Here is a 72089-nt window from a genome sequence, read left to right as displayed (position 1 = left end):
TCTTTAAATGTCTGGTAGAATTCAGCAGAGAAGCTTGGGCTTTTCTTTGCTGGGAGGGTCTTTATTAATGATTCAATTTCCGTCTTGGTTATTGGTCTGTTGAGATTTTCAGTGTTTTCATGACTCAGTTTTGATAGATTATATGTGTCTAGGAATCTATCTGTTTTTTTCTAGGTTTCCCAATTGTGAAGATTCAGCTCTTTGTAGTAATTCCTATTGCTTCTTTTTATTTCTGTGGTATCTATTGTTACATTTGCACTTCCATCTCTGATTTTATTGATTTGGGTCTTGCCCCTCTTTTTTATTTTGGTTAGTTGTGCCAATGGTGTATCAATGTTGGTTATTTTTTCAAAAAATCTCTTTATTTCATCACTTTTTTGTATATTTTTGTTCCAATTTTACTTATTTCTTCTCCAATTTTAATTATTTTGTTCCTCCTACTAATTTAGGGCTTGGCTTGTTGTTGTTTTCTAGGACCTTGAGATGCATTGATAGCTCATCTATTTGGCACCTTTCCAACTTTCTCTCATAGGCACTGATTGCTATAAACTTCCCTCTTAACACTGCTTTTGCTGTATCCCATGAGTTTTGATATGATGTATTGTCATTATAATTTGTTTCCAGAATTTTTTGATTTCCCTTTTGATTTCTTCTATGACCCACTATTCATTCAGGAGCATGTTATTCATTCCTCATATGTTTGCTTAAGATCTAGAGGTTCTTGAGTTGTTGATTTCCAGCTTCAATACATTGTGGTCAGAGATGTATTGTATTATTTTGATTTTTTTGAATTTAGTGATACTTGCTTTATGGCCTAGCATGTGGTCAATCCTGGAGAAAATCCCATGCACTGATAAGAAGAATGTATATTCTGCCACTGTGGGTTGAAAACTTCTTTAGCTATCCATTAGGTCCATTTGGCCTATAGTGTCAATTAACTCTGTAGTTTCCTTGCTGATTTTCTGTCTAGTTGATCTGTCCATTGCTGAAAGTGGGGTATTGAAGTTTCCTATTACTATTGTGTTGGAGTCTATGTCTCCCTTTAGATCTATTAACATTTATTTTAAATATCCAGGTGCCTGTAATTGGGTGTGTGTGCATTTATTATAGTCACATCTTCATGTTGAATTGATCCTTTAATCACTACATAGTGCCCTTCTTCATTTCTTTTAACAGTTTTCATGTTAAAGACTATTTTGTCTGATATTAGGCTGGCCACACCAGCTCTTTTTTGGCTTCTGTTAGTATAGGATATCTTTTTCCATCCTTTCACTTTCAGTCTGCATGTAGCTTTGTTGATGAGATATGTTTCTTGTAGGCAGCAAATAGATGGGTCTTGTCCATTCAGCCAATCTGTATCTTTTAACTGGAGAGTTAAGGCCATTTACATTCAAGGTGACTACTCATAAATAATGACTTGGCCCTGCCATTTTTCCATAAACATTCCTATTGCTTACTTTGGATTTCTTTTGGATTCTAGTCAGGGATTTTCTGCCTTCTCAGTCTTTTATAATGATGGCTATTTTTCTGTATTTCTGCTTGTAGCACATCCTTAAGCATCTTTTATAAGGCTGGCTGGATGAGTGGTGACAAATTCTTTCAATTTCTGTTTATTATGGAATGTCTTTACTTCACCTTCTTTCATAATTGAGAGCTTTGCAGAGTACAGTATTCTGGGTTGACAAGTTTTTTTTCTTTTAAGACTTGGAATATATCTCGCCATTCGCTTCTAACCTGTAGAGTTTCTGATGGGAAGTCAGTGGTGAATCTAATTGGAGATCCTCTAAAAGTAGTCTGGTATTTCTCTCATGTATATTTTAGAATTTTTTCTTTATATTTTACTGTGTAGAGTTTGACTACAATGTGTTGTGGTGAAAATCTTTTCTGGACATGTCTATGTTCTATGTACTTCTTCTACTTGGATGTTCTTTTCTTTCTCCAAATTGAAGAAGTTTCTATAATTATTTTACTAAATAGGCCTTTTAGTCCATTCTCTCTTTCCACACCTTCAGGAATTCCTAATTGGGGTTCTTTGATAGTATTCTATAAATCTCCAACACTGATTTAAGTTTTCTATTTCCTTCCTAGTTTTTTTCCTAACTGTAGGATTTCCAAAGATTTATTGTCAAGTTTATATATTCTTTGTTTTGCCTCACTGAGTCTGCTGTTAAGGCTTTCCACTGTGATTTTTATTTGATCTATTGAGTTCTTCATTTGCAATATTTCATTTTGATTTCTCTTTAAAATCTCAATTTAATGGGAAAAATTTTCATTCATGTCATATGTGGATTTCTTTAGTTCATGGATTTGCTTCTGATTACTTTTGAGTAAACCTGTGATTAATTTTTTAAATTCCATTTTCATCAATTTATTCATCTTTGCTTTTTAATATTGAAATGTTGTTGTATTCCTTTGAGAGGATCGTTGTATCTTCCCTATTCTTGTTTCTTGAATTTCTGCACTTAATCTTTTGCATTTTTGGAGTTAGTTATTTTTTTTTCTCCTCTGATGGCTTTTATCTTTGAGCTGTGCCTCTGTGGCTTAGTAGACTATCTATGCTTTCAGGGAATAATGAGAGGTGCATTGTGGGTGTGCTCTAGGTTGGAGTGAGTATCTAGGGGTGGTAGCTCTTCTCTTATTAAGATAAAGGGAGGGGGTATGGTCACACATCTTTTGGTGTGCTCACTCCCTTACCTCCTCTCCTTCAAGCTGAGCAATGCCCAGGTGTTTGTCCCCAATGTATTCAACATTCATCTATGTGAAGGATCTGTGCAGTTCTCCCTGTGAGCACAATTCCAGCTGCAGTGAGCTGCTCTGGCAACCAAGGAGTTCTAAGAGTGTCGCTCTGTACCCAGAGCTTATTGGGAACCCAGCTACATCCTGTCCCCTCTCACAGTCACAGTGTTTTTGCAGTCTCAACACCCAGGACTCTCACGGTCAAGGAGTGCAAGGGAGTCCACTCCATTCCACTAGCCTGTCCTGTCCACAGAGACTGAGGAGTGTCCAGAGCCACTGTCAGTGTGTGTTTCACCTGGGGATGGAGTCCAATCCCCCAAGCCAGGTTAATCAGTGGGGAACATGGATTTTTTTTTCTCTGGTAAAATCCCTGGACCACAAGCATGCACAATACCTGCCCTCCAAAGTCCTGCTTCTTTCACAGGTACAAGAGTCCCTGTGGATGGCACTTCCGTTAGATGGGGATGACTCCCCCTCCCCACCCATTGCCAGATGTGCACAGCAGAGCTGTTGTTGTTGTCCTAGTGACAAGGTGGGGACAGACCACATCAGTTGACTTGAACTGCTGCAGTTACCACCGCAGACAGTCCCTACTAGCTGCTGAGTGCTCACAGACGAGCTGGAGCAGCTGCTAACTGTTTATGTCTGAAATGGTACCAACTTTTTCACAGGAAAGGAGGAAGTGGAGAGACAGATGCTCCAGCCCCTCACCCTCCCGCCACTCCTCATCAGGTGAGCAGTCACCCAGTTCCCCTGAGGGTTCCAGGCCAGACTTAAACAAGGTGCAGTCTACTAGACTCTCCCTCCAGCCATATCAACAGTGGCATGAGCCAGTGCAGTCTGACCTCACCTTGCTAGCCAGAGCAGGCTGCTGGGTCCTTTGTTTTGTGTGCTCCATGCTTTGTGCTCCTTGCTTTGTTTTGAAGCAGTCTACTCAAGTGCAGGCTGTTTCCACTGCTTTCTCAAGACCTCCCACTGCAGTGTTTTCTGCAACTTTTCCCTGATAGTGTACCTTCTCTACTTTTTTTCTGCTAAGTTCGTGAAGCCTAAAGCAGACCTCCCTGTCACTATTCTGTTATCTTGCCTCCCCTTCTCTATAAGTTTTGAATTAAAATCTGGTTTATCTGTATCTGGTTTATCTGCTGGGTTTTAGCTTCCATTTGTATAGTATATATTTTTCAAGCCTGTCACTTTCAGTCACTGTGTACCTTTACTTATGAAATAAATTTCTTGTAGGCAGCAAATGGTTTTTTAAAAATTCATTCTTGTTTAGTTTTCCATTTGGACAAGCTATATATTTTGAATCAAGAATTTTAACCTGGGGCTGGCACCTTGGCTCACTTGACTAATCCTCCGCCTGGGGCGCCAGCATCCCATATGGGCTCTGGGTTCTAGTCCCGGTTGCTCCTCTTCCAGTCCAGCTCTCTGCTGTGGCCCGGGAAGGCAGTGGAGGATGGCCCAAGTGCTTGGACACCTGAACCCGCATGGGAGATCAGGAGGAAGCACCTGGCTCCTGGCTTCGGATCGGTGCAGTGCACCGGCCGTAGCGGCCATTTGGGGGGTGAACCAACAGAAGGAAGACATTTCTCTCTGTCTCTCTCTCTCTCTAACTCTACCTGTCAAATAAATTTAAAAAAAAAGAATTTTAACCTGTACATTCCTAAATTTATATTCAAGGTTAATATTGATAGATGAAAACCATCATTGTTCATTAATTACTGTTTTATGTATTCTCTATTTCTTGTTTGTCTTTGTATTTGGATAGCTTTTTGTAATGATAGCATTGAACTTTATTTCTTCTTCACTTCTAAATGATAGCTTCTCTAGATATAATATTCTAGATTATTCTTTCAAGACCTTGACTATATCATCCCATTCTCTTGTGGCCTGTAGAGTTCTTTTGAAAAGTATGCTGTTAATCTAATGGGTCTTCTTTTATTTGCAGCTTGATGATTCTCTCACTGGTTTTGGGATTCTCTCCTTGTCCCTAATTTTGACAATTTGAATATAATATACCTTGGAAAGGATTCTCTTTTTTTGTTGGTTGAATCTGGTTGGAATCCTTTGAGCTTCCCATATTCTGCATGTCCACATCTTTTTTAAGACTTAGGATGTTTCCAATATTAGTCAACTGAATTGGTTTCAGTAACTTTATTTTTATTCTCTTTTTGGTATCCCTATTCATAACAAATATGAGTATTTGTTAACTTAATGGTATCTCATATGTCTTATAGGATTGTTTCATTATTTTTAATTTTTATTCTTTTGTTTTTGTCTGCCTGTGTTATTTCAAAAGTCTTATCCTCAAAAACAGAAATTCTGTTCATTCTATTCTATTGTTCTTTTTTTTTTTTTTTTTTTTTTGGACAGGCAGAATGGGTAGTGAGAGAAACAGAGAGAAAGGTCTTCCTTTTTGCCGTTGATTCACCCTCCAATGGCCGCTGCGGCCAGCGCATCATGCTGATCCGAAGCCAGGAGCCAGGTGCTTCTCCTGGTCTCCCATGCGGGTGCAGGGCCCAAGCACTTGGGCCATCCTCCACTGCCTTCCCGGGCCAAAGCAGAGAGATGGTCTGGAAGAGGGGCAACCGGGATAGAATCCGGCGCCCCAACCAGGACTAGAACCCGGTGTGCCGGCGCCGCAAGGCAGAGGATTAGCCTGTTAAGCCACGGCGCCGGCCATCATTCTATTCTATTGTTAAAGATCCCAATTGTATTTGTACTGTATTATTTCATTGATTGAAGTTTTCAGTTACAAAATTTCTAATCAATTCTTTTTTAATAATTTCTTTTTGTTGCTTCCTCATTTATATCATGCATTATTTCCCATATTTCTTGAATTGTCTATCTATATCCTCTTGCATCTGTTGAATTCCTTTAAAGCCATTATTTTTAATTCTTTTTCAGGCATTTCATGGATTTCAAATCCATGAGGTCTTGGTGGCCTAGAATATGCAGTCAGTTTCATCAGTGTCCCATGATCAATGAAAAGGAAGGTATAGATTTTGGTTTCAGCATATAAAGGTGGATCTATACCTATTGGGACTCTCTTAATTATGCTGTCTGCACAACCTGTATTTCTACATTGAGTTGAAGTTGAAGGAGCTGTGCTAAAGAATCTCCTACCAGCATAGTTCTATATTCTCTTGTATTCCTAAAGCTTTGTTTTTAATTACTGATATTATTTTCATTTAATGACTGTATTAGATTCTCATTACTGCAATGAAATACTTGAAACAAACTACTGAGAAGAAGCAGAGATTTATTTTTAAGACACGTTTATCTTGGAGCTTCAAGCCCCAAATCAGGAGGCCTCAAGGAGTCCTTCGTACCCAACCCTTTTGGGAAAATGACCTTTTTTTTTTTTTTAATTTTTGACAGGCAGAGTGGACAGTGAGAGAGAGAGACAGAGAGAAAGGTCTTCCTTTTTGCCATTGGTTCACCCTCCAATGGCCACCGTGGCTGAAGCGCTGCGGCTGGCGCACCACGCTGATCTGAAGCCAGGAGCCAGGTGCTTATCCTTGTCTCCCATGGGGTGCAGCGCCCAAGCACTTGGGCCATCCTCCACTGCACTCCCGGGCCATAGCAGAGAGCTGGCCTGGAAGAGGGGTAACTGGGACAGAATCTGGCGCCCCGACCGGGACTAGAACCTGGTGTGCCGGTGCCGCTAGGCAGAGGATTAGCCTGTTGAGGCATGGCGAGAATGACCTTCTACGGACACACCTCAAATGACCTAAGGACCTCTACTAGACTGAACTCCTAAACACTGTAATTGAGTTAGATTTCCTTCCTCTTAGTACCGTTAATTTTTGATTTGGGAGTTTAAATAACGAACCTCACAGCTACAAGTCAGCTCCAGGCTTTTCCCAATACCTTTTTATTCCAAGGCTTAGTGTTTTGTTTTATTTTGTTTTTATAGGATTTATTTATTTATTTGAGAGGCAGAGTTACAGAGAGAGAGGGAGAGAGAGAGAGAGAGATAGCGAGAAAGGTTTTCATCTACTGGTTCACTCCCCAAATGTCAGAACTAGCCAGAGTTAAGCTGATCTGAAGCCAGGAGCCAGGAACTTCTTCCAGTTTCCCATGCAGGTGCAGGGGCCCAAGTATTTGGGCTATCTTCCACTGCCTCCCAGGCCATCAGCAGAAAGCTGTATCAGAAAGGGAGCAGCCAGGACATAGGGATGCCGGCGCCACAGGCAGTGGCTTAGCCTACTAGATCACAGTGCCAGCCCGAAGACCTAGTCTTAAAAAGGTGCTCCTACCTGAGATCTGCCTTTCTCTATGGGAGAGAAAAAAAGCCAGAGTTGACTGAGACATGCAATGATTCTTCAAGCTCCTGCTGGACCATGCTGGGCATCATGTTTGCTTATGCCCATCAATCAAGGAAGTGAATGCTTCTCACGCAACTCATCACCAAACATTTGCTAACATAACAAAGGACAGGGATAAACATCTTACAAAGGGAGCAGGCATATATTGGGGGTGCTAAAGGATAGAATCTTTACTCTGGAAGGGAATATGACAATACAAAAAAAACAGAGAATGTCCTACATTTTTAGCATTTTATTTAAATGAGATTTTCTGTTAGATAAATATTTATTTAGCACCTTTTTTGGGTGTTTGTAATGTATCAATGAACAAATCAATGAACAAAACAGGGGGAAATATCTCTGCTAAATGGAGGTTACCCATTGAAATAAAATAAACCTAATAAAAATGTTAATAATGCAGTCAAGATGTTCTGTTTGAATTTGAATAAATACATATAATCATATCTTAGTCAATTCCAAGACACACCCCAAACACCTCTGAAAACGCACATAGCTACTGAGATACCCAGGGTCAAAATAAAATACAAGTGCAGGGGCCAGCACTGTGGCGTAGACAGTAAGGCCACTGCCTACAGTGCTGGCATTCCATGTAGGCGCCAGTTCGAGTCCTGACTGCTCCTCTTCTGATCCAGCTCTCTGCTGTGGCCTTGGAAAGCAGTAGAAGATGGCCCAAGTCCTAGGGCCCATGAACGTGCATGTGAGACACAGAAGAAACTCCTGGCTCCTGGAGTTTCATATTGGTTCATATTGGTGCAGCTCCAGCCATTGCATCCAATTGGGGGGTGAACCAGTAGATGGAAGATCTCTCTCTCTCTCTCTCTCTGCCTCTCCTTCTCTCTCTGTGTAACTCTGAGTTTCAAATGAATAAATAAATCTTAAAAAATACAAGTGCAACATGATTAGGGGCTAAATGACAAGCTGTCATTCTGTGAACATCTGCTCTTTCATTCTAGGGACATCATACAAGGTCAAGACTCCATTGGGCCAAGTACTATGAAATAAACCAAGATTTTCTTTTCTAATTATGTACAAGTCTTATGTTCAAATTAGCTAAAATTTATTCTCATAATAAGGTAGCATTTTAGAAGGGGAAGCAAACTAAGAAATTGTTGGTTTAGTCCTTTCTATTCACTAGAAGAAATTGGTAAGGATCTTACTCACTGTAAAGTAAAAAACATGATCACAGACATTAGTTGGATCCAAACTTTATTAAGATGCTACCTTTTTTTTCACATATGAAAAGCATATGACAACAAAGCAATTCGACAAGATATTATTCCACATGTTTAACTTTAGCCTTGGGTTTTAAGGTCATTACTTTTTTAGTTCACATACATTTACTCTGAAGTTGTTCCCCAAACCCATTTGTTCAGACAGCTGGTTACTGAATGATGGAGGTTCCAATGCCCACCAAACCATAATCAGTCTTCTGCAGCATTCTCAGACACTTCATAGCTCTAATCACCTGCCCAGAGTCCCCTTTTCTTGATGCTGAAGCCTGTTTTTAGAGCCTTTACTATCTACTTTTGACAACAGACCTCAAGGAATACTCAATTCAGGAACATAATAACATTGACGTTCACATTTTATTTGCAGTAGGCACTCACACCAAATCAATTCGCCCGACTAGCCAGTTTCCTCCAAGAAATCAATTCTCCTCCCCAGGGAGTCCATAAGTGTTCCCTCTTGTCACATCTAAATGTTGCAATGCAGCTTTCACTCGGGGCAATCAAACATACCAGCTTCCCTCAGTACATTACAGCACACACAGGGATTTCTTTTCATTGTAATGATGAAAGCCTCCTCTGAGAATCTCTGTTGTCTTCTGTTGAGCCAGGTCAAGCAGCGACAAGAAATTGAAATCTGTATAAGTTAAAGTGATGTTCTGGATCAGCCCTTAAGGCATTCAGATCTGGCTAAAAAGCCCTTTTGAGTTTCTCAGGCATGGAAAGTCAAGACACTGTGGGGAAAAAAAAAGAGTTAAATGAAGGATATCTGTGATTGAGATCCCAGCAGAAAGAACAGACTATCAAAGAAGGAGGTACCTTTCTCTGAAGGGAGGAGAGAACTTCCACTTTGATTATGGCCTTGTATAAATAAGGTCAGAGTTTGTGAACTCAAGAGGCTTCCATAGCCTTGGCAGCGCATGACAAGAGCCTCGGGTGATTACTGATGTCATAAATAAGAGTGTCAATTGTTAAGTCAACAATAGGAGTCACTGTGCACTTACTCCCCATGTAGGATCTCTGTCAATGTGTTGTACTATGCGAATTAATGGTAAAACTAGTATTCAAACAGTATTTTATACTTTTTGTGTCTGTGTGCATGCAATCTGTTCAAATCTTTACTTAGTACATACTAAGTTGATTTTCTGTATATAAAGATAATTAAAAATGAATCTTAATGAAGAATGGGATGGGAGAGTGAGTAGGAGATGGGATGATTTGTGGGTGTGAGGGTGGTTATGGGGGGAAAACTGCTATAATATAAAAGTTGTACTTTTGAAATTTATATTTATTAAATAAAAGGTTTCTAAAAAAAGAAAAACAAAGACATGGGAAAAAAAGTGATGTTCTGAGTCAAATGATGCGTAACAGACAACACTTAGTTCAGTGGTCTCTGTGATACAGCACGCTGTGTTCCAGATGCCCAACTTATAAACATCTGTGTTTCTGAAGATTTTCCATATGATTTGAGATGAGGCAAAGCCCATCCATACAGTTGTCCCTGGATGGCCTTGTGAAGAATCATCACTGTTATTAACACCTATGGCACACACTTGGGCTCCACTGATTTGCTGGCATAGCATTTCATGCAGATACAGTCTGCTTTGCCGCCCACTACCAATTCACTTACTTTAGTCTAAGGCTGGCAGGTTGCCTGCCAGGAAAAGCCTTCTTCTGTCTCACTCTCTGCCCTTTGAGAAGTCTAGGACCTAATATGAAGAGCTTTACTCAACCCCTCTTTCATAAAAAGCACAACATGATATAGTTGTTTACTTTCTTTCCTATTTATTTTTGTCTGTTTGAAAGGCAGAAAGGAGAGAGAGAGAGAGGAGAGAGAGAGAATCTTCCATGCTGATTTACTCTGCAAATGCCCACAACAGCAGGGACTGGGCCAAGCAGAAGTTGGGAGATTAGAACATATTCCATGTCTCCCACTTGGATGACAGAGACTCAACTATTTAAGTACTCACCAGTTGTCTTCCAGGGTGCACATTGACAGGAATTTGGACCAGATGCACAGCTGAGACTCAAACCCAGGCACTCTGATATGCAATGCAGGTATCCCAAGCAGCATCTTAACGGCTATGCCAAATGTCCACTACTTTCTTATTAGTAGGGATATGTGCAAATGCAAGCATAATATAGATTATTTGCACTACCCACATACTGTTTCCTGTTGAATATGACTAAAGTTTGCTTTTAAGTTAAAAGTTTTAATTTTTAAGTTTGCTTCTAGTTGTTTCCTACATCTACATACTATGCCACTCAGAAAACTGGAACCATCAATTATATATTCTAGACCAAATAGAAACATATTTGTGTGATTCTGGATACCACATCAGCTATTTTCATAGTTCAGAAACAAACTTCAAAATCAAGACTATTAAATTTCATACAGTGAAATAGAACAGAAAGTCTACGGTAATTTGGTGTCTTTCAAGTACACATATTATTGAATAAAAATAATTTTTAAAAGTAAGACTTATAAGCACATTTGTAAATGAAAGAGAAGTAGAAATTGACAGACTAGAATGAAGTTGACTCATAAATTTTAATATATTTTAAACAATATACAGAGATACATCAATTTTGCTTCTAGATGAGTGTTCTGAAATAGCCAAGCATTCCATGACTCAGAGTTATTTTGTTGCAACATTGTTTTGTGTGATTTTCCCTTCTATTGTCCTTGAGACACTCTGTTTAAGGTCAGGAAATGTATTTCTAAGCAGGATCAAATAGGTAGACGTACTTCTTGTAAAGGTACTCAGCTTAGATAAAATAGTCATAAGAATGAAAGACTGCTCTCAAAATTCAGTGTTCAGTTGATGTTCCCCTTCTTTGTTGTAAGGAAGGATAAATCCTCTGGACTTGTTCACTCTCAATCCTGTCTCCATCAAAAGAGAGGATTTCTATTAAAAGAATGGAAATAAGTGGTTTTCTGCTAAAGAGCTTCTCAACTGACAACATTTAAGTGACATTTCTCAGAGACTGGTTTTAACAAGCATTTCTCATAGCCTCCAAATTTCAGATAAAATCAGAATTACACTTTAGTGAAATGTACATGCTTATCTGTAGAAAATACAGACAAGACTTATTTAGCAAATCTGAGATTTTTACCCCGGTTAACAGTATCCTGGTGCACTACTGAACTGATGACAGACATATGTTCTCATATATTTCCACTATCAGAGAAAAAGTTAGGTAGCCAGAATGAACACTACTCCAAAATGAAAAGTCTAGAACTTAGAATGAGAACTGATGTGTAGCACCTGTTCTTCCCATTATCTTATTCTACAGTTGCAACCCATAGTAGTTCACTCAACTATTAAATGAGGAGGTAGATTAGAAAATCTTGACACTTCCTTGAGTTTCTGAAATGCCCTATTATACAATTAGATGAAGTGTACTTATAAATTTGTTTAGAAACATAACCACAAAGGCTGGTATTGTGGAGCAGTGGGAAGCATTGCCACCTGTGAGGTGGGCATCCCATATGGGCACCGGTTCATATCCTGGCTGCTCAACTTCAGATTCAGTTCCCTGCTGATGGCCTAGTTAAAACAGCATAAATAGCCCAAGTACTTGGGGTCCTGTCAGCCATGTTGGAGACCCAGATGAAGCTCTTGGCTCATGGTTTTGGCCTGGCCCAGCACTGGCTGTGGCTATTGGAGGCGTGAGCCAGTGGATGGAAGATCTCTCTTTCTTTCTCTCTCTCTCTCTCTCTGTAACTCTTTCAAAATAAATAATTTTTAAAAAGAAGTATAACCATAAACCTATTAATTACATATTAATATATAAAAATTGCCCCAAAACTTAATGCCCAAAAGAGCAATAAAGATTTATTATGTAGCACAGTTTGAACTCAGGAATTCAGGAATTTCTTTTTCTTTTTCCTTTTTTTTTTTTTTTTTAATTTGACAGAGTTAGGCAATGAGAGACAGAGAGAGAGAGAGAGAAAGGTCTTCCTTCCCTTGGTTCACCCCCCAAATGGCCGCTACAGCAGGCGCTACGCCGATTCGAAGCCAGGAGCCAGGTGCTTCTTCCTGGTCTCCCATGCGGGTACAGGCGCCCAAGTACTTGGGCCATCCTCCACTGCCTTCCTGGGCCACAGCAGAAAGCTGGACTGGAAGAGGAGCAACCGGGACTAGAACCTGGTGCCCATATGGGATGTTGGCGCCACAGGTGGAGGATTAATACAGTGAGCCACAGTGAAGGCAGGAATTCAGGAGTTTCTTAGTGCGGTTCTGGCTCAGATTTTTTTCATGAAGTTGAAGTCTAGACATGAACCAAGGCTGCCGTCATATTAAGTCTTTACTAGAGTTGGAGGATTGGCTTCTAAGGTGGTTTAGTCACATGCTTGGCAATATAGCGCTGATGGTTGGCAGGAAACCCTCCATTCCTTGCTAAGTGAACCACTCTGTAAGACTACTTAAGCATCCTCACAACAAGGCAGTTGAATTCCCTCATAGCAAACATTAGGAAAGGGAGAGAAAATCAGAAGCTTGAAGCCTTTTGTGACCCATTTTTAGTCATATAGGATCAACCCTATTCAATGTTAAAAGGGACAACACAAAGGTGTGAATACCAGGAGGCAAAAATCCACAAGGACACTCATGAAGGCTGGCTATGTGAAGTCAGAAACAGTCATATGTAATCAAAATGACAAAATGACAAAGCTATGCTTTTATCTGAATTTTGTGCAACCCCAATTCATTGAGTTCAGTTGAAAATGAGAATCCCAGACCCTAGTACATCCCTTTTAAAATTCTAATTTGATTAGTGGTGTCCTTGCAGGGTATCTGTAGGTGAAAATAGTAACAGCTAGCTTCTTTCTTCTCACAACACACTCACACACTTTATTGTCAGCTGAATAGTGAGTAACTCAGAGAATTGCTAAAAAGAGGAAGCCTGCAGCTTGCTCCAAACTCTCTCCCTTCCAAATATCCTACCTAGCACAACAACTAACATGCATATTTACTGCTTCCATATGACTACAATTTCTGGTGATAATTCTATTTTTCAACTTCTATTTCACTGTTTTATATATATATATATGTAATATATATATGTAATATATATGTAAAACAAAAGAATGTAGATAACCAAATATATAACCAAAGAATGCACATCTAATTGTCAGACAGATATAAATTCAGATGGTTACACTACATTGTTTAAGTGACCCAGGGCAAGTTAGGGAACTTCTGGGAACCTCTGGTCCCCTATCTAATGTGAACTCATAGCCATCATATAGCCTGATATTTTGTTGATTGTAGAATGGATATTTCTCACATTCTCTGGCTGTTCTTTTTTAGTGACTTCTGCTTTTTCTCTTCCCTTTTGTGATTCTTATGCTGATCAAGGTTTTCACAAGAAATAATTTTGGAACATTGGAAAAATCACTTGACCTTCATGAACCACTTTTCTAATTAATAAACCAGTGACATAACCTTTGCTTTGCATAATTTACAGCCTTATTTTGAAGATTATTTTATGATAATGGGTGTCCCGCATGGGAGACCAGGAAGAAGCACCTGGCTCCTGGCTTTGGATCAGTTCAGCACCGACCGTAGCAGCCATTTGGGGAGTGAACCAATGGAAGGAAGACCTTTCTCTCTGTCTCTCTCTCACACTGTCTAACTCTATCTGTCAAATTATAATAATAATAAAAAAAGATAATGGGTGTCAACGGCTTTATGGAGTTCTGGCTTGGAAGCTTTATTGATTTTCCCTCCAAACTGTCAATATACTCCAAAGTATTTGTTTCAGATTATAAAAGTTACTTTTACATTGTTTATAGTTTAGTAAACTTTTTAAAATATTAACCTCTAGTAATCAGCATCGTTTGTACTTATTTCTGTGACTCAGAAGTAAAAACTGATTAATAATACACTAATATTCCAAACATAGTATTATAAACAAACTCAGCAAAAAACATTTTATTATGAAAGTTTTGTGTTATACTAAAGCACAATGTCCTCTGAATTCTCATACCAATTCCCTAGCTTTAACAATTACCAACCTTGTTCCACCTAAACCTCTACCTTACTTCCAATTAAAACAATTCTTTATTGATAACATTTATTTGAAAGGCAGAGATAGAGAGAGAGAGAGAGAGAGAGAGAGAGAGGAAGAGATCTTCCATCTGCTGCTTTATTCACCAAATGCCAACAAAAGCCATGGTTGGGGCAGGCCAAAGCCATTAGCCAGAAACTCCATCTGGATCTCCCAGGTGGTTGGCAAGTGCCCAGCACTCGGAATGCAATATTAGCAGGAACTTGGATCCAATGGGGAAGGAGCCAGACTCCAATCACATTCCACATAGGATGCTGGTGTCCCAAGCAGTGGCTTAATGCCTATCACATCCTCATTTTTTTAAGCAAATCTGAAAATACGTCATTTTATCTACGTCAGTATTTATTTCCAAAATATATGGCTCATTTAAAATACATAAAAATCAATAATAACTTTGGAATAGCATCAAGTGTCTAGTCAGTGTTAAGATAGTCTCGTGTTTTTATACATTTTGTAGTCCCACGCCTGACCCATTTTCTTTTCTTTTTTTTTTAAGATTTATCTATTTGAAAGGCAGAGTTAGAAACTTCCAACTGCTGGTTCACTCCTCAAATGGCCGCAACGGCTGGAGCTGGGCCTATGGAAGCCAGGAGCTGTTTCCAGGTCGCTCACATGGGTCCAGGGGCCCAAACTTTTGGGCCATCTTCCGCTGCTTTCCTAGGCTCATTAGCAAGGCGCTGGATGGAAATCGGAGCAGCCCCAACTGGAACCGGGGCCAAAAGGCATGCTGGCATTGCAAGGGGTCCGCTTTACCGCCCGCACCACAGCACGGGTCCCACCCATTTCATTTTTTTGTGTGTGAGGCCCCTCCAGCCTCCAGAGTCGCGGCCCGCCCTCAGGGTTCTGCCAGAAACTCGATTGGCCTCTAGTGAATTCTCTAACGCGCGGAGAATGTAGCTCGCGGAACCGAAGTTGCGCCTTCCATGAGCGCTCCGGCGGGAGTACTTTTTCTGTCGCACTGTGGGAAGTCTTCGCAGGCGCAATTGGGAACTGATCCCGGAAGTGCCCTTGAGTCTCTGGCTCCAACCGTGAAGTGTTTCGTGAGGCTGCGGGAGCGGTGGTGCGCGGTTTCCGCCCGTAGTGGATCTGAGAGCAGCCGGGGCCGCTGTGGCGATGGAACGTGTCGCGGAGGGCCGCACGGCCAGCGCGCTGTTCGCGGGGTTCCGGGCCCTGGGGCTTTTCAGCAGCGACATTCCGCACGTGGTGCGGTTCAACTCTCTGAAGCGTCGGTTCTATGTGACGACCTGCGTGGGCAAGAGTTTCCACACCTACGACGTGAGTGTCGGCTTCCCTCGCCCCTTCCCGGGAACTTCCCTCCTTCCGGCTCCCGACTGCGCCCTGTAGCAGCCTGGCTGTCCCCTCCCACGCACGGAAGGCTTCCCCTTCTGCCCCTGTCTTTTCACCACGCTAGCTTGTCCCGTTTCGCCATCCCCATCTCATCCACGTGCTCCTTGAGCCCTGCAGGACATCTGCGGGCGAGTTCGGAGGCATCCTGGCTGAGGGGAAAGTATTGGAGAATTTCACTTATACAACAGTGTATTTGTTCACTAGGTCTTTATTGCACTTCTTTTGGAAGTCAGTATATGTGATGAAGGCGGCTGTTATTCCACATTCTTAATGAGAGAGAGAGCCGTGCAATTGATAATTGTGCAGTTCCTGAGACAATTTGTGTTAGAAATTTAGACTAAAAATACACTGGGAGAAGTGGAGGAGGTGACATGATTTAGGGGATTCTCCACTTTCGATAGTAATCCAGTTTTCCTAATCCCTCAAGCACCCGTTTTCTGCCAAAATTGCGCTTTTAGTACAGGGCCACTTTAAGTCTTGCTTTCCAAAGTAGGTGTCATCATTCCATAGCACCCTGTATAAACTAGGAAAGCAAATCTCAGGAAAATTAGTGGCTTGGCCATGCCCTGCTTCTATGTTAGTGATAGCTTTTCTCCTTTACTAGCTCATCAGTGTATCTTTGAAGTCATCTTTTGTTGTTTATTTGTTTCATTTTTCTTCTACAAAAGATTGTAAGCTGTCTGAGAACAGCAAGCTTGCTGATGAGGATGATAGTAACTAGTGTTAGTGAAGTACTTCTTTTCTGGGAAATGTACTGTGAGCTTGCCTTCTTCGAAGGATTGTGAAAATGAAACACATTATCAGCAAGAACAGCTGGAAGTTGGGAGCTAATTGACTTAATGGAAGAGGAAAGGGAGGGTCAGTTGCTGTAGAGAGAAATTGGGTTATCTACAAGACTGGGTTGATAATCAAGAAATGATGAATTAGAATTTCTGACATAGTTAATCATGTGAGGGTATTTGCTGTTAACCATTTTCCACTCTTGTTCCTAGCTTGCTGACTTAAAGTTTGGCTGTTTAAAATTTCTGGCCTAAAATGGAATTTTCTGAGTTTCTGACTTAAAGAGCTCTTGCAACCTTATGCTTGAAACCTTATGACACTGTGTGTTGGGCACACATCCATATACACATATTGTTTCCTGGCTGTACTTGTTAGGAAACCTATGTTTAGTAGAGTAATAAATTTGCACATTTTATAAAAATGTAACATTTTCTTACGTGAATTGAAATTTAGTCATTGTAGGCCGGTGCTGTGGCTTAACAGGCTAATCCTCTGCCTTGTGGCGCCGGCACACCAAGTTCTAGTCCTGGTTGGGGCGCCGGATTCTATCCCGGTTGCCCCTCTTCCAGGCCAGCTCTCTGCTATGGCCCAAGTGCTTGGGCCCTGCACCCGCATGGGAGACCAGGAGAAGCACCTGGCTCCTGGCTTCGGATCAGCATGATGCGCCAGCCACAGCGGCCATTGGAGGGTGAACCAATGGTAAAAAGGAAGACCTTTCTGTCTGTCTCTCACTATCCACTCTGCCTGTCAAAAAAAAAAAAAAAAAAAAAAAGGTAAAGGAACAATAAAAGTCATGAAAGTTGGGAGTAGAGATTTCATTTAAAAAAAAAAAAGAAATTTAGTCATTGTAAAGATTTTTTAAGTCCTCTAATTTGAAAACTGGTATTGAATTTTTAAAATTTAATCATACCATCATAACATATAAATACTTTTTATTCCCAGGATTATGTACACTCCTGAGACCAACTAATGCATTGGGCTATGACTTCTGAAATTGACACTGATTTGTGATTAAAAACAAAAGGACACTGGTGCACCCTGGTCACTAATTTGTTCTGCAAATGTTCCTGTCTGGAACCATGGCTGCCCTACTGTAACACAGTTAGACTTTCTACAGATTTGCTTTTTCCATGGGAGAATCTAGACAGGGTGTGGGTAGGTTGGTGATGATAACAGCTAACATTCATTGAACATTTACCTTATGGCTGGCTCTGTTTTAACTGTTTGACACAAATTTGCACATTGAATTGTTGTAAACAGTCTCATAAAGTAAGCACTTTCAGTCCCTTTTCACAGATGAGGAATTGGTGGCATAAGATTAAATAACTTTCTCTATCCAATATGGTTACTGGATTAGTAACCATAGATTGAAGTTAGAAAATTCTGGTGTGCAAGCTAATCCAGTTAACTGTTTTGTATGACCAGGAGTTGTGGATGGTTTTGACATTTTAAGTTGCTGGAAAAAAATTCCAAAGTATCTGAAAGCTATATGAAAGTCAAATTTTAATATCCATAGATGAAAGTTTATTGGAAATACAATTGTGCGCATTTGTTTATTTTATGTGGCTGTTTCCACACCATAATGGCAGAGCCAAATACTTGGAGCAGAGACCATGTTGCCCACAAAGCCTAAAATGTTTACTCTTTGGCCCATTACTGGAGCTGTTTGACTATCCCTTACATCATCAGTTCTGGTTAAGTAGTTGAAAATATAAACTTTTCTAATAATGAAGGTTAGAATTAGTGAGTATTTTGTAGGATGGACAGCCTGACAAATTTATTTGTGTTCAGGTGTTAGCTTATTGTAACTTTTTGTTAATGAAATTTTATTAATTTGTTCTTTTTGTCAACAGGTTCAAAAACTTAGTCTGGTTGCAGTGAGTAAGTATGGACTTTATTCTGAGTTCATGCATCTTTAGTTTTTCTTTTTTTTATTTTGACATAAATTCAAGGCTTGCAAAACATAGTAAGTGCAGTGTGTACTACATAGCAACAACACTGCAGCCCAGCACAGGGTCATGTTTTGTTTTCAGTTGTCATAGCTGTCTTCTTTATCTGAAAATTTTCTTTAGGCTTTCTTTACATTCCACAACATCAACCTTGTTGAGGAATACAGAATAGTTCCTTTTTAAAATCTCCTTCAATTTGAATATTTATGTTGTTTCCTTGTGATTAGGTTTATAGCGTGTACTTTTAGGAATAGCAAAGTATAAATTCTCAGTGAATTCTAGCAAAGGCATATATTAATAATTTGATTAAGGTGACATCTGTCAGGAGGCTGTATCTTACAGTTATGTGACCCTTTATAATTCATAAACATCTTGTGATAAGATGCATTGAGACTATGTAAATATCTTATTAGTCTTCAAAGTTTTACCCTCTGCTTTCAGTGTTAACACTTGTCTAAATCAATTAAGAATATGATATTACCAAATAGTGATTTTCTTTTTTCATCATTCCTTGTACTATAAGAAAAACACCTTTTTTTATAGTTTGGCATTTTTTCCCAATAGAATGTAGATGTGTTTGTGTGTTGTTAAAAATATAACCAACTGCATGCTGAAATAACCCTCACCCCCCAAAAAAAGTGTTAAGCATGTGCATACTTTCTTAGTGCAATATACAGTTTATTTACATTGTATTAGGTATTATAAGTAACCTAGTGATGATTTGTTTATACAGGGAGATGTGCATAGGTTGTATGCAAGTCCTATATCATTTTATATGAGACTTAAGCATCCTCAATTTTAATAGACTGAATGAGTAGGGTTCTGGAACTAGTCTCCTACAAATTCTGAGGCATGACTGTAATGGAGGGTTCTGTTTGTTCTAAGATCTTAGAAATCCTTATTTTTCATGCTTCTTCCAGGTAACTCTGTCCCACAGGAAATCTGCTGTATGGCAGCTGATGAGAGGCTAGTTTTTGCTGCCTATGGGAATATTTTTTCTGCATTTGCGCGTAATAAAGAGGTTTGTACTGTTGAACTATTTTAACTTGTTCTCTGCAGTCAGTGGTTGATTGTTAGGATAGTGGAGAGATCTTCAGTATTACCCATCTTTATCTGAGGTACTCTGGTAATGAACAGCATTTTTTTCTTCTAATATTTATTTGGTTTTCTGGAGGCAAATAAAATGGATTTTTATCAAATTCTCAAAAGATTTGTTTAAAACTGATGCATTACTTTAGTTTTCTTTAACAGGTATGAATGTCAGAATTACATAGGCAGCTTCTTCCAAATTTTTATGTCCTGTCAGATTTCATCTCTGGAACTTTATGCCTTATAGATTTAGTAGGGTTTGGACTCTGTATGTTTTGAAAATGTTTTCCCAAAACATTGATGCTCATACCACTATTTTATATAGATAGACTTCATTATGAACAGCCCAGCCCATAACTTCTTTTCCAAGAACCAGGTGCTTGTTCCCTACATAGAAAAAGCTAGATTCTTTGTTTCCGCTGCTGCTAAGGAATGATTTTTTTTTTTTTTCTGGTTGAAAACCACTAGTCATTTATACGTTTGCTTTGGGACCACTAATTTGAGAGGTGACCTTGCTCTAGTGGTCTAGAATGAAAAGAAAAGTGGGAGTGGGAGTGCCTAGATAGTCAGATGGTGGTCATCACTGTTGCACTTGGAGTAAAGGTTGTTCCTACAGTGTTCAATTATTTCCCGTGGTGGAGGAGAAACCTATTGAGCTTGTTCATAAAAGTCTGGATTTTTAGAGGCAGGAAAAATGTTTTCTGATTGTTATATTGTGGTTTGTAGTTTTGAAGTTTTCCTTAGAAGATCTATATATGTGTGTGGGGGGTAGGGTTGGGGGTGGGGAGTGTTTCAGAAGACACTTTCATGAAGGAACTGTATATATAATTGTGGTCAGGGTGAGGGAACAGAGCTAGGGTGAGGAGGCCTCAAACTACAAATGTGGGGAGCTGTTACCACCACAAGGACCAGAGAGCCAAGGAGAATAAATAGTGTTCCTGGAACCTGGTGAGAACTAAAAACGTGGAAGAGTCTGTAGTTATGAAAGGCTCAGCTTCTGGAGATTATTTTTGTCAAAGCAGAAATTTATAGGGAAAAATATCCCACACCCCATTTTATCTAAAAGCCAGCCAGCGATAGAGTGTGTAGAGATCTGCTTTGTAGAACATACCACTTTTCAAGGATATATGGAGTTGTGGTGGGTGAACTGGATGAGAGGCATATGTGTGCATGCCTGTTCTGCCTCATTTGGGAGGCAGAAGTCCAGAGAGCTTATTTCTGTCTACATTTTGCTTAGTGAACTGGTTGAGGGAGCAGATGAACCTGTGTGCTTCTTTGCTGTTCATCTCACTTAGATAAAGAAAAGTTGGACTGCTTTTCCTATCAGGAGCATCTTCAGGTTTAGAAGGATCTTAGGATGTTGTGAATATGCTACATGATACATGAGTAATAAGAAATTCTTCTGTACTTCGACATTGTAGATCGTACATACCTTTAAGGGTCATAAGGCAGAAGTCCATCTTTTGCAACCCTTTGGAGATCACATTATCTCTGTTGATGTTGACAGCATTCTTATTATTTGGCACATATATTCAGAAGGTAAGAATTCATTTGCTTTATACTGAGATAATATTATGTAGTTAAAATGAAAAACCTATGTAAACACAACTTTCATATCAGATTTTATATGTAAAAATGACATTTTTATATGTAAAAATGAATCTTTAATACTTACAGAAGATCTCAGAAAGTTGATTGAAATTGTGTACTATGACTGCATGGATTTCAAAATTTTTTTGCACCAAATAAACTTAGCTTTTAATTCGATTTCTCCATGAACTTTTTGAGGTTCCTTGCATAAGAAAAGTTTTAAGTAAGAAACACATAAGCAATTTTATTCAGCTAAACAAACTTATAGTATGTTTAATGTACTTATAATGTACTCAACTAATACTTTTCCTTTTAAGCTTTCCAAATTTAGTGATTTGTTATTTTTCTCTGGGGAGTTAATTTTGATATATGTTCAACACAAAGTAATATTTTAATAGGGAAGATTATAATATATAGTGGCACTAAGTTATGTTTATGAGACTGTTTCTTTAATCATGAAGAATTTATCACCAAATCATCCCCATTTCCCTCAATAATAGACTGGATCCACTGTGAATTAAATCTTTTAAGTTCTTTATTTATATATTTAGCTTATATTGCCTCTTAATTGTCTTATTGATATAGTATGGTTTTTTTATTTTTGACAGGCAGAGTGGACAGTGAGAGAGAGGGACAGAGAGAAAGGTCTTCCTTTGCCGTTGGTTCACCCTCTAATGGCCACCGCGGCCGGCGCGCTGTGGCCGGTGCACCGCGCTGATCCGAAGGCAGGAGCCAGGTGATTCTCCTGGTCTCCCATGCAGGTGCAGGGCCCAAGCACTTGGGCCATCCTCCACTGCACTCCCGGGCCACAGCAGAGAGCTGGCCTGGAAGAGGGGCAACCAGGACAGAATCTGGCGCCCTGACCGGGACTAGAACCTGGTGTGCCGGCGCCGCTAGGCGGAGGATTAGCCTGTTGAGCCACGGCGCCGGCCCTGATGTAGTATGTTTATTTTTACTAAGAAACCTAGCAATTGCTCTGGGACTTTTTTTCCATATTGTTCAAATTAGTAAGCCTCTTCCTTATTTTGAGTTTGCCCACAGAGAAGGAACAGAATTTCAAAAATATTCCCCATGCACATGTTAAAGGCATTTTATAAATTATAGGATCTGATTAGCAGCTTTCCATTAATGGTGATGCCCAAGTTGTTTTTGTTGCTATTAAAGCAGCACAGTGTAGCCGGCACCGCGGCTCAATAGGCTAAGCCTCCGCCTAGCGGCGCCAGCACACCAGGTTCTAGTCCCGGTCGGGGCGCCGGATTCTGTCCCGGTTGCCCCTCTTCCAGGCCAGCTCTCTGCTGTGGCCCGGGGGTGCAGTGGAGGATGGCCCAAGTGCTTGGACCCTGCACCCCATGGGAGACCAGGAGAAGCACCTGGCTCCTGCCATCAGATCAGCGCAGTGCGCCAGCCTCAGCATGCCGGCTGCAGCAGCCATTGGAGGGTGAACCAACGGAAAAGGAAGACCTTTCTCTCTGTCTCTCTCTCACTGTCCACTCTGCTTGTAAAAAAAAAAAAAAAAAAAAAACCACAGTGAAGAAAGGTCTTCAGGAAGCTGATTATTATGAATTTCAGTAAAATGCTTTCAATTAGAGGCATGAGTCATTTAAAAATCATTCAAAGTAAAGCTTATGTACTTTTCACCTGCATCTGTGTGTTCTAAATTGGGCTGCACACATCTTTGGGAGTATACATCAGTGTGTCAGAAGTAGTATGTGCAAGTAAAATGCAAACCTTCTATGATACTCAGATTTATGGGAAAATTTAGTGAAAAAGTATTTTAATCTTGGATGAACTGTAAAGTCAAAAAAATTCCATCATAGTAATTTTAAGGTTTCAAAGAATGCTTAGATTTCCTGGCTAAACCACCTCCTACACAAGAGCTATACATTTTTTTTCCCCCTTTCTTCTATTAGAAGTTCTTCTCTGGAAATGTGTGAGAAGCACTGTTCTTACTTTTGGTGAGGTTTGCCTCTTTTTACAATTTTTTTTGGCCATCAAGCTTTGTGGATATTGGTTCTTTATTCTCTGGAAGAGATCCACTCGGAACATTGATTTCTGCCTCTTGATTAAATTATAAAAATGTTAATACTGATCCTGAAGACTTTTTTTTAAATCTTCATTTTTCTTTTCCATAAACCAATTCATCAATAAGTAAACTTTTACTAGTATCTATATTAGAACATATAGAAAAGTTTTGCTGGTCTAAATTACAGGCTGCCCCTCAGCACAGTTATTCTTCAAGGAATGTTTGTATATTATTGTATAAGTCTTTGATTTATATTAGCACAATAATCTTTGATAGACTTATTTCAAGATAAATGGTAGATAAATGGTATTTATTGATAAATGGTATATGAAACATTTTAAATTATTTTATAAGGAAAAATGTAATGTTATTTATAACTTTCACTTTTATAGAGGAATACCTGCAACTGACTTTCGATAAATCAGTATTTAAAATTTCTGCTATTTTGCATCCAAGTACTTATTTGAATAAAATACTTCTGGGCAGTGAACAAGGAAGCCTTCAGTTGTGGAATGTAAAATCCAAGTAAGCACTTTATTTAGAAAATAGCATGGCTATTTTTCACCTTATCCTTATCTACTACTTACTAATGCGTACCTCTTAAGTCTCTTGTCCTCCCTACTTGGAAGCTTACTTGCATAGTTAATAAGTGTGAGTGTTTTTGAAGTTGTTGCTTGTGACATCACATCTGTGAAAGTTGACATATCCTGGCACATGATTCAAGGCATCACATCTGTGAAAGTTGACATGTAGTCCTGGCGCATGGTAGGCAGCCTCATAAATGCTTATTGAAAAGTATATAGGGCCGGCGCTGTGGCTCAGTAGGCTAATCCTCCGCCTGCGGCGCCGGCACACCGGGTTCTAGTCCCAGTTGGGGTTGCCCCTCTTCCAGTCCAGCTCTCTGCTGTGGCCTGGGAGTGCAGTGGAGGATGGCCCAAGTGCTTGGGCCCTGCACCTGCATGTGAGACCAGGAGAAGTACCTGGCTCCTGGCTTTGGATTAGCGCAGTGCGCCGGCTGCAGCGGCCATTGTAGGGTGAACCAATGGTAAAGGAAGACCTTTCTCTGTCTCTCTCTCACTGTCTAACTCTGCCTGTCAAAAAAAAAAAAAAAAAAAAAAGAAAGAAAAGTATATAAAATTGAACCTGTAATTGTAAAGAATTTGTATAGCTTTAGAGAAGGCTCCAATGAAGTAATACTGAGATTGTCGTTAGGCAGCAACTATTTTCTATAAACTTAAGAGAGTTAAGAGAAGGTAAAGCAAATCAGTGTTAATTTAGTGCTAGCATGTAGAAATAATTTTCCTGGTAAAAGCACTTTCATCATCAACCATGAAGGTGAAGATCTACTCTAATATTATTTTTATAGCTGGAGAGCTTGATGAATAATTTTGTGAACTTCTATGTATTGATCCAGAGAGGTAGCAACTTGGACTTCTGTGTAGCATTAAAAAAAAAAAAAAAAAAAAAAAAAAAACAAATAGCATATTTTGCCATCCAAATCTTCCTTTTCAAAGCTCTCATAAATTTGAAAGGGAATATAAGAATATTAAAGGTTTAATGTTTATCCTAGTTCTTAGTTTTAAAATGGTGTTTCAGTTCAACAAACACCATTGGCTGCTTACTGAGTGCTAGGTTCAAGGATAATGACGGAGATAGTTACTCTGCCCTTTGAGTCTTTATGTGATGCTTCCTGCTAAAGTGCATCCTAGGAGGCCGTAACTGATAGATCCTTGCTACCTGTATAAGAGACCCTAGTTGAGATCCAGGTTTCTGGCTTTTGTGTGGCCCAGTCCTGGCTGTTGTGGGTATATGAAATGAACAACAAATGGAAAATTTCTGCCTCTCTCTCTCTCCACCTTTCAAAAATAAATAAATAAGCAAATTTTATATGATTTAATACTTTATTATTTTTATAATGATATCAGATATTTCTGCTGCATAGACATTCATCATTCATGCTTCAGTCTGAAATTGAGAGTAGCATACTGTTATCTTACAACAGTCATATAATATGCTACAAGAACTGTGTGTTAAAATCTAGTGTACTCCCTTTAGTGATGATGTTTCTAGAAACATTGCAGAGAAAAATGAGATCTGCTGATAGTCTAAGTATTGCTTTTAATTGTAATCTAGAGTAAAATAGTTGTTATTCATGTATTTTTTTTCTACTTAGCTGTTTAATTTCTTACAGAGGTGGCTTAGAATCTAGAGTTTGTCTGGATTCTATTACTTGCTAAACACGTAACTGTACCTTAATTATTTAACATAGTTTTCTCAGGTTTTTTAAACTGGAAAATAATAATTTCCTGATGAGACTATTTTGATATTAAGTAAGTTAATATATATCCATAGAATAGTGTGTGGTAGACTTAGAAGTGAATAAATATAACTTGTTGTTTCACTTTTTAAAATAAACTTGATTTTGTTTTCCTCAAAAAAAAAAAAAATAGCTTTCAACTATTTTTTTTCTTGTAGTAAACTTCTGTACACCTTTCCGGGGTGGAAAGTTGGAGTGACAGCTCTTCAGCAGGTTAGTATTTTTTCTGTTTTTTTCAAAGAAGAAACAAAAATACTTCAGTTTTGGGGATCGACTATTTTTATTCTAGAATATGTAGCCTAGTTTAGCTCTTGCCTATTACCCTGAGGAAATAATATTCGGAAATATGATTGAAAACAAGTGATAGCAGCTTTGCGTATACCTGGAGTTCTGCTCTAAAACTGTGGTTGCTGTGGAACCTTGTTAACTAATCATCCTTGCAGCATGTAGTCCAGTGCCTTATGCAGAATAGAAGTGAACTGTTCGTTGATGCAAAGGAAATTATAGTCCATATAGAGAAATTTGTCAGGATATTGAAATTTGCAGTTTGAGATAATTAGAGCCACATTTCCAGTATTTAATTCAGCAATGACTGCTACAGAATTTGATACTTTTTATGAATCAGCAAAGCAGTATGAATGAATGAATGTACTTCTGCAAAGAATCTGGTATGGCTGTTGGTTACTTTAATAGCCAATGACTATTTCTGAATATCCATGGCCTATAGCTGCGCCTTCTGTCATCCTCTTTCACTACCATCGGCTTTGCCTTGCTTTCCCTGTCTCTTGAGGTTAAGAGAAGGTATTTGTTTTACACAGGACCTTATGATGGCGTACTCATGAAACGTTTAGTCTGATTCCATTCTGTAATGATAATGAATGTTGATCTGTTTTAAAATGTAGAAACTCAGAGCCTGTATGTAAAACCATTTATATTATAGACCATTTTAATTATAAGAGAATTATAATCATAGAATATTAGAGCCAGAACAATTTGTAAAACTTTGTTCTTTTAGCCTATTGTACTATTTTTGTTGTTGTTTTACTATTTTTCTTTGAATAAATAATTATTCATTTTCTTTATACTTGACCTCTATGTTGATTTTCAGGCACCAGCTGTGGATGTTATTGCTGTTGGTCTTATGTCGGGTCAGGTTATCATTCACAACATTAAGTTTGATGAAACATTAATGAAATTTCGTCAAGACTGGGGACCCATCACTTCAATTTCATTTCGCACAGGTAATTTTTAATTTACTTACTGTTGAAAGCTAAGAATACTTAAAAAGTATTACTTTGAAGGTGATGGAAATTTTCTAAATGGTTTTTGTAGACTAATAGAAACAAATGAGATGCTAGTACAGAAGAAGGCTGAGGAACATGGATGGCTTATAGTATAGTAATTCATAATTTTATATTTATGCATTAAAAGATTAGAAGAATTGTTTAGTTCTGAAATGTGTGCCTTTCTTAATATGTCTCATTTTAATAACAGATGGTCATCCAGTTATGGCAGCTGGAAGTCCATGTGGCCATATTGGACTGTGGGATCTAGAAGACCAAAAATTAATCAATCAAATGAGAAATGCACATTCTACAGCAATTGCTGGACTGACATTTCTCCATAGAGAACCACTACTGATCACAAATGGTGCTGACAATGCTCTCAGGGTATTGTGATTATTATTCTTGTCATTTTCCTGCATCTTCTGACCCATGCTTTGAGTTATTACAGACTTACTTTAATGTGTCAACCCTGAACCTAGAAGATGAAAGGGATGTGAGATGAGGTATTGGGATCTTGAGAAAAAAGCACAGCAGGTGACAGCATTGCAATGAAGTGAGAAAAAACTGTAATTTATTTTTTGCCCAACCCCCACTCCCATCTTCAAGAGCTCCAATGTCAGTTAATTTCAGTCACTATCCAGTGCCAGGTGCTCTGACTGCTTATAGATTAGGTAGCAAAACACATTGCAGAAGAACTTTACCTCTATGTTTCTTGGCAGATATGGATATTTGATGGTCCCACAGGTGAGGGCCGACTTTTGAAATTCAGAATGGGACACAGTGCTCCTCTTACCAAGATCAGATATTATGGACAGAATGGACAACAAATTCTAAGTGCAAGTGAGTTTCTCCTTCATACATTTATTTCATCAAGTATTGAGAGCTGGGTGCTCAGTATTTATTAGGTTTCATTTTTACACATAAATTTGAATGTGTCTTTGAGTGACTTGGAATTTTGTTTAACACTAAGATGGTTCTTTTTGGCTACTTTAGGTAGCACTGTAGGTGATATTTTCACTTGGTGTGTCCAGTTTACTAATCTTTAGAGACAGAATGATCAAATTCTGAAAATGTAGCATTATTTATTCTGTTTCTTTACAGAAGAGTGTTAATACTTCATCTGCATTTGGCCTTTGTTCTTATTAAATGGCATCCTGTGTACAGTGTCCCAAATTGTAACTTCAGCCTTTTTATAGAATATGGTTTTGTAGGGTCTGTGATTCACATAGTCCATTGTTTTGTAGCCTGATTAGAATTTTCCACATATACCAACAGGTCAAGATGGAACTCTTCAGTCATTTTCCACGGTACATGAAAAATTTAACAAGAGCTTGGGACATGGTAGGTCATTTACAAGATAGAAAATTAACTGCTGGTCACAAAAGAAACATTTCAAAATTCCGTGAGACAGTTACAGGAAATATCATTAATATGTATCCATATTTTTGTATAAATAAAAAAAATGTATTGGGAGGAGGTACCATTGGGATTTCTAAGTCAATAGAAAGTTGCTATAGATATTGAGGTGCTGCTACAAGGTTATTTTTGAAGTAACACTCTGCCATCCAAAAGGTGCTGGCTAGCTTGAGACTATAGAATGCAGAGTTTTAAAGATGGCAGCTAACTTAGAGAAAGTATCAAAGTAAGCAGAATACATCTTTTTGCTATGAGGAGCTCATTTTATTGTCTTTCTCTTCTGATTACCAGCTTTTAAATATTTTTAAATAAAATTCTTTTCCAGTCAATAATTACATATTTTTTAAGTAAATATTCTGGCTGTTCATAAAGGTATATGCTTGCAGGTGATCATTTTTAAATCAATGTCTAAAATAATTCCTCTTGAAATTAAATTGGAGAAATTTTGTGTCCCTTAAGAATCTTCTTATCTAGGAATATGATATAGCTTCATTCTGTTGTCTTTTATGTTCCTGAGTGAAGTTTTTAAAGTTTTCCTTCTATTCTTATACATATATAAGATTATATTCAGTGACATTTTATATATTTCTTTTTTGATTAATTATACCTCATGTCTATTATCTAGTTACATAGGCTAAGAACTTTAGAAAGAAATAATAGTGGTCATAACATCTTTATTTTCCTCCTGTCTTAAATGGGAGTATCTTAAACTTTAAGGTTATGTGTCAATGAATAGTGTTTCTTTTATTTACATTTTTCATTGAGAAGGATATTGTGTTTGCTTGTCACCAACCCCAGGATTAATAAATAAGAAGAGGGTCAAACGTAAAGGACTTCAGAATACCGTGTCAGTGAGACTTCCACCCATCACAAAGTTTGTTGCTGGTAAAGAACTCTTTTGTCATTCTGTACATTTTTATTTCCTCCATTTAAAGAAATGTGTTTGCAGATACTAATGTTCAGAAAGTAACCTTAAATACATGCCTATCTTTTGTAAAGATCATACAAGAAAGAATGTTTGTTAGTTTCAGGCTTTGCTGATCTGTGTAACAGCTAGTAATAAATAATATGCTCTCATAGCCTTTGTTTTTATTCTGTTTGTGTCTGGTGTATTGAAGGTCAAGTAATGTAAAAAATAAGCACTGAGCCAGCATCAGATGGGGACATTAGAGCTTTGATTAGTCAAGATCTAAGTACACTGAGGTCTAAGTTCACTGTGTCACTGGAGCAGTACTTCATTCAAAGAAGTGAGCTTAAGAAAAGTGTGCGTATGATGAGACTAGTGAGTGAGCTATCATAGGAAATAATTGTGTGAGCACCATTTCTTTTTCAGGGTTGGTTTTTATAACAACTTAATCATTGTGTTTTGATTATTAACTACCTCCCTGTCTGTTTTCATATAGTCTGAGTGATCTTTCTGAAAAATCCAGGTTTATCTGAATCATCTCATTCATCTGCTTTTTGCGATTCCTTGTTAGAGTGGAAGCTTCTCTTTTCAAACCCTTTGTAATGTGGCCCCAGTTGCCTTGCTCTGCTTCTTACTCTCCCAAGAAAACACGTGAAGTACTCAATTATGTTCACATACTCTTGGGCTTACTATGTCAGGTTCCTTGCTAATTGTACTTGTTTTTACCACTCTTCCCAGGAAATCATTTATTATTAGTCTCCCAAAATCTCTTAGTAAAACTGTTCCTGAGTGTTCTTACAAGACATTTTTTTTATCATACCGTCATACTTTATTATAACTTCTAATCTGAATCTCCTATTAGATGTGTTACTTAGCTTTATTTGGCCATTCCACAGTGTATACATATATGAAAACATTATGCCAGTCACCATAAATATATATAAGTATATATATATATATATTTTTTTTTTTTTTGACAGGCAGAGTGGATAGTGAGAGAGAGAGAGAGACAGAGAGAAAGGTCTTCCTTATGCCGTTGGTTCACCCTCCAATGGCCGCTGTGGCCGGCGCATTGCGCTGATCCGAAGGCAGGAGCCAGGTGCTTCTCCTGGTCTCCCATGCAGGTGCAGGGCCCAAGGACTTGGGCCATCCTCCACTGCCTTCCCAGGCCATAGCAGAGAGCTGGCCTGGAAGAGGGGCAACCGGGACAGAATCCGGCGCCCTAACCGGGACTAGAACCCGGTGTGCCGGCACCGCAAGGCGGAGGATTAGCCTATTAAGCCACGGCGCCGGCCTAAGTATATATATTTTAATTGTAAATTTAAAAAAATCTCAGAAACTCATTGATACCAAGGATTACCTGTATATTTTACCATTTATATCTGGTGCTTGATGACATTAAGGAATATTTGAAGGTCAATAAATAATAGATGAATGAGGATAGAAAGCGATTTTATTTGTTATTTTAATTATATTTTAGAGGAAGCCCGTGAAAGTGACTGGGATGGTATCATTGCTTGCCATCAAGGAAAGCTATCTTGCTCAACTTGGAATTATCAAAGATCTACAATAGGTGCTTACTTTCTCAAGCCCAAAGAGTTGAAGAAAGATGACATAACTGCAACAGTAAGTAATCCTGTTATAAGGATATTTTCCCTTTTAAAACAGTTCTATGATAATCTTGTTACACCCAAGTTTACTAATGGTAATACTGATTGAGAGAGCATGCTTTTTGAAGTTACTCTGTAATAGAGTTAAGTTATTCACCTTGTAGAGATTTAACTCTTTGAGGTTGAGTATGAAGTAGTATTTCAATCTGATTTTGAATTGCATCAGCTCAGTGACTTAGGATATTGGACATCTTTTCATGTGGTTATGGGCCATTTGTAAATCTACTTTGAAGAAATATCTGTTCACTTCCTTGGCTCACTTTTAATGAAGTTACTTTTTTTTTGTTGAGTTGTAGAAGTGTTCTCTATATTTTGGATCCATGTCCCTTATGAGATGTATGATTTATGACTTTTCTTATTGATATCATTTTCTTTTTTTTCCTGTTTTCTAATATAATCTAACTTTTTTTTTTTTTTAAATTTGATAGGCAGAGTTAGAGGCAGAGAGAGAGGTCTTTGATCCTCTGGTTCATTCTTCAAGTGGCCTCAATGGCCAGATCTAGGCTGATCCAAAGCCAGGAGCCAGGAGCTTCTTCCGGGTCTCCCATGTGTGTACAGGGACCCATGCACCTGAGCCCTTTTCCACTGCTTTCCCAGGTGCATTAACAGGGAACTGGATCAGAAGCAGAGCTGCATAGACTCTAACTGGCACACATATGGGATACTGGCACCACAGGCGGAGGCTTAACCTACTGATGCCACTGCATTGGCCCTGTTGGTTTCATTTTCAGCATATAAGCTTTTTATTTTCATGAAATCTAAATTATCTATTTTCCTCCTAATATTACCTGTGCTTGCTTTGTTTAAGATTAATTTATAAAACAGAGAGAGTGAGACACAGAGACAGATGTGCCATCAGCTTGTTCACTCACCAAATGACGACAATAGCCAGTTCTGGACCATACTGAAGCCAGGAGCCAAGATTTCCGTCCTGGTTTCCCACATAGATGGCAGGGGCCCAAGTGCTCTTTGTTGCCTTCCCAAGACATCTAGCAGGAAAGTGAATGGGAAGCTGAGTAGTCAGGACTGGAACTGATACTCCAATATTGGGATGCTGGCATTGCAAGCAGTGGCTTACCCTGCTGTACCACGGTACCAGCCCCTGCTTGTGCTGCTTGCTTTGAAACCACTGCATGACCAAAAGCCATGAAGACTTACTGTTGTGATTTCTTCTTGGAGTTTTATATTGTTAGCTCTTACATTTAGGTCTATTAACCTTTCTGAATTTTTCTATGATATAGCATAAAGATCTAACTTTATTCTTTTACATGTGGATATCAAGTTGTCTTAGCACCATTTGCTCAAAGACTATTCTTTCTCTCTTAAATGGTTTGCTACTTTTAGCAAAAATCACTGGACCATGACTATAAAGATTTGTTTCTGGACTCTTTAGTTCCCTTGCCATTGTACTATCTATATGTCCGCCCTCAAAACAGTACTATACTACCTTGTAAATTTGTCTTAAGTTTTGAAATCAGGAAATGTGATGTCTTTAAGTTTGTTGCTTTTTTAGTATTGTTGTGGCTCTGGTCCCTTGTATTTCCATATAAATTTTAGGATCAACTTGACAATTTCTACAAAAAGGTAGCTAGGATTTTGATGTGAATCCCTTTGATTCTATAGATCAATTTGATTCTTTGCATCTCTGATCCATAGACATGAAATGTTTATTTAGAACTATTACTTTTTTTTGAAAGATTTATTTATTTATTTGAAAGAGAGAGGTCTTTCATCCACTGGCCATAACAGTCAGGGCTGGTCCAGGGCAAAGCCAGTAGCAGTGGCTCAAGTACTTAGGTTAGTGTCTGCTGCTTCCCCAGGGGCACTAGCAGGAAGCTGGATTGAAGCAGAACAGCTGGGACTTGACCTGGCACTCTAATATGGGATGCTGGCATTGCATTAGTCAGCTAAACCCACTGTACCACAGTGCTAGCCCCATTTTAGAACTTCTTAATTTCTTTTAACATTGTTTTGTAGCTGTTAATGTCATACTTTGGTTAAATTTTTTCTAATATTTTATTTTAAATGTGACTGTAAGCAGGATTTTCATAGTTTTTGTCTTAGAATCTTTATTGCTAGTGTAATTGACTTACATTTTGAATGTATATCTTGGCAATTTCATTGAATTTGTTCATTAACTGATAGTTTGTTAGTGGATACCTATGTTTTGAAAATGATTATTGAAAGTAAATCTCAAATATTTAACCCTTTTTGTACAAATTACTTTGTATGTATGACCTATGCTTTGTAGCAAAAACATCCAATGTTAAACACTTACATATTTTCTAAACCATATAGATTATATCTTAAAGCTTCCTTAGGAAGTTAACCTGGACGATTTTGAAGAGCAGCTATAGTAAGACTGTTAAGAATAATTACACTGAACATTTTTTATGTGCTTTGCTCCAGGCTCTCTGCCTACCATGTATTATTTCATATTGTTCTTACAGTTATATGATAAGGTCTATTTTCACCTCTGTTTTAAGAGAATCAAACAAGCTTACTGTCATTAGTAACAGAAAGCTAGGCAGGAGCAGAGCTGGGATTTGGATCTAAGAAAACTGATTCTGGGACCTGCAATTCTTAACTCACAGCCTATAGTGATCACTCATAGAACATTTAGTGTAGGCTATTTATAGCAGTATTCGTGCCAAGTCATTTGTCTGATGACCTTGCTACCTAGACCAAATCCAGTAACCAATAAATAATAAACAAAGTAATTTTAGAGAGTTGTACCCTCTAAAGTACAAATTGTTACTGAAAGATTACCTTCACAGCTTACTTACTTTCTTAGATAATACATTCGGATTAATAAATTAGAAGACAACATTGCAAGAAACAGGTACATTAATAGTAAAAATCCTAATAAACTTTAGTTATTAAAAGTATAGGAGGACCATCGGAGTCCTTTATAACTTGTAAAGAATAGCCATTAGTTCCCGAGGATAAAATTATACAACATAGCATAAGTATTTTTGAGTCATTCAAATTAGATATTTTTATGTTTCATTTAGGAAGATAAAATGCTGTTTTTTTTTTTTTTTTTTAAAGATGATTTAACTATTTATTTGAAAAGTGGAATGACAGAGTGAGAGAAAGAACTTTGAGCTGCTGGTTCACTGACCAAATGGCTGCAGTGGTCTGGGCCAGGCAAAGCCAAGAGCCAGGAACTCCCTCAAGGTCTCCCACATCAGAGACCCACTACCTTCCCAAGCACATTAAAAACTGGATCAGAAAGCAGGGTAGCTGGGACTTGAACTGGGACTCTTCTAGGGGATACTGGCATTGTAAAGTACTGTCATAACCTGCTATGCTACAACACTGGCCCCCCAAAAATTCTTTTAAATATAGGGCATAAATTCTTAACAAAATTTTTATTAAAGGAATAAGCTTTAGTTATTGAAAAAAATGTATTCATATGAAATATACTTCTGTAATGTTATGTGAATATTTTTTGACTTGATAGCGATGTCACAACTTTGTTTGCACAATTGAGTACACCTCAATTAAATATTTTCTATTTAGGTCTCAGAAGTCATCCATTTATTTAGAAACAAGTTCAGCAGTCTTATGAATTGTCTCTTTTGTGGGTAGCATCTGACTGACTCAAGGTGGTGGTTAACCATTTCTCTGGCCATGATCTAATGTTATATAACCGGTCTCATGTTTTAACATAGGAAATAAAAAGACATCTTTTTGTTACAGCATTGATATTTTAAGTATTAAAAATGATTTGTTGAGGCCAGCACTGTGGCGTAGCAGGTAAACCTGCTACCTGCAGTGCCGGCATCCCATATGGGCGCAGGTTCAAGTCCTGGCTGCTCCACTTCTGACCAGCTCTCTGCTGTGGCCTGGGAAAGCAGTAGAAGATGGCCCTTGTCCCTGGTCCCCTGCACCTGCAAGAAGCTCCTGGCTCCTGGGTTCGGATTGGTGCAGCTCCGGCCATTGTGGCCAATTAGGGAGTGAACCAGTGGGTGGAAGACCTCTCTCTCTCTGACTCTCCTTCTTTCTCTGTGTAACTCTTACTTTCAAATAAATAAATAAATCTTTAAAAAAACTGAATTTATTATACAGAAACTGCTTGTAAATCAGGTGTTTTCTGTGCAACATCTTGTCTTATTCTTAATTTGTCACTTTCTCTGTCTCTCTGCCTTTCAAATAAAATGAAAATAAATTTTAAAATTAAAAAACTTTGGAAGTACAAAATACAATAATATTATTTTCTGTATGATCTGTGTTCAATTTTTTTCCTCCTAAAGGCAGTGGATATAACTTCTTGTGGAAACTTTGCTGTGATTGGTCTATCATCAGGAACTGTAGATGTATATAACATGCAATCTGGTATACATCGAGGAAGTTTTGGCAAGGATCAAGGTACTGCAATTTTATTTATTTTATTTTATTTTTTTGTAAGATTTGTTTTATTTTCAAGCCAGAGTGACAGCAGGAGAGAGAGAGACTGAGGGAGAAAGAGAGATCATTCGTCTGCTGATCCATTCCCTAAATGACTATGATAGCCAGGGCTGGACCACGCAAAGCCAGGAGCCTGGAACTCCATCCGGGTGTTGCACGTGGGTGACAGGGGCCAAAGTATTTGGGCCATATTCCACTGCTTTTCCAGGTGCATTAGGGAACTGGATTGGAAGCAGAGCAGCTGGTACTTAAACTTGCACTCTGATACCAAGATACTGACATTGTGGGCAGTGGCCTAATCCACTGCTCTATGACACTGGCCTCTCTTACTCGTTTTTTAAAAATCAGTTTTAGGTGAGCTATCATTTATCCCCAAGTGACACAGTTGCCATCATTATATCTGTTATAAACATCATACTGAAAAACTCAGAAGAAAGTCATAGATACATTAAGGGAAACTGACCTGGAAGAGGGACAACCGGGACAGAATCCGGCACCCTGACCGGGACTAGAACCTAGTGTGCTAGGCGGAGGATTAGCCTAGTGAGCTGCGGCGCTGGCCTATTTTCTCTGCTTTAAACAGAAAATCCTAACTATTTTCTAAAACTTTGTGTATGATATCACCTTATTTCTTTATTAAGCATAAGCAATATAATAACTAAGAATTCTTACCTCTTGAAATCTTGATAAATTTCAAGATCTTGGGGGTTACAAATAGTAACAAATAGTAGGAGTTCAGGTATTTGAATGAAGGAATCATTCTGTGTGTATTATTCAGATAGGCACTATCAATTCTGATTTCTTTTTTCTTTCAACATGTACTTAAAGCTCACCAGGGATCTGTCAGAGGTGTTGCAGTGGACGGGTTAAACCAGTTGACAGTGACAGCTGGTAGTGAAGGATTACTCAAGTACTGGAACTTTAAAAATAAAATTTTAATCCATTCTATGAACCTTGATTCATCTCCAAAAATGATGCTGTTACATAGGGACAGGTAAACTTTTTGCTTTATTGATAATGGATTTTCTTTCTGATGTTTTTGATGAAAGTTCTAAAGTCTTAACTAATAGGAAAAAATCAGAATATTTATTTAAATTTTGTTGCATTTGATTTAATTTCTCTAAGAGTGTGTTTGGTTGACAAAGTTAAAATTTTTAGGTGCTTATTATTTTTTAAAATTAGTGCATTTATCTTGCTAGTGGTATTCTGGGACTCGCGTTGGATGACTTCTCCATTAGTGTTCTGGACATAGAAACTAGGAAGATTGTCAGAGAGTTTTCTGGACATCAAGGCCAAATAAATGACATGGTAAAACAAACTTTAGCTTTTTGAACAAAACTTAATTCATTGCTACTACTATTGGGGTTAAGAATGTTCAAACAATTGAGTTTATTCTCTGTATTGTTGTCATAGGATATTTTTCAAAATTAATAATAATTAGGTTAATTTTCAAAAAAAATTATGTAATTTATTTATTTGAAGGATGGGGAGAGGGAGAGAGATATTCCATGCACTAGTTCAGTCTTCAAATTTCTGAAATATCTAGAGCAGGGTCACTTGCTATGCTGAAGCCAATAGCCAAAATCTCATTTCAGGTCTGGGTGAGTGTCACAGAATCAAGTTCTTGAGCCATCATCTGCCTTTAAAGTACTCATTATCAGGAAGTTGAATTGCAAACAAAAGACCCAGACTCCAACCAGCCACTCCAATGTGAGATGTGGGCATTTAGAGCAGTGTCCTAACCACTGCACCAAACACCAACTCATCAAAGAAATTTTTAAGGAAAATCTAGATTTAAAAGAAGTTTAATATTTCTGGAGAGTTGATTGAAATATAAATCGCAGAATTCCTCTTGCTTTTTTATTTTTTTTTAAAATTTATTCATTTGAAAGGCAGAGTTACAGAGAGGCAGAGGCAGGGAGAGAGATCTTCTATCCACTGATGCACTCCCCAAATGGCCACAATGGCCAGATTTGGGCCAATCGGAAGCCAGGAGCCAGTAGTTTCTTCAGGATCTCCCACGTGGGTGCAGGGGTCAAAGGACTTGGGCCATCTTGTGCTTTCCTAGGCCATAGCGGAGAGCTGGATCAGAAGTGGAGCATCCGGTATTCAAACCAGTGCCCATATGGGATGCTGGTATTGCAGGTGGCAGCTCTAACCCCATATGCCACAGCGTTAGCCCCCATCTTGCTATCTTTAATACTTAATAATTTAAAGTCCAAAATGTGCCTTGGAGAATGAAAGATCCATTGTACATAAGTATATATTTTTATTTATTTAATATTAAAGCAGGCTGAGAGAACTCATTTCTGTTTTTCTTTGTAGTGAATTAATAGGCAGTCATTTATCTGAAATATCTGGAATCTGGTTAGTGTTATTTCAAGAATTTAATTAATGTGGTTAAGTTTACCTTTTTTTTGACAGGTAGAGTTACAGACATAGAGAAAGGTCTTCCTTCTGTTGGTTCACCCCCCAAATGGCCACTATAGCCAGCGCTGCACCAATCCGAAGCCAGGAGCCAGGTGCTTCCTCCTGGTCTCCCATGCGGGTGCAGGGGCCCAAGCACTTGGGCCATCCTCCACTGCCCTCCCAGGCCACAGCAGAGAGCTGGACTGGAAGAGGAGCAGCCGGGACTATAACCCGGCACCCATATGGGATGTGGGCACTGCAGGCAGTGGATTAACCAAGTGAGCCACAGCGCTGTCCCTACTATTATATTCTTATAATGAGATATATGATGTAAAAAATCCATTAGCTAAAAAGTATGTTTCATAAAAAAGTAGTTTTTTGTTTTTTTGTTTTTTGTTTTTGACAGGTAGAATTATAGACAGTGAGAGAGAGAGAGACAGAAAGGTCTTCCTTCCGATGGTTCACTCCACAAATGGCCGCCACGGCCGGCGCTGCACTGATTGAAATAAATTGTCATTTGAGGACTGTATTGAGTGCTTCCATTTTATGTCAATTGCCAATGCTTTGATTTAGCTGAAAACAGAAAAATAAAATATTTGCTTAGTGACAAACCCAACAGCTGCATTTACTTAACCAGTTTTCTCTTCAAAAATGCTTACCCTTTTCCTTAAAAATAGAAAAAAATTGGCCAGGAAATTATATTCCGCAGATAGGAGGTTGGCAAAATTACCCATCAACGATTTGTTTTGACAGCATCTGTAAAAAGATGGCTGAGAGCAGGGTGATTATGATGAAATGGCATTTTACGAAACATCTGTCAGTGTCAGTTCGCTCTTCCTGTTTTCTTTTTGCAGTTTACTTTCAACATATGTGTCTACAGTTTCTTCTGCTTAGTGTTAAGTCTTGTCTAATTAAATCTATCAGCATTTATAATATGATCTTACCTCCAAGAGCCATTTTCCCCCATCCTTGATTGTCTGCAGCACCCTTCTTTAAATTAAGCTATCCATATGTTCAGGTTTCACTTTCCATGTTATCACCACAGCCTGGTGAATAAACTGGCATTTAACTCACCTCAATATCATTTGCTAATATGGTGGTGAGAAGCCCTATGGTGACTTTAGACTTATTATCACTATAAATCTTAAAATTTTTCCCTTGGGGTCTTTCACAAAATCTAGTTTGATTTAAACCTCACATTTATATCCTGCAAATAAGGAGAGCTGTTGTTTAATCCATTCTTTGTAACTTGAAAAGATAATTTATTTTAGGTGATAAAAGTACTTTATTAAGTTTATTTTGAAAGTTTTTCTGATTATTTCAGTTTTTAATTATATTTTGTAAATAAAGCATTAGTAAGGGAAAAAGTAGATATTTAAGTGAATCTACAAGTAAAAATAGAAGGACTAAGAGAGTTTGCACTCTGTCTTCAAAATGATAGGAGTTTGGACTGATTCTTAGCTTAATCTGTACTCTGTTCATGGAAATATGGTTTTTGTTGTGTTCACAAATAGTTTTTAATTGAAATAAGGCTAACAAATATTTCTGATTGGTTATTTTAAGTATAGCATATTTGTAGTCATTTGTAATTTGTGAATATTCTATAGATATCTATATTATAGTGGTAAAAATTGAAAATTGAGATAATCTTAATTTTTTTCACTATCTGTACTTCATTTAAAAGCATAATCCTTATCCAAATTCCAAATCAGTGTTATATAGAAAATAGTGTTCTTATTTATAAAATAAGCATTTTATATAAAAATTTTACTCAGCTTTTTCATGTATCCTAAATCTTTTCGTTTTTGTATTTTTTAAAGTGTTAAATTTAGATATATAATACACCCAAACATATATAAAATATATATAATTTTAATTTAAAGGCTTTCAGTCCTGATGGTCGTTGGTTAATAAGTGCTGCAATGGATTGCTCTATTAGGACTTGGGACCTTCCATCTGGGTGGTGAGTATATTTGTAAATCTTGAACCTCAAGCAGAAGATTTCTCTGTCATTGTCTTATTATGTGACTTTTAGAAATAATAATAAATTATGTGTTAATTTTAAGGACTATAAGCCTTTATTTTGGATTTGTTTTAGTTGTGTTAAATGTAATTAAAAGATCCAAAAAAATCTAACTACTTTCCTTTTTTTAAATTGTATTTTCTCTCTTATGTTGGATATACTGTGTTATTCTTGAAAGAAGACTTATTTTTACTTTTACATTAAAATATTTTAATGAAAATATGAAAATATATATGTTTATGGGATACCATGTATATATTGTGTACTCTAACATTTGCTTTTAGTGAAAACATCCAAAATCCTATCTTCCAGATTTTTTTTAAATAGAGAAATATGCAGTACATTAACATTAACCTATAGTCACCCTACCGTGCATTAAAACTCCAGAACTTCTTACTCCTGTATACTATAACCTAAGTATTCACCAGCCAACCTTTTCCCATTCTTCCAAAAGATATTTAAATACCTTAAAGTTGTGAAAATATGTGTCTTAGGGTTTGGGTAAAATCCAGCAGTGTTCAGAAAGCTGTTACTTGCTGCTAATCAGCTGTTTCTCAGGAATTGGATAAGCTCATATATGAAAATAGTTTGACCTTTACAAAGGAAAAACCCTAATGTCTTCATTTCCTTTCAAGTTAGATTATAGGCATGAGGCATACCTACCTATTCATGTTCACCAGATTTGGAATAAGTGCAGCTAAAGATTATCACTAATGAGTCCAGCTGCAATAATTAGGGACATTTGTCCACAGTGTGCCTCTTTTTCACTTATAATAGAATAAAACAAAATCTAGCTGGCTGTGTACTCTTCTAGTTTTAAGTTCACCTGAAGTTAGTATATCCTTAATTAAAAACTTTTAAGAGACACTATTAGAAATATTGTCAGTCTCTTGCTTCTTGGACATTTGTAGTTTTTTAATAATGAACCTTATATAATTAAAATTGCTTAAAAGAAACTTAGAGCTGACAATTCACTTTTCACTTCCCTTTTTGATAGTATTAATTCACATTAGGTAGGAGAGGTTAATATATTCAGCAATACTAAATTGGCAAAATATTTTTTTAAGTGGTAACTGTATTCTTGGAATGGAAAAATTAAGCTATAAAATTCATATTCAGAGCCAAAGCCTTTGACTCAGTATTAGTCTTTTTGCTGAATTTCAAATTTCAGTAAAAAGTCTAACAGATGTAAACCCCTTTCAACTGTTTATCTTGTTTTTAGGTGAACAGAGGCCATTTTAGGTAAATGCAAAGGAATGAAGTTAGGTACAATACAAGGGTAAGAAACAAGCCACAACAGATTGTTAAAACCCCAGGTTCTAGTCCCGGTCAGGGCGCCGGTTCTGTCCTGGTTGCTCCTATTCCAGTCCAGTTCTCTGCTGTGGCCCGGGAAGGCAGTGGAGGATGCCCAAGTCCTTGGGCCCTGCACCCGCATGGGAGACCAGGAGGAAACACCTGGCTTTGGATCGGTGCAGTGCGCCGGCTGTAGCGACCATGTGGGGGGTGAACCAACGGAAGGAAGGAAGACCTTTCTCTCTTGTCTCTGTCTCTCTGTCTCTCTCACTTCTAACTCTGCTTGTTAAAAAAAAAAAAAAAGAAAATATAATAAGAGCTATACTGGTTAGACAAATATTTTTACTATAGAAAATATAAGTAATCCTTTGGTTAAAATTTGAAGCAAATGAGGGAGCTTGAAAACCATATCAAACAAATGATCCTACTGTTTAACTGCAACTAAGGTAACATTTACTGTGTGCTACTGAGTCCTATACTTTTATGTTTTATATTTTGATGCATGTGGATGCTATTAGAGTAATTAGTTCCATTTTGCAAATGAGGGATTAGAGACTTAGAAAGAAATTGATTTTCGGCCGGTGCCGCGGCTCAATAGGCTAATCCTCCGCCTAGCGGCACCGACACACCAGGTTCTAGTCCTGGTCGGGGAGCCGGATTCTGTCCCAGTTGCCCTCTTCTAGTCCAGCTCTCTGCTATGGCCCAGGAGTGCAGTGGAGGATGGCCCAAGTGCTTGGGCCCTGCACCTCATGGGAGACCAGGATAAGCACCTGGCTCCTGGTTTCAGATCAGCGCGGTGCGCTGGCCGTAGCGCTTCAGCTTTCCTAAAAAGCTTTTTGAAAGTACTAAAATTTTTTTTATGTTTATAGAATTCTCAGAGAAGCAGGGTTGAAGTTTTTTATTTTTGAAATTTTCTGTCCTTCTCCCACCATCACCGCTTTTTATTTTTTAAGATTTATTTATTTATTTGGAAGGCAGAGTTACAGAGAGATATTCCATTCACTGATTCACTCCCCAAGTGGCTACAGTTGTTGGAGCTGGGCCAATTCGAAGCCAGGAGCAAGAGCTTCCTCTGGGTCTCCAATGTGGGTTCAGGGGCCTAAGGACTTGGCCCATCTTCTACTGCTTTCCCAGGCCATTGCAGAGAGCTGGATAGGAAGTGGAGCAGCTGGAACTAGAACTGGCGCCCATATGGGATGCTGGTACTGCAGGCTGCAGCTTTATGCGCTGTGCCACACCACCAGCCCCTCTAGTTGTTTTTGATTTATTTGAAAATTCAGATTGAACTCTTTGGGGAGTGAAAAATATATAAAATTAAATAATTTTAATAAAATTTTGAATTTTGTTCTGTTGGCATCCCTTGCTAACCCCCACTTTCTGAGGAGCCATTACATGAGAAGTATTGGATTGGAACATTGGTTTGAATTTCTCGATAAGGCAAATGTATCACTTTTTCCTTCTCATGAAAGATTCCTGAGGAAGGTGATTCTGTAACCTTAGAGACAGAGTTTTAGATACTATCTTCATTTATTCAGAATAATAGTCAGAAAGGACTTCCTGTATAGGCAGGGCTCTGATCTTACCCTAGATCTACAATATTATTAATATTCTTCTGAGGGGAGTGGGAGAATAAAAAATACATGTTTAATATATATGTGTGTGTGTTCTTTTTCATTTTGTGGGATTATTAATAGACTGTATGGTAGTTTTATGTCTGGATTAAGTCCCACTTGGACTATATGAACTAATGGGGCAGTGTAAAATATGCTGTGTTTGTGGAAACCACCTTCCTCAATTTGGTGCTTTTACATAATTGAAGTCAAGTTTACCCACACACCACAGCTACAGAAATAAAGTTGCACAATGGGATTGACATAATAATTCCAGTTTCAAGGAAAATAGATTTGCTTAAGCCATCTTCTATTTGGACCATCTTCCACTGCTTTTCCTATTATCAGGAAGCTAGCTGGATCAGCAGTGGAGTAGCCGGGAAATGAACTGGGGCCCATGTTACAGGTGGTGGCTTTACCTACCACACCACAACGCTGGCCCTAAATTCTCTTCCTTAACAGATCGATTCTAAACAAGTTAGGAAGTTTCACTCCACATATACTTAAACAATATCCAGCAGGACAAAGGAGAAATGGTCAAATCTACCATTGTTGTGTTTTATGTTTGATCTTTATCTGTATGTATTCTGATGTCTTCTCTATTTTGTTTGGATTAAATAACATAAGCAATCTCTAGCATATAATAACTAGTTAGCAAATGATTCCTTTTTCCTATTTCCCTTGATTTACAAGAAAAGGTATTCTTGAGAGCTTCCAAATTAGATTTAAGGAGACAATCAAACATTTTCTGCATGACTGAGTTTAAGCAGCGGTTCTTATGCAGAGCACACTTTAGTGTTTGTTTTCAATGCTCTGCTCCTAATTTTGGCCTTTTCTTCCAATCATGTATTCATTACTTAAGATTTACATTTTTAATGGCTCTCTGAGGAGATAGAGATTTTACCATGGTCGTGTCACATAATGTTTCCACTAAAGAGCCTTCATTTATACTTAAACTGATCATAGTATATTTCATGAATGTATTCACTGATGTTGGACATACCCTGGATATGTATGTTACTGCCCTGTTATACCCCTGGTTTCAGTAGTAGTTTAATTATAGGTGATGGAGGTTAAGTGTACAGACTGGTTGGATGAAAATCCTGGCATAGTTGATTTCTACCTTGAGCAAGTTTAAACTCTTATTGGGGACTGTTTTCTGTTCTGTATGGTAAGAATGGATCTGCATTGTAGGGTTGTGAGGATTACATTAGTTAGTAACTCAAGATGCCTCCTAGCACAGAACACTAATAAAAGAAAAAAGATGTTAACTGCTGTTATCTTGTTCTTGAAATAATTTTTACTATTTTATATAGATTTGAATTTCAGTCATTTCACCATACCTTCCCATATGATAGTGTGTTGGCTTCAATAAGTTGGTTTTTAAAGCAGCTCTAATTAAAATCAGTATATTTTTCTTAAATGGATTCCCACCCTTAGCCAGCATGGGGAGCCCTCCTGGAAGGGTGCAGATGAGTGCTTGACTTTTCATTTTGCTGCTTCTTAAATCTTCCTCTTTTCGTTTCCTTCATCTGAACTAAGGGTTCAGATTTTTGTTGATTGTTAGATAATTACTACCACAATCTCACTGTTCTTCCTGTTCAGATATGTTCTGCATCCTGATGGCAGATTTTCTTACGAAAGTGAAGATAGGGGCTGGCACTGTGGCATAGCGGGTAAAGCTGCTGCCTGCAGTGCTGGCATCTCATGGGCACTGGTTCGAGTCCTGGCTACTCCACCTATGATTCAGCTCTGTCCTATGGCCTGGGAAAGCAGTGGAAGATAGCCCAAATCCTTGGGCCCCTGCAACTGTGTGGAAGACCCGGAAGAAACTCCTGGCTCCAGGCTCCTTGCTTTGGATCAGCTCAGCTCTGGCTATTGCGGCCATTTGGGGAGTGAACCAGCGGGTGGAAGACTCTCTCTGTATCTCTCTTTCTCCCTCTCTGCCTCTCTCTGCCTTTCAAATAAATAAATAAATCTTAAAAAAGAAAGTGAAGATAGTACTGCTATCGGCTCGAAAGTTATTAGTTGACTTTCCATCAATTATATAAGCTAAAACAAATTCAGGTGTTTTCTGTTCAAACAACTAATGGGCACACCTAGCTGTGCTCCTCAGTGCACCACACTGTTCTGGCCTCACCTTACCTTTTCATTTCCCTTAGCCAGGGAGTGATCCCTCTACCATCAGCATCCACTGAAGCTGAATCAGTTTGTAGGACTAGTTCCAAAGGATTGTATTCTCTGTGAAACCTATTCTGAGACCCCTTCCTGGATGTGATTGCTTCCATTTATCTTCAACTTTTAAACCTTTTCAACATTTTAAAACTATGGTACTAGCTTCCATAAGCAACTCCATGGCTGTGCTCTGTAGACTAAATGTTTGTTGTTTATGAATGGCTGGTTATCTATTTGGGAAACAGGTAGAATTGCTCTAAAGTTTTTCCTATTACCATTCTTTTATTTATAGCCATTTTGTTCTATTATTTTCTGTTGCCTAAGCCTTTGATTATTTTCATTGTTACAACAAAAATATGGGAGAGTACTGATAATTAAAATTATTTCAGATATACAGTATCTTCAGAATTGTCCCCAGGTCAACTTACCGAAATTTGGCATTGCAAAAACACAGAGTAGTTCTTCTGGTATTCTGTTGTAGAAACTCTTTCTTCAGTTAATTGATCTGTTTAGTGTTCTGAGTCTTTGTCATTAAGAGATTATCTTCACATAGTAATTTATTTAACAAAGCTGTTTGTTAGTAATAATTTTGGTGCTGATTTAAAAAAAAATTTTGTACCTCTTACCTCTTGCAAAATGAGCAAAAATTTGTTTTGTGAATTACATCCTTTTTAATGGAGTTCAAATATTACAACATGCTAATTCTTTTTATAGCCTCATAGACTGCTTTTTGTTGGATTCAGCTCCTCTCAATGTTACTATGTCACCTACTGGAGACTTTCTGGCGACTTCCCATGTGGACCATCTTGGAATTTATCTATGGTAAGTTCTTTCATCCAGTTCTCCTCCTTGAGGATGAGGAAGATGGAAGAAAAGATATTGTCAGAGAATCTTAGTAGTTAAAATAGCCATTTAGTGTTTTTGTTTTTTAATTTATAAAATGGAAATGTACATAGTTAACCTAGCTAGTTAATTAACTGTAAGTCTGTAACTAACACCTGCTTGATAATTGGGCCAGCTTTGTTCAATTGTGCATTGTAATCACATGAGTGATCTGGTTAGAAAAATATAATCCCCAGCCAGACCTTTGTCTTGTTGCCACTACCTGACTATTGCTGTATAACCTTGGCCAGTTGATTCTGAACTTCATCCTACTTTACTTATAAAATTAGACATGGGTAGAAGCAAAATCTAAAATTCATTCTAGTTACATGACTATTACCATGTAAAGATATTTTTGGTAATCTTCATATTCTACTTTATTGAACCTACAAAGGATTATGATCACTCAGAATGCATGGTAAAGCAGATGAGTCAATGAAAAGTTTTGTCTGTTCCTTGAGTTCATATATCTAGTTTTTTTTTTAATTTTTATTATTTATTTGAAAAGGACAGAAAGAAAAAGAGCTCTTCCATCTGCTGATTCATTACTGAAATGGCCATAATAGCCAGATCTGAGCCAGGCCAAAGCCAGGAGCAGGAAGCTCTATTCTGATTCCCAACATGGTTATCAGGGACCCAAGTACTTCTGTCATCTTCTGTTTCCTTCCTAGATGTGTTAACAGGAAGCTGAATTAGAAGGGGAGTAGCTGGGACTCTGGCACTCCAATATGCAACGCTAGTGTCTCAAGCATGGCTTAATGTGCTGTGCCACAGCACCAGCCCCCATCTAATTGTTTTAGCCCTTGTTATTGTGAAAGAGAAAAAATTGATTTCTATTTCTAATTATTAAATTTTATAGTTTTTTTTTTTTTTTTTTAAGAAATCATTTGAGAGCTAGAAAGACAGAGAGAGGGAAAGAGGGAGAAAATTCCTGTCCAGTAGTTCACCCACACCTGCAATGGCTGGTGCCAAAGCTGGGAGCCAGAAATGCAGTCCAGGTCTCCCATGTCGTTGGCAGGAACCAAAATACTTGAATCATCACCACTGCTTTCCCAGCCTCTGCATGGCAGGAAGCTGGATTCAACCACTTGAGCTGGGAGTCTAACCCAGGTTTTCCAGTGTGGGATGCAGCTATCTTAACCACTAGGCTAAATACCTCCTCCTATAATTACATTTTTAATATACAAAAGTAAATTGAATGTATCATAGAAATAAACTTTGGCCATTTTAACAAACAAAATGGAGTATCTCATGGAATCAGTCAGGCTTCAGCAATTAAGAGAGTACTAGTGATGAGACCTCAGCAGCAGGAACATAGGCGTTCTCTGTATAGTACTGCAATGAATAGAATTCAGAACCTGAGATTCATACTAGGTAGAGAAAATCTGTACTGTACTTTGGGACATGTATTTACATTTTGATTAGTCATCCACGACCAGGGTATAGGAGCAAATTATAGAAAGATGGCCACTTAGAGGGCCATTGTAGACAAGGGAAATCCATGACTGTTCAGCAGCCCCAAGAACATAATTAGCATGTTCACTTTCTGACTTACTCTTAAGATTTTCCTAAGTGAAGTTTGATTTTTGTCAATATGTTGAGGTTATTTTTACCTGTTAAGTTGCAAAACAAGTTTGGCAAATAACAAAGGCAGTGATCTTCCTAGATGCAAGAGAGAAATTCCTTTACTCCCAGTGTCTAGTTACAGTTGAACCAATTTGTCGTGCATGAGGTTTTTATTTACCGAGGACATCTTTTTAGATTTTAATTGAATTTGCGTCTAGTTCTCTTTTAACTCAAGAGCACCTTAGGCCAATGATGCCCTAATCAACAGTCAACTACTTGGGACTGCCTCTGAAACAAAAAGTTGAGTTATTTTCTTATCTAATAAGAGACTGTAATCTTGTAGCCAAATTCAGGATTGTAAAGATTATTACTAAATGTTAAAGTTTGACTGAAGAAACTGTTTTTTACAACTTGTAAAACACTGCTTATGTTTTTATTTCTCAGGTCCAATATTTCTCTGTATTCAGTTGTTTCATTACGGCCACTTCCTAATGATTATGTCCCTTCAGTAGTGATGCTTCCTGGTACTTGTCAAACCCAAGGTAATCACAGCATAGCAAACATTTTGAGTTGTAATGTTATCAAGTAATAGAGGGATTTTGCTACCAAAAGCAAGTTTACAGTGTTCAATTAAAGTATTTTTTTTCTTAAAGAGATTTGTTCATTAATTTGAGAAAGTTACAGAGAGAGGGAGAGACAAAGGGAAACCCTCTGTTGGCTGGATTGCTTGCCAAATAACCCTAACAGCCAGGGCTGGGTTAGGCTGGAGCCAGTAGCCTTATCTGGGTCTCCCTCAAGGATGGAAGGGTCCAAACGCTTAGCCCGTTTAACTCTGTCCCTCTCAGGCCATTAGCAGGGAACTGTATCACAAGTGTAGCAGCCTGGACTCAAACCAGGTCCATATGGAATGCTGGCATTTCAGATGATGGCTCTACTCACTATGCCACAACATTGGCCCCCCAATTAAAGTATTTTTTAACTAATATGAAATATTTTGAATTTCTGCAAAAAATAAAACTGATGTGATATGGGTACGATAGCAGATAGTTTATGAGTGAAGAGGTACCTTGAGTTTGGTTATGAGAGTTGCAGTTAATATGGGGGATAAGGAAATGAAAAAATGGAAAAAGTTTTTATGGCTCTGTTTGTTATGAAATACAGATGGATTTGGAATTAATTGTTTCCATATGATAAAAAATCTCATTTATTTGTTTTTCCTAAAAATTTTTTAAGATGTGGAAGTATCAGAAGAAACAATAGAACCAAGTGATGAAATGATAGAGTATGATTCACCAGAACAGTTGAATGAGCAATTGGTGACTTTATCACTTCTCCCTGAATCACGATGGAAAAACCTTCTTAATCTTGATGTTATTAAGGTAATACTATAATACACTTAATTCTGAGACCTGTGCACATACTCTGAAACAAATTTTTTAACAGATAAGTTCCTTTACTTAGAAGATACTTAGGATTAAAAATGTCCAAAATAACTTGGGCACTCCCTTGACTTGCATCCTCTGGTCTGCTTTAACAAAAACCAGGAGGAAAAGAAAGCTAGGCATCAGAAGCAATGGGTGGCAGGCCTATTAATGGCTGTTCTGTACAGTGATCTGCCCTCAAGGAGACCCAACAGACCAGTCCACTGCAGTGGCATTCAATGTGGTAAGCGTGGGCTTCAGCAGAAGTCAGCTTGTGAAGAGCCCTGGCAGCTCTGCCAAGAGTTGGATCACTGGAAATGGACCTGCCCTGGAGTCGAAGGATGCCCAGGTCAGAGCCACAGATCTTACTGGCTCCAAGCTGAAAAGCCCTTCACTCAGCCCAGCTTCCAAAGTGACCACCACAGCTGAGGGGATGGTCAAGTAGGGTCAGCAACATTGCAGGCAGAAGTGTAAATTTCTTGTTAGAGATGCCCCCTGCCTTTACCTGGCCAGCTCTCCTCCCAGGCCAGCTAAGTAATGAAAGTCAACAGGGTGCCTTCCCCCAGGAGGTTCATACCTCCCTTAGGATGTACCCCATGTGAAGAGATAGATAGGTCTGGGCCTCTTACCTTACAAGGCCCAAAGCCCACCAGATTATTATCAAGCCCCTTCTGTCAGGTTCTATTTGCCTCTCAATCAGAAAACTTAATTGTAGCTTAGACAGCACCTTTCTTATCTCTCTAATGATGACTCTGTCCTTTGTTCTAGACCCTGTCTAGTGCACTTGGGCCTCATTTCTTTGTAAGCATAACCTCTACTCACCACCAATGGCTCTACTCCCAACCTGTGTGTACTGATGGTCTTCTTCCCCACTTAATGCTGTATAATTGTTCAAAATTTCTCTACAGACAAACCCCTCTACCTACAAAAGATGAGTGACTTTTCTCCCAGTCTTGGCTGGAATCAGTTTTCCGGTCTGTTGGGTGTTCCCCAATAAACTAAACCCTTTCCCTTAAAAAAAGAAAAAAAAAAAAAAAAAAGAGGAAGGTGCCTTTCTCTGAAGGGAGGAGAGAACTTCCACTTTCACTATGACCTTTTCTAAATATGAACAGAGTTGGCGAACTCAGAAGGCTTCCATAGTCTTGGCAACTCATGACGGGAGCCTAGGGTGGTTATTGGCACCATAAAGTAGAGTGTCAATTTGTTGGGTCAACAACAGGAGTCACTGTGCACTTGCTCCTCATGTGGGATCTCTGTCCTTAATGTGCTGTTCATTGTGACTTAATGCTATAACTAGTACTCAAACAGTATATTTCACTTTGTGTTTCTATGTGGGTGCAAACTGTTGAAATCTTTACTTAATATATGCTAAATTGATCTTCTGTATATAAAGAGAATTGAAAATGAATCTTGATGTGAATGGAATGGGAGAAGAAGCGGGAAAGGGGAGGATTGCGGGTGGGAGGGAAGTTATGGAGGGGGGGAACCATTGTAATCCATAAGCTGTACTTTGGAAATTTATATTCATTAAATAAAAGTTAAAAAAAAAGGAAAAAAAATGTCCAAAATAGCAAAGATAATTCCATTTAGTTGCATGCTATTTCATCTAATTTTATTATCACAAACATTATCTATAATACATCAACTTTGACAGCATTCAGCAGACATTTAGATGTGGCAGAAGTAGTCTGTGACTCCAGAACAATTTAAGGTCCAATCCACTAAATTACTTCCTAAGCTCCTTCTTTCCTTCTTTTCTACCTTCCTTCCTTCCTTTTCCTTTCTTTCTTTTTCTTTCTTCAGAATTACAGACACAGAGAGGGAGACAGAAAGATCTGTCTGCTGGTTCACTCCCACAATGGCCAGAGTTCTACTGATCCAGAGCTAGGAGCTTCTTCCGATTCTTCCACATAGGTGGGGTGCCAGAGCTCTAGCTCCAGCTTCTTTAGCTTCTGTAAAAAAAGAAATGCTGCCATAATGTGTGTGTCTTATTACTGGATGTTTGAGGACCGGCAAAATTTTTATCAGCTTCACATTTAATTATGCTGCAGTTAACCCATTATCATCTGACATCCTACTATGTCTACTCCAAAAAGATTATCAGAGCTTGTGTCAGGACCAGGCATGTAAAATAATGGAGGAGGTACCGGATAATGTGTTGAGATGGTATAGTTAAAAAAAAAAAAACAACAACAACAAAAAAAACTTAGTGTCTTTGTTGTTGAGAAGTTTAAGATTTTACATGAAGAATGTAAAATGGTATAAATTATGGTATAAACTATAGAATAAATTACCAAAGTGTGTTTCATTACCCTCATTTCTGAGGAGCAAAAACAACTGAAAGAAATTAGCATAGAAAATTTCAGGTTATCTTTTGGTGGGAAAAGCAGTTGTTGCTTTTTGAAACTTGATTTGGATAGATTCCACATGTGCACTATATACTAAATCACAAGGTGTACTGTGATAAAAAAATGGAAGGAATACTGATGTAGTTAAGTACCATGAGCTCTAGTAGTTATTCTTATAACTAATAACACCAGAAAAGATGGTCTGTGTGTGTGTGTGTGTGTGTCTTGGGTAAGAAAGAAAAAGTTTTCACATTTTAAATTTCCTAATCCAAGTTAAGAGCATAGTTATGATATCTGTCCATCATGTTCTACTCCGTCACATCTAGAGGGTGCACTTTATGTAATAGCTTTAAAAACAAGGCATTGAAAAGAATAAGTGGATGAGTACGAGGGGAACAATCAGAAAAATGTCCAACTAACAACCAAGTTTTTAGGCTCCTCTGCTCCTTACCTGATTAGTTTATTCTTCACAAAAATGTATATGGAAACCTGAATGAATGATGAGAGAAATGTGCTCAAATCTCTAATATTTTTATTTCCTAGTGCGTAAAAGAAATTGGGATATTATATTTGTCTTTTGGGTAGTTCATTTGCTTTCGCATTTTTGTGTAAGAGTAATTTCTAGAGCTCTATGGAACTTCAAAGCTTTTTGTCAGTGGCCCCCTACTAACTCAAGAGCAACATGTTAGGAAGCAACTGTGACTTTCATCACAGCCTCTGACATCTCAAGGAAGGGCTGTCTTTGTACTGCGCTCAGTAGTGTTCAGTCCTGTTTTCTTGGAATCATTGTGTAGCATGACTCCATAAGACCGCAAATATCCCAGGCTTTCTTTTAAATAGACAATCTCCTAAGGGTTACTGAGAATCATGTAGGGTAAAATTGAGACTGTTTTATTAGGCAGAAATGTAGACTCCTTTATCAAATGCTACAGAGATAATGCTATGTAGCAGTGTATTCAACAAACTAAATTCTGTCAGTGGGAATTCCAGGGAAGTTTTTCCTAATAGAATTTTCTTAATATTTGAAATATAAACTAACAATAATGTCTTGCTTTTTAAAAGCATGAAAGGGACAGTATTTTGTGTGGTAGTTAAGAATGCCGTTTGAGATGCCTGCATCCTGTTTCAGAGTGTGACTAGTTTGGTTCCTGCTACCAAGTAGGAGAGTTCTTGGCTCTCAGCTTTGAGCTGACCCAGCCCTGGCTATTGCAGGCATGTTGGGAGTGAACCACCTAATGGGATCTGTCTCTCTGGCTTTTAAAATAGATAAGTAAGTAAATAAGATAAAAACATAAAAATGAAAGCACAGAGTACTGAGGAAACAAAAAGATTCCAACAAAATGGAAAAATTAGGTCCATGTTTCACAAAAAATATCTACCAAATTACTTCTAGCTCCAAATTGCTTCTTCCACATTTCTTTTGGGAAAAATAACTTGATATTATAAGCGGTTATGTAAATTTTGATTTCTTTGCCATTTTTTGCTTGAGGTTGAATGCAGTACAAAAGAAATTTGAAACTTTATTTTTATCTGAATACTCCTTAGTCCAGAAGATGAACTGTGTTAGTCTTAGGGTTTTTCCTGAACCCTGTTGTTTTCCTTTTGCCTTCAGCAAGGGTGGTAGATGGGTGCATCTGTGTTGAAAAGACCTGCTTAAGGATAGCTGAGGTCAGATGAGATGTGATTTTAGCATGCTAATCTGAAAAAGTTTCATTCCTTTTTTACTTTTGATATTCGCTTTAAAATTTGATTTGAAATTAAATAGTAGAAAATGTTATTAGGATAACTACTTATTATTTTTTCTTTCCTCCTTTTAATTAGAAAAAGAATAAACCTAAGGAACCTCCTAAAGTACCCACATCAGCACCATTTTTTATTCCAACAGTTCCTGGCCTTGTACCCAAGTATGCTGTTCCTGAACAAAATCACGATCCCCAACAGGTAAAAACCAAATTGGACTATGGAAGTATATAGGGAAATGGTGGTATGTGTTTTACAGAAATAGGATAAATGAATGATAGGTTTTAATAATGCACTGTACATTTTTGGTGACCTTGCATTTTTTGAATAAGGTGTGTTTGTTTTTTGTTTAAGTCTAAAGTGGTAAATCTTGGAATTTTGGCTCAAAAATCAGATTTCTGCTTGAAGCTTGAAGAAGGACTGGCAAATAATAAATGTAAGTTAAATCTTCCATCTGCTGATTCATTCCCCAAATGACCTCAATGGCCGGGCCTGGGTCAGGCTGAAGCCAGGTATCAGGAGCTTCTTCTGGGTCTCCCACATGGGTGCAGGGGCTCAAGGACTTGGGCCATCTTCTGCTGTTTTTCCCAAGTGCATTAATGGGGTACTGGTTTGGAAATGGAGCAGCTGGGACAGGAAACAGTGCCCATATGGATGCTGCCACTGCAGGTGGAGGCTTAACCTTCTATGCCATAGTGCTTGTCCCTATAAAATATTTCTAATGAGTATCTTCAACCTGTTTTTCTGGAAAAACTAAAAAACCATATTTCTCAGTAGCTAAAAGAAGTTAATAAAAAGTGAAAGGATTAAGATTTTGCTTACAGTCTGAAGTAATTTTAACTTTCATATTAAATAGATGTTATTAAATCCAGGTGGTGCTGATATAACAAAAATCAGAAAACCTTTCACTTTTTTGTGTGAAAAATTTCAATTTGGAGATGAGTACATTTATCCACAGCATTTATAATTTATAAAATTAAATATAAACATTTTATTATATTTTTTATTTTTATGTTTTTAAAAATTTATTTGAAAGAATTATACAGAGAGAGAAGTAGAGTAAGGGGAGAGAGAGAGAGCGAGAAGTCTGCCATCCACTGGCTCACTCCCCAATTGGCCACAACAGCTGGAGCTTCTTCCAGGTCTCCCATGCAGGTGCAGGGGCCCAAGGGCTTGGACCATCTTCCACTGTTTTTCCCAGGCCATAAAAGAGAGCTGGATCAGAAGTGGAGCATCCAGGCCTTGAGTAGAAACCCATATGGGATGCTGGCACTGTAGGCGGTGGCCTTACCTGCTACTCCACAGTGCCAGCCTCATTAGTTGTTTTTTTAGCAGATAACTTCAAGCCTTTTATTTTTATTTACAAACCATTTCAATATAGTTTGCAGTGCAGCAGAGACATTTGACTTATTCTCTTGTTTTATGACTCAAATGCTTTTGTTTTCATACCAGTAACACTTGAATCCACATTGACAAAAGTAAAAAAATGGACACTTGTAAATGGCTTATTATGTTTCCCTTTGAAAATACACTGAAGATAAAATTGATTAGATTTTATTATTTATTTGAGAGGTAAAGTTACAGAGAGAGAGAGGGAGAGCCAGAGAGAGAGAGAGGTCTTCCATCCGCTGGTTCACACTCCAAATGGCCTCAATGGCCAGAGCTGGACTGATCCGAAGCCAGGAACCAGGAGCTTCTTCCAGGTCTCCCACGCAGCTGCAGGGGCCCAAATGCTTGGGTCAGCTTTCACTGCTTTCCCAGACCACAGCAGAGAGCTGTATTGGAAGAGGAGCAGCCAGGACTAGAACCGATGCCCATATGGGATGCTGGCGCTGCAGGCGGAGGATTAACCTACTGCACCCCAGCACTGCCCCAGGTTTTTTTTTTTTTTTTGGCAGGCAGAGTTAGAGAGACAGAAAGGTCTCTCTTCCGCTGGTTCATCTCCTAAACGGCCGCTATGGCCGGCACACTGCACCGATCCGAAGCCAGGAGCCAGGCACTTCCTCCTGGTCTCCCATGTGGGTGCAGGGCCCAAGCACATGGGCCATCCTCCACTGCCTTCCTGGGCCACAGCAGAGAGCTGGACTGGAAGAGGAGCAACCGGGACAGAACCAGCACCCCAACCAGTACTAGAACTCGGAGTGCCAGTGCCACAGGCGGAGGATTAGCCTAGTTGAGTCGCGGCACCCGCCCAGGTTTTTTTTTTTTTTTTTTTTTTTTTGAAAAGCCGAAAATATAGTCATTGACATGTGAATATCAAATGAATACCAAATGACTCATAGCCATAGTTCAAATATATTAAGTATGTTTTTTGTATGCCCAGGACTTACGGTCCAGGACAAGCAGACCCAGATTCCAACAGGTCAGAGAGCAACTCGGAGTTGTTTAAGTGGACTTACATTTTCTTTAGTCATAGTAGTGGTAAGAAATGCACAAGGAATAGCCATTTTCCCCCAGCAGCATTGGAGCCACAGGAGATATCCACCTCTGTGTCATGACAGATACACACACACACATCCACATGTGGCCACATATAATCACACATCCACAAGAAGCCACAGCCCCTCAGTAACTTCTATGGGTTTACAGACAACAGTGGTCCAGAGCCAAACCATTACATAACAGACTTGTGGGCAGCTAGCCAAGCAGATGGACATCATTTACCATGACAAGAGTCTCTATAGACAGGGATAGGGGAGCAAAGAGATAAGGGGGCATGGGCAAAAGGTGTGGTAACTTGATAAACACCATCTTTCCCAAGTTCATCTCCTCAACTTGATTCTCAGCATTCTTGTAGGATGTATATGAAACAATAGTATTTACTTTTAAGGAGAAGTAGATTTGATGTTGATAAGATTAAGGGGTTCAGGGCAAGCATCGTGACATGGTAGGTTGCACCGCCATTTTGGACTTCCACATCCCATATTGGAATGCCTGGTTCAACTCATGGCTGCTCTGTGATTCCAGTCAAGCTTCTTTCTTATGAACCTGAATGATGGTTCAAGTACTTGAGTTCCTGCCACTCATTTGGGGCACAGATGGAGTCAAGATACCCATCTGAGAAACCCAGATGGAGTTTCTGTGTCCTGGATTTGGCCTGACCCAGCCCTGGGTGTTGCTGGCATTTGGGGGATGATGGAGTTGTTGGAAGATCTTTCCCTTTGTTTCTCTCTCTGTGTCATGTCTTTTAAAAAAAATCTTGGAGTGTAGTAGTTCCCCTCTCATTTTATATATTTCTGTACTTTTTTTCCAACAACAGGAAAACATTTTAAATCACTAAAAATTAAAAATACTAAGCTTTAGTTATTTTTATTGTATTGCTCTCATATGTACTGGTTTTCACGTACATTAGCTCTCTTTTTGTTATTTAACCTGAAAAAAAAAACCCAGAAAGAATTTTCTGCACCTCTTAAATATATCTTGCTTGGGGTATAAGAGGTAAACTGATTTCCTAAGTGAAGTGATTGTAGGTAATAAACTGAGTTCTTTTTAAAACTTAACTCAGATGAAGCTGCCATCAATCTTCTGAAAGAAATGGGCCCATCAGGAATTGAAACAGAGCTGCGAAGCTTGTCTCCAGATTGTGGTGGGTCTGTAGAAGTCATGCAGAGCTTCTTAAAAATGATTGGAGTAATGTTGGACAGAAAGCGTGATTTTGAATTAGCCCAGGCGTACCTTGCATTGTTCCTAAAGGTAAGTCTAATGGAGGAGTCCTTCCAGCTTGCCTTCCTCTTTCTATAGCAGTGCTGTCTAATAAAACTTTGAGCAAAGATAGTATGTTCTAGATCTCTGTTGTCCAGTGTTGTAGCCGCTGGTCATCTGTGTCTATTGGATATTTGGATGTTAGCTGATGTAACTAAGAAACTGGATCTTTGATTCTATGAAAATTTATATTTAAATACCTCAGAGTGGCTAATGACTATGATTTTGAACAACTAGACCAAATTGCTTGGTAGTCAGTCTTTTCTTTAATGCAACAGCACAACAATTTTGACTCTGTCCCCAGTATTTCTGTGCTTTCATTTTATCCAATATACTGATCCATTGACTTCCTTTTTAAATTAGTTATGTTTTGTGATCATAAAGAGAAACTCGGGTTTTATGTTTTTTTTCTACTTTTGAAATCAAAATATTTACCTTTATTATAGTTTGAAGGACTTTGAAATGATTTGGTATACAAGAGCTGCTTTAAAGGTCACTGTATTGGAGAAGTCATAGCCTGAGGGTCTACGATAGTAGTACAATGTTTTAAAGGAGGGAAATGATGCTAATTTTTGGTGATAGCAGATATGATTCCTCATATTAATGCCAAAAATAAGTTTTCAGCTGATTTAAATATTTGAAAATGATTTAAAAGTTGGATATTTGGGCTGGTGCCGTGGCTCACTTGGCTAATCTTCACCTGCGGCACCGGCACCCCGGATTCTAGTCCTGGTTGGGGCGCCAGATTCTGTCCCGGTTGTTCCTCTTCCAGTCCAGCTCTCTGCTGTGGCCCGGGAAGGCAGTGGAGGATGGCCCAAGTGCTTGGGCCCTGCACTTGCATGGGAGACCAGGAGGAAACATCTGGCTCCTGGCTTTGGATTGGCGCAGCGCGCCGGCCGCAATGCACTGGCTGTAGCAGCCATTGGGTGGTGAACCAACGGAAAAGGAAGACCTTTCTCTCTGTTTCTCTCTCTCTCACTGTCTAACTCTGCCTGTTCAAAAAAAAAAAAAAGTTGGATATTTGTTGGTATCATGTAGAATTAAAAAATAGAAATGCTACAAGTAGTGAATTTATGAAATTTTAGCCTTTGAGTAGAATTTACTTAAATTTATAGAAAATAAAGCAAAGGACCCATCTGTCATTCATTACCAGTGGTTGGTACTGAAAGGAGATACTTGTAGAAACAGAAATGTGGGTTCAGTGTTATAGCTGGTCATTGGTTCCAGTTCTGCATCAGAATTGTCATTAGTGATAAGATTGGTGACCACTTCAGTTCTAAGGGAGTGACAGAAATTTGGTAGAGGAGTGGAAATGGGAGAAAGTAATAAGCCATCATTTAAGGGGAAAAAATGTAAATAGTATGCTCTTGTGATTCTTGCTAGAAAAAGAACCCAGAATAAATAAGATTTTAATTTTCCTAAACAATGTGCAAATATCAATATTATTCTTTTCAGTTACACCTTAAAATGCTTCCTTCGGAGCCACTGCTCCTAGAAGAATTGACAAGGTTGTCATCACAAGTGGAAAAAAACTGGATTCATTTACAGTCACTCTTCAATCAGAGCATGTGTGTTCTAAATTATATTAAAAGTGCTTTGTTATAAAAATAAACTTAGATGTATATAAATCAAAAATGTAGTAAATGGTTTCATTTTAACTCATTTCTATTCTCCAAGTTTCATAGTGAAAAGGAAATGATAGCACTGCTGATTAGTTAGTAATTTGTCACATTCAATGTTAAATATATTCTTGAAGTAAAATTCTACCTCCATTTAGTTGTGAAGACCCAAAGAATCCATTCAGATGATTGGTGATCTGATTCTCCTTACATCAACTATATTTGTAAGAATTTTTTGAGTTGTTATTGCCAACTCATGTTTTTTGTATCTATTCTATATAAAATGTGCTGCATGAGGAGGTAAAGTATTGATGAATTAAACTGAAGATGTCAAATGAGATAATTGTGAAAAAGCCTTTCTGATATGAAGGAAAAAAGACTGCTTGCTTTCTTGATGGCTTTGATGAAAACATGACTCATTGACTATTAAAGCTAGAAGATATATTGGACATATTCCAGCACAACCCTGTTGTTTTGCAGAAGAGCATCCAAGTTCGGGAAGACCTGGTGTATCAGTGGCAAACCCACATGTTCTGGCACTGGCCTAGTGTTTTCTCCTTTGTGGGCTTCCTAAAGGGAGCTGTTCTTAATTGTCAATGTGGAGTCACTTGCCCAAGGCAAATTGCTATAAAAGATTGAACAGATACCTAGGATAGGAAGGGAAATTCCACATTGCACTGAAGGTTGTCCTTCAAGGGTTTTGCTTCCTTCTGGTGACATTTTTATTTGGGAAGAAACTGCTGACTTTTCCCTTAAAAGCATTGCCAGACCACATAGCTCTGGCAGTTCTTTTATTTTCTCATTATTGTTTTCTTTTTATGGTTCAGAGATTAAGCAATGTATGAAGTAAAAAGTAAGTGCTAAAATAATTTTGAACACCAATAATATTCTCATTCAGTTAGGATAAGAAGTTTATAGAATAACCTCTGCAGGAGCAGGATTTAAAAGGTGTTGTCTAATGATATTAAATTATTAATAATTAAATATTAAAGTATTTTTATTTAATGATGTAAGCTAAGGAAACAAGGTTTTGTACTTAATTTTTTCTTTTAAAGTTGGTTAGAGATGTATTAAAACCACTGACAGAAATGTTAATAGTGGCTTGGGTTCTAACTATTTTTCTGTCTCAAATACTGTATTCTAAAGATGTTGCAACAACCCAGTATCTTATCATATGCCTTATGAAGATCCTAAGTAATTTAAAATGATAAGCACCACAAACTGAAGTTGTACTGCTTTTACAAGCCATGAACTGAGTTTTTTGCTTTTTTTCTAATGAGAGTACAAGAGTTGAATATATTGTTTATATTGGCATTATCTTAGTGTTATAGCATTATTTTGGCAGATGGCAGAATTTTTCTTTTGTGTTTGCCATCAAGGCAGTGGAGGGAGGGAGGAAATAGAAAGTATAGTTTATGTGTAAATGTTTTTATTTAATATTTGAAGAGGTACATCCATTTGGTTTCCAAAATGGCTATATCAATTCACAGTTCCCCTCAGCAACAAATGAATGCCTGCTTCTTTGTAAAACCGAGGATGCTAGATTTTTATAAACAATGGGTGAAATTAATAGTTTTTGTTCAGGAAGTCCTCATAGTAATGAGAATGGGCATCATTTCATATATTTATTTTAGAGCACTTATATCTCTGTGAGGATTTTTATGCTCTTCTCATTTTTCTACTGAATTATCTTTTTATCTCATGGAAAGAAGTTTTCATATATTTTAGATATTAATCTTTTATATCTGTTAAGAATGTTTCCTCCCAGTTGGCCACTTGTCTTTATTATGGTGTCTGTTTTTATAGGTGCTTTTTCTAAATAGAAAAATAACGTTTCATGACTTCTACTGAAGATATAAAGCAAATCATTTCATGTATATCGTGTGTATTTTCTTTTGAGATGTGCATCCTTGTGAATAGTTGTCTAGATGTTCGTCTAGTGATGTTTGTGAAGAGTCTAAGCTATGGAGCTTATTCAAATGTTCAAAATTCACTTATGAAAAAGTCTGTTTTTCTATCTCTGATTTGAAATGTTGCATTTTTATGTGCTAAATTCTTTTATTGAGCTATTTGATACTCCCAATAAATATGCATTATTTTGATTACAGTTTATACTAAACACCATTTTTAGATTTGGTAGAGTGGGACTTCTGAAGGATTTTCTTAAGTGCCAGTGAAAAAAATCTCCTTGAAATTTTGATTTGTATTATGCTATTTGTACCATTGCTTGGAGAAAAGTACAACACCAAATATTTCTCTTCAGGAACCATAGTGTTGTATATGGATCCATCATGACACCACCCAGTTTATCCTAAGAAAATCCAAGAGAATCATTCCTCTTCTACAGTTGATGAGATTTTGTTTGGATACGGTGAGCTTAGGAGCAATTTTTGTATTTTTACTAATGTTCTACTACTGAGGATGATGTGTGCATTCTGAGTTTCTGGTAGATACTCTGTTAAATTTTATTTTATTACTTATTTGCTGATTTTAAAAGTAAACTACTTCCCTGTATCAAGTGATATTTTCAGCTTATATTGTTGGATCAAGAACTTTAATTAATTTTAATTAAATATTTCTGATAACTGATTCATTTTAATTTCTTGGCTATAACTGTTGAATGAAACTGGTTCCTTTTGTTCCATGAAATTATCTATTCTTGATTTTTAAAAAATTGGGCTGGCACTGTGGCTCACTTGGTTAATCCTCCACCTGCGGCGCCAGCATCCCATATGGGCGCCAGGTTCTAGTCCTGGCTGCTCCTCTTTCAATCCAGCTCTCTGCTGTGGCCCAGGAAGGCAGTGGAGGATGCCCAAGTGCTTGGGCCTCTGCATCCCATGGAAGACCAGGAGGAAGCACCTGGCTCCTGGCTTCGGATCGGCGCAGGGCCGGCCGCGGCGGCCATTTGGGGAGTGAACCAATGGAAGGAAGACCTTTCTCTCTGTATGTCACTCTCACTGTCCATAACTCTATCTGTCAAAAAAAATTGTTAAAAGGCTAGTTTTATCCATTTATTTTGTGAATACTTAATTAAATTTTCTATTTCTTCTCAAGTTAATATTGGTAAATTATATTTGCCATACAAATCAGGGTTTAATTAGATGTTAAGTGTACTTGTTTAAGTTATATGTAGGCTTTGTGCCTTTTTATTAAGTATTTGGTTACAAGCGACAAGCCAGACTCAAATATAAGAATGCCTTCAGAGTTAAGAATAAAATTGACTTTACCTACTGTTGGATTCACTGATTCCTTGGGAATTGGCCATTTTTTCTAATTTTCCCTTTTTGCTTTCCTCATTATTAGCTAACTTCTCAATCAAGATCTCTCCACATTCACCAATATCAGCTACTTACTGAGAACCCACTATATGACAGAATCTCTTAGTGCTAGAAATATATCATTGGTCAGCAATTGATCAGAAATGAGGCAATTCTGAACTTACATATTCCTCATAAACTAAGTATAAAGTGATTTTCTTCAAAAGAATCACAAAGTAGAATTTCAGTGACCAAGGGATTCATTGCTTTGACCAGCAAGGTTTGGGTCACATGCTGAAATAGGGATGGAGACAGCCCTGCAAAAGCGCATGGATTAAGAAAGTTGAGGGATCTACCCAAGAAAATGACTTCAGTGATTGGGTAAAAAGCCAAAAACATCAAATATCTTCCATCTTCCATCCAGAGAATCTTCCATCTCACTTCCATCTTCACTTTCCAAATGGCTGGTTAGGCCAAAGCCAGGAGCCAGGATCTCCATGGTGGTATCCCACATGGGTGGCAGGGGCCCAAATAGTTGGCCATATTCTGCTTTCCCAGGCACAATAGCAGGGAGCTGGATCATCAGAGCAGCTGGGACTTGAACTGGCGCTCATATAGGATTCTGGTGTCACATGGCACACTTTAACTTGCTGTGCCACGATGCTGGTCCCTTCCATGATGTTTTGAAGTCCTCTTGTGAAAGCATAGGATAGGAAAAGAAATGTTTGTATCAAGCAGCTAACGTCATATCAGAGTGCACATGGAAAGCCAAGGCATTGAAACAAGGTTTACTAATGTGACTGACAGCAAGGCCAGTGTTAGTATGGTTTTTTTTTTTTTTTTGCTTGCTTTTTTGTTTTTAAGATTTATTTATTTATTTGAAAGTTAGAGTTACTAAGACAGGGAGAGACAGATCCATCCACTGGTTCATTCCCCAGATGGCCCCAATAGCTGGGGCTGGACAAGGCTGAAGACAGGAGCTTCATCCAGGTCTCCCATGAGGGTTCAGAGGCCAAAGTATCTGGGCCATCATCTGCTACTTTCCTCAGGCCATCAGCAGGGAGCTGGATCAGAAGAGGAGCAGCTGGGACACCAAACAACACCCATATGAGATGCCATTGTTGCAGGCAGTGGCTTTACCCACTATGCCGCAATGCCAGCCCTTTTAGTTTTTAAATTATCTTTTTAAAGTTTTTTTTTTTTTTTAAATATTTATTCATTTGAGAGGCAGAGTTGGCGTTGGGTGTGTGTGGGGGGGTCGTCCATTCACTGATTCACTCCCCAAATAGCCACAACAGTTCGGAGCTAAGCCAATCTGAAGCCAGGAACTAGGAGCTTCTTCCAGGTCTCCCAAATGGGTGCAGAGGTCCAAGCACTTGGACATCCTCCACTGCTGTCCCAGGCTCATTAGCAGAGAGCTGGACTGGAAGCGGAGCAACTGGGACTCAAACCGGCCCCATATGGCTTAATCTATGCCACAGTGCCAGCCTCTATAAATTATCTTTTTAAAAAAAGTTTCGTTATTTATTTGAAGGACAAAGATTTCCCATCCACTGGTTTACGTCTCCAATACCCAAAACAGGATCCCAGAAACTCAATGTAAGTTCCAGTGACCCAGCTACTTGAGCTATCACCTACCGCCTTGCAGAGTGGAAACCACCAGGAAGCCAGAATCAGGAATGTTGATAGTAGGATGCGGGCCGGGGCTCAAACTTAGGCACGGTAATAATAGGATGCAGGTATCTTCAGTGGTGTTAACTGCTAAGCCAGATGCCTGTTCCTATATTTTCTGTTGTGTGTTATTTAGGACTCCTGATTACAAATTATGGAAACCTTTGGTGTTTTTTAACCAGCCTCTGAGAATTTTAAGAATTCAGGGATACTGGATTATCATAAGGGTTAGGTCAGTTTTCAGGTTTATTTATAACCAGGGACAGAAACACTGGAAAACACAGGAAGTACTCTTTGAACTCTGCTCTGCATAAAATTTCCTATGTAGCCAGAAACTCTGGAAATCGGTCACTTGAGGTGCAGCTACTTCCCGGAGTCCAAGATCCGGTTCTGGGGCCTGCAAGCCCTCCTTCCTGGGGATTCAGTCTCCCCTCATCTAACTTTCCTCTGCAGCCCAATGAAGGGGATCCTTTTGTTTTCCTTCTGTCATCTTCCAACCAGGGCAAGAGGGAAGGCTCTTCCTCTTGCCACTCCTGTGCTCACCTCTCTCAGCCTGCTATGTTAAAGGGGAGGTTACATTTTTAAAGGATAGCTATCTTGTCACTGAAAATAGTCCCGTTTTTTAGTATCAAAATGTTGGTATTAGTGTAGTATGAGTATTTCCACTTAAAACCCTGCAAATAAATAATTACTGGTTTCCTTCCAAGGAGATAGTTGCCTCAAGTTATCTGAGAAAAGGAACTTAGGAAGGAAGGCAAAGCTGAGAGTATTGTCCTTAAGTATTTTGGATTGTTAACCTTGTTTATGCTCTGCAAACTCAAGGTAGGATCATTTTCAAGGGTGATTTCAAAGATTGACGTAGATTTGACACAATTCAAGCATATACTCTGCAGCCCTTTCCACATTAAGGAAAGCAAGAGGAGCGGTGATGTCAGTAAGGTCACAAAATAGATCACTAGTTTGTGATCTCAGGATGTCCATTAACATCATCAAGGTAACCTGACAAGGTGAAAATCCTTGGGCGCCACTCCTGCTGTACTCAAACATTCATGGATAGGGCCCAATGTGTTTTAACAAGCTTCGTTGATTTTTTTTTTTTTTAATATTTTATTCATCTGAGAGGTAGAGTTACAGACAGTGAAAGGAGAGACAGAGAGGTCTTCCTTCCATTGGTTCACTCCCCAAATGGCCACAACAGCCAGAGATGGGCCGATCTGAAGCCAGGAGCCAGGTGTTTCCTCCTGGTCTCCCATGCAGGTGCAGGGGCCTAAGCACTCGGGCTATCTTCCACTGCCTTCCCAGGGCACAGCAGAGAGCTGGATTGGAAGAGGAGCAGCCGGGACTAGAACTGGCACCCATATGGGATGCTGGTGCTGCAGGTGGAGGATTAACCTAGTGTGCCACAGCACCGGCCCCAGCTTCATTGATTTGAACATACCCATTTGGGTAGCACTGGACAGTAGAAGAAAGTAGACTGTGAAGCATAAGGAGTCCGTGGTTCTAGGAACAAAGTGGCAGGAGGGAGAGAAAGGAAAAGTGTTGCAGATGAGATTCCTGAGCTGTGGTCCCCATCTTGAACCAAATGCGGGAAAGGAGAGCCACTTGAGAAACCACTGGACACACTGTAGAATCTCAGAGCTTTGGGCTCCCTCCTGCCTCCTTGGTAGGACGCTGCCTCAGGGAGCTCTATCCTGACAGGAAGGAGCCATAGTCAAGGGGCAATCTTACAGAGAGCCTGTGACAGCTCATTTTCCTGGAATTGAGTGGCATGTAGAGGGCTCTAGAAGTTTCCATTTGCTGCCTGAGTTGAATGAGGGCTGGGCTAGATGAAGTGTGCCAGCAGGTCTGCTGAGAGCCCTGGACTCTGCAGCCCCACTTTAGGGTGGTGGCACCGTCCTTGCCCAGGCCCAGCGGGAAGAAACCTGGCCCAGGTGGAAGAGTCTCATAGCTGTGTGCAGAGAGGGTATGAAGGATCTGGCAAGGCAAGAGGCTTCCTCTCCACCACACATCTGGGAAAAGAGGACTGAGACTCTGCAGAAAGGAACAGCCATAGTGTGAACTCTGAATGTAAAATGTACGCAGTATTTGTCCAAAAGAGCCTAGGCTATTACAAAAGAGGCTGATCATATTTTTAATTGGTAATTATGTTTCACCCCAAATCCAGTGGTATGAGAGCATATGATGAAATTTAATCAGTTATGTAAAGAATCCAGGAATGTTTTCCAGTGTCTGTGTACTGTGTTAAATCCCCAGTTCCAGTTATGCTAATTTACAGTTCCAGCTAAATCCACTAAAATGTCTCTGAAAAATAAATAAAAATAGTCAACATTTACTTTCCATACTTGTTATTTTTAAGTGGCTTATAGATAACAATGACAATGTTCACTTAAATAAGAATGGCATTAATCCTATCAAATAATTTTAACTGTTATTTATTTGCTACCACATCTCGGAATGAGTATTTCAAACGTGATTTTTTTTTTCTTTCTTTCGTTCTTTTTCTGGCTACCATTTTAATTTTTTCTGCTATTTCTGACTAAATTCTAGTTTTTACAACTCACTTATTTTGGTTCTTTTCTCCATCTGATCTTTCTGAGTTGCCTGTGTCCCATAACTCTGGCTCATTTCCTCACTCCTGACCACACTCTATTCTGCAAAGCAAATATTACGCAAGCACAGTGGGCAGGTGAGTGCTGAGTGAATGGGGTATGGAAGTATGGACTCACCTGTGGGTTGAATCTCTAAAAAGTATAACATCGAAAGGTGACTCAGCCTTCCCATGCAGCTCACAAAGTGTGGCTCCTTTCCCTTCTACTTCCCCGCCCTCCCCTGCCCCTGCCCATGCCCCCTTTCTTTTGTCCAATCCCTGACACCTACTTTGTCCAGGATGCTGTTCTACGCTCTTGAAATGCTTCAGAAAACAAAATGCACAAAGACTGTGGGCCTTGTGCAGCTTCCATTTCAGCTCAGACAGCTTTTACAGTGTTTTGTTTTGTTTAGCAAAGCAAAGGTTGGTTCTAAGCCTTCACACCCTGCAAAAAAGTGCCTGCTAGGATTTCTCCCTTTGTTTCCTGGTGGGGTGTGGGGTGTGTGTGCATAGCTTCGAAGTAGCTTCAAAATCCATGTATACCTCCTGAGTAGAAGAAAGGACAACAGCATTTAAAAAATACCTGTTTGGCTGCTATTTTTGTTTGAACAAAGGGTTTGATAATTCCTATGAAAAACAAAATAATAAGGAAAGAAAAATAACCCTGTTTTTTCCCCCATTGGAAGATACCATCTGTCCATTTTCTGATTGGTAAAAGGTAGCTGTTGCAGCCACGTGGACAGTGAGTTGGTGGATGGAAGATCTCTGTCTATCCCTGGTGAACTGCCTTTGAAATAAATCTTAAAGAGAGCAAGATAGGGGGAAGAAAGAAGGAAGGAAGGAGTCAGGGTGACCAAATGTATGTTACCTCTGGGGAATATGTGATGGTCCTGAGTTGGGTAAAAGGAGACTTGAACTTTATCTACATAAGCATGCATTTTTATTTGAAATTAAATAAAATAGGATAAGATGTAAACAATTACTGATTTTGAGTGTTGCTCTCCACACATTTTAGTACTGTATGTTTAGTTATGTTTTTAGTCTCTTTTTTGCTCTTTGGGTTTAGTTTTTCAAGTAAAATTTATTTACATATACTTAAACCATTTATCCAGCCATCCAGCCTTCTTATTATATAGATATATTCTGTATGGCTGGCCAGATTTCGTTTCCTCCCAGAAGGTTAACCCTGAAACCACTACTGTGTTTGCTGCCACAATTGCTGGGTCTTCCCCAAAACTCCAGGCCACCACTTGCCCCAACCACAGTTACCTGGATGCAAGCCGCTGGCGTGGGCTCTTTGAGAAGTGTGGACAGTCTCCAAGTCAGCCCTGAGTCTGTCTCCTCTCTGCACCTGAGTGGCAAGAATCGGGAGGTGGGAGACTCAGGGTGGTGGCCTGAGTCACCTGGTATGTGGTTGAGCCAGGAACTCCTCCAGGAAGTGGTGGGAAGAAAAGCTCTTGGCAGAAGAGATCCTCACTAGGACAGTGTGGTATGTGCTGAGATTTCCTGGGAAGCATGAGAAATACTGGGCGGAAAGTTTCACACTCCTTTGACAATAAACAGAATTCACTGATTCTACAGGAACTGAACAATGAAGAGAGACACAATCTCACCTTAGCTCTTCTCTTTACCCTTTACCAGCGTTCAGAGAAGGAAGTTGCCACTCTCTGCTGGGAAATGACAGTCACTCAGCAAATGCACCATACCTGTGCCACTTGAAACCAATTTTATCTTTAAAAAATATGGATCTTTAAAAACATTATTTGGTTTTTAAACAAAAGCTCTTTTCTTATGACTTCTTTTGTAGCAAAACTCTTGAAGAAATAGCACTTCCCAGAGATACTTAATGTAAAGTGAGATTTCAGGGAATGTGCCTTGCTGTTTCCCTGGGTTTGGAGTGCCTGCCTGGCCCGTGTCCTCCTCTGCCCAGCTGGAAGTCTCATTCCTATTGCCCTTCCTCTGCCTGTGCTGTTACCCTCAGCTGAGTCTTCAAATTTATTCTAGAGTCTATTCCAATGTTACACACACAACAGGTGTTCAATATATACCTAATTTAGTGGTTTTCAAAGAGTGGACTGATATTCACTGAGGATCCTTGAAACCGTTTGGATGATCAGCTCAATAAGACTAAGCTGTTTCACTCTTTGCTCTCAGTATTTCAAACACAGTAAATACTCAGAAATACAACCTGTGGAACCAAAATTTGGTAGGGTCCTTAATTTTTAAGAGTGGGAGATAAAGAATGTTGAGAAACACTGGTTAAAGAAATGGATGGTCTCACCAAGAGGTGCTAGCATATACAAGTATGAGTGTACTTCAGAAAGTTCATGGAATAAATGACTTTTGGTTCAAAATGCCCCAAACTCATAGTCCGTCCATTATCTACTGGAGATTGTTTTTATATGAGTTACAGGTTGAGTGTGACTTGTACTAAAGAAACTTGGTATGCACTTAATAATAAAGCATTTTAGAATGAAATGTAATTGCATGGATGTAAAGAGTTGAAAAATGGTCCAAAATATACCTTTTGTGGTTTGTGAGCCAGCTTTACTATCTCTGAGCAGCTGTGAGTGACGAACAATGGTTGTAGAATTGGCAGCATTATGGTTCTTAGAAAAGAATCTAGAAGGTGACATTTGCAACAAGTCCTGACTCTGCTCTCCTCTATGAATTTGCTTTTGAACATCAGCCCCACTTCTAGGCTTCCTCTGACTTAGGGCTGATAACCAGGTGTTCTCGCTGCTCTCATCTGCCCACTCTAGGGCTCCCCCTCAGGTTCTACCTCCACCGATTCTGTCAGTAAGGAGTGTAGTAACAACTTTCTGGATCCCTTTGAAGCTAGGTGATTCTGGTGTCAGAGCTCCCTCTGCCGATCTATATTCATTCAGCAAGAGGAATTAGAATCCCTCTGGTTGGGACTTTATTGGTCCAGGAAGTCTGGGCCAACTTCTGATGACTTTTTATTGCCTCACTGTCAGTAGCCACAGTCAGTGAAAGTTAAGGATTAAAGGAGGTTTCTATGGAGTGATGGAAAAGAGCTTGCTTCATATGTTTCTTTTTTCTTACCTAAAAATGTCAAATGACCTAATAATAGAAAGAAGATGTTTGATATGGTTTTAGAATATTTTTTTCTGGGATTTATATTGAATTTATGGTCACTTGAATATTATCTTTATGAAAATACGCTATGTTTATAAAAATTATGCTTTAATATAAAGACATCAGCAAATGCCATTTACTCTGAAAGAAGCAACAAAAAGGAAAAGGACATTTTAGGAAAACACATCACATCACAGACAACCAGTGCTGCACATTAAAAGGAATTAAATAAGGAAAACAACCTTGGAGTATACAAGCTATGGAATACTCCATGTTTTTCTTATTAAACTTACTATGGTAGCCTAAAAATATACCTCTTCTTCAAATACAGGAGCCACGAAACTATCTCTTTAAAAAACCATTTAATTCAGCTCTTTTTCAGTGACTAGAAGGTTGTTTTGTGGAAAAGAGTTGCCAATGTATAGTCAACATTCTATAAGGATGCCCTCCCTGCCTCTCTCCAAGTTCCCATATAAAAGACCTGCTCATCAAGCTTATAGAAAATGCCACATCCACAAGTTTCTTCCCACTTGCCCATGTTTACTTGAACATTAGGGTTCTTTCCTGATTAACCCATTATCCCTCCTGATAAGCCCATTATAAGTTGAAAATGTCATAAATCAAAAATGCATTTAATACACCTACCCTACCAAACATAGCTTAGCAAAACAGTAGAGCATAGAGTATTTGTTGTTTACCTTTGTGAATGGGTGGCTACCAAGGAGCTGGGACTCACTGCTGCTGTTCAGCATTGCAACAGAGTTTTACTGCCTCCTACACTACTAGCCTGGGAAGAAAAGATCCAATTTCAAAACTGAGTATGATTTTTTTGAATGTTTATCTCTTTCATACATCACTAAGTAAAAAAAATCATAAGGGCTGGCATTTTGCCACAGAGTGTTAAACTACCATTTGCAGTGCCAACACCCTATTTTGGGGTGCATTTCAATTCCTGGCTACTCCACTTCCTATCCAGTTTCCTGCTGATGCACTTGGGAAAGCAGCAGAGGATAGTCCAAGTGCTTGGACCCCGGCCACCCATGTGGGAGACCAGGACAGAGTTCCTGGCTCTTGGTTTCATCTTGGCCCAGATTTGGCTGTTACAGTCATCTTTGTGGAAAACCAGCAGATGAATGATTCTCTCTCTCTCTCTCTCTCTCTCTCTCTCCATTGCAAATAAAATAAATTAATAATTCTTAAAAATGGGCAGTCATAGCCAAGCTATCATAAATTGGGGACCATCTGTGTGTGTGTATGTGTGTGTATCCCTATTTATGTGTATATGTGGACATATATTTTCTTTTTTTTAAACTTTTATTTAATGAATATAAATTTCCAAAGTACAGCTTATGGATTACAATGGCTTTCCCTGCCCCAAACTTCCCTCCCACCCTCAACCCTCCCATCAAGATTCAGTTTCAATTCCTTTATATACAGAAGATCAGTTTAGTATATATTAAGTAAAGATTTCAATAGTTTGCCCCACACAGTAACACAAAGTGAAAAATACTGTTTGAGTACTAGTTATAGCATTAAATCACAATGTACAGCACATTAAGGACAGAGATCCTACATGATATTTTTAACAAATTGATTAATTTTCTATGCAATTTCCAATTTAACACCAAGTTTTTTTTTTATTTTCAATTATCTTTATATACAGAAGATCGATTCAGTATATACTAAGTAAGGATTTCATCAGTTTGCACCCACACAGAAACACAAAGTGTAAAACTACTGTTTCAGTACTAGTTATAGCATTAAATCACATTGGACAGCACATTAAGGACAGATCCCACATGAGATGAAAGTACAAAGTGACTCCTGTTGTTGATTTAACAATTTGACACTCTTGTTTATGGCGTCAGTAATCTCCCTAGGCTCTCATCATGAGTTGCCAAGGCTATGGAAGCCTTTACGGTTCACTGACTTTGATCTTATTCCAATAGGGTCATAGTCAAAGTGGAAGTTCTCTCCTCCCTTCAGAGAAAGATTCCTCCTTCTTTGATGGCCCCGTACTTTCCACTGGGATCTTACTCGCAGAGATCTTTCATTTAGGTGGTTTTTTTTTTTTTTTTTTTTTTTTTTTTTTTTTTTTTTTTTTTTTTTTTGCCAGAGTGTCTTGGCTTTCCATGCCTAAAATACTCTCATGGGCTCTTCAGCCAGATCCGAATGCCTTAAGGGCTGATTCTGAGGCCAGAGTGCTATTTAGGACGTCTGCCATTCTATGGGTCTGCTGTGTATCCCACTTCCCATGATGGATCGTTCTCTCCCTTTATGATTCTATCAGTTAGGATTAGCAGACACTAGTTTTGTTTGTGTGACCCCTTTAACTCTTAGACCTATCAGTGTGATCAATTGTGAACTGAAATTGCTCACTTGGACTAGTGAGATGGCATTGGTACATGCCACCTTGAATGGATTGTATTGAAATCCCCTGGCACGATTCTAACTCCATCATTTGGGGCAGGTCTGATTGAGCATGTCCCGAATTGTACATCTCCTCCATCTCTTATTCCCACTCTTATATTTAACAGGGATTACTTTTCAGTTAAAATTTAAACACCTAAGAATAATTGTGTGTTAATTACAGAGTTCAACCACCAGTACTAGAACAAAAAAATACTAAAATGGATAAAGTATTACAAGACAAGAGCTGATCAAGTCACTGTTTCTCATAGTGTCCACTTCACCTCAACAGGTTTCCCCTTTGGTGCTCAGTTAGTTGTCACTGATCAGGGAAAACAAATGATATTTGTCCCTTTGGGACTGGCTTAATTCACTCAGCATGATGTTTTCCAGATTGCTCCATCATGTTGCAAATGACTGGATTTCATTGTTTTTGACTGCTCTATAGTATTCTATAGAGTACATGTCCCATAGTTTCTTCATCCAGTCTACTATTGATGGGCATTTGTGTTGTTTCCAGGTCTTAGCTATTGTGAATTGAGTTGCAATAAACATTAATGTGCAGACGGCTTTTTTATTTGCCAGTTTAATTTCCTTTGGGTAAATTCCAAGGAGTAGGATGGCTGGGTTGTATGGTAGGGTTATATTCAGGTTTCTGATGAATCTCCAGACTGACTTCTAAGGTGGCTTAACCAGTTTGCATTCCCACCAACAGTGAGTTAGTGTTCCTTTTTCCCCACGTCTTCTCCAGCATCTAATGTTGGTAGATTTCTGAATGTGAGCCATTCTCACCGGGGTGAGGTGAAACCTCATTGTGGTTTTGATTTGCATTTCCCTGATTGCTAGTGATCTTGAACATTTTTTCATGTGTCTGTTGGCCATTTGGATTTCCTCTTTTGAAAGATGTCTGTTGAGGTCTTTGGCCCATCTCTTAAGTGGGTTGTTTGTTTTGATGTTGTGGAGTTTCTTGATTTCTTTGTAGATTCTGGTTATCAACCCTTTATCTGCTGCATAGTTTGCAAATATTTTTTCCCATTCTGTGGGTTTCCTATTCACTTTCCTGACTGTTTCTTTTGCAGTACAGAAACTTCTCAATTTGATGCAATCCCAAAAGTTTATTTTGGCT

At 38.6% G+C, this 72089-nt stretch overlaps 1 protein-coding gene across 2 annotated transcripts; it reads left to right on the top strand.

Annotated features, from left to right (window-relative positions):
• Window positions 1-15343: 15343 nt before the first annotated feature.
• On the top strand, window positions 15344-60484 carry WDR36 (WD repeat domain 36). 2 transcript variants are annotated; one of them, XM_062212290.1, is made up of 23 exons: window positions 15344-15640; window positions 18346-18373; window positions 19362-19462; window positions 20952-21069; window positions 23536-23668; window positions 25619-25673; window positions 26569-26701; window positions 26955-27130; window positions 27466-27586; window positions 28022-28087; window positions 28961-29047; window positions 30550-30695; window positions 34999-35113; window positions 35981-36146; window positions 36352-36460; window positions 39445-39524; window positions 45377-45484; window positions 47555-47652; window positions 48344-48489; window positions 52701-52820; window positions 52974-53055; window positions 56125-56312; window positions 60204-60484. In XM_062212290.1, exons 1-23 carry the CDS (start codon window positions 15479-15481, stop codon window positions 60210-60212), a joined length of 2547 nt encoding a protein of 848 aa, XP_062068274.1. In that variant the 5' UTR covers window positions 15344-15478; the 3' UTR covers window positions 60213-60484. The 2 variants fall into 2 exon arrangements, with proteins under 2 accessions (XP_062068274.1, XP_062068273.1); XM_062212289.1 differs by lacking the exon at window positions 60204-60484 and adding an exon at window positions 57777-60197.
• The last annotated feature ends 11605 nt before the right edge of the window (window positions 60485-72089 follow it).

This window comes from Lepus europaeus, chromosome 15 (genome assembly GCF_033115175.1).
Source record: "Lepus europaeus isolate LE1 chromosome 15, mLepTim1.pri, whole genome shotgun sequence".
Taxonomy (NCBI): Eukaryota; Metazoa; Chordata; class Mammalia; order Lagomorpha; family Leporidae; genus Lepus; species Lepus europaeus.
Note: the sequence above shows the minus strand (reverse complement) of the source record. Positions and strands in the feature narration are given on the sequence as shown.

Coding starts and splice junctions, on each gene's coding strand:
- WDR36 (XM_062212289.1), top strand. CDS start 15,479: ATGGAACGTGTCGCGGAGGGCCGCACGGCCAGCGCGCTGTTCGCGGGG. Junction 26,702..26,954: donor TTCAATTTCATTTCGCACAG/GTAATTTTTAAT, acceptor TTTTAATAACAG/ATGGTCATCCAGTTATGGCA. Junction 39,525..45,376: donor TGGGACCTTCCATCTGGGTG/GTGAGTATATTT, acceptor TTCTTTTTATAG/CCTCATAGACTGCTTTTTGT.